Source organism: Erythrolamprus reginae, chromosome 5, assembly GCF_031021105.1.
Source record: "Erythrolamprus reginae isolate rEryReg1 chromosome 5, rEryReg1.hap1, whole genome shotgun sequence".
NCBI lineage: Eukaryota > Metazoa > Chordata > Lepidosauria > Squamata > Dipsadidae > Erythrolamprus > Erythrolamprus reginae.
In genome coordinates this window covers 87,639,866-87,711,753 of record NC_091954.1, presented here as the reverse complement: position 1 = coordinate 87,711,753, position 71,888 = coordinate 87,639,866, and the positions used below count along the sequence as shown (strand labels likewise).

Here is a 71,888-nt window from a genome sequence, read left to right as displayed (position 1 = left end):
CGCTCGGGAGAGCAGGGCCTGATTGGCTGAGGCCCTGATTGGTCCGGGCGGGGCCTGCTTGCCCTATATAAGGGCGAGCAGGCCCGAGGCTCTTCCTTTTCGCCCGGACCGATCTACTGCAGCAGACGTTCGTTCGTCTGCTCCGGCGGCCATTTTAGGTGGCGACCTCGTGCGAGGCGCCATTTTGTGGCCTGCGGTTCAGCGAAGAGCCTTGTTTTAGCGTGTGGCGGAGCCAGCATCGGCTGGACTCCGCTCCGGTTTGGAGCCTCATTGCCTGTTTGGGGGTGGTGGGGGTGCTGCCCTTGGGGGGCCCCGAGTGGCTTGTGGTGTCCTGGGGGGTGGCTTCTGGCCTGGGATAAAGGCCTGGTGTCGGGCCTTGTTGCCCACTGGGAGGTGGGATTAGCCTCTTGGGGGGCTTGGTTCTGTGGAGGCCTGCTGCTTCGGGCAGGCCTTTGCCCACGGGGTGCAGGGCCAGTTGGTGGAGGGCTTGGTCCCCCCTATTCCTTTTTGTGTCAAAGATAGATTTTGTTGGTATGGCCCCTAAAAAGCGGCCAGCTAAGGCCCTCCCGGCCCAACCTGTGGTGAGGCCTAGGAGGGCTGCCAGGCCGTCTGCCCGGGCTCGGGCGGCGGCAGAGGGGCCCACGGGGGGGATCCCGGTGGGGGGGGGTGGTAGGGTTTATGCCCACAGTCCCTCAACCCGAGGTGTCCCCTTCTCTCTCCTGGGCCAGGGTCCTGGAGCGGCTCGACGAGTTGGAGAGGTGGCGGTCGGGGGCAGGCCCGGAGGGGCTTTCCTCGGCTGCCACCGCAGCTTGGGGCGCAGACCCCGAAGAGGAGTCGGCCCCAGCTGGGCAAGTGGCCCACGAAGTACCGATGGCGGGAACCGGACAGGCGGGCAGCACCGGGCAGACGGGCCATGCTGGACAGATGGCCCAGCCTGGGCAATGGTCATCTTTCCAGGGCCCAACCAGGATGGGCCCACCATGGATGGCGTCTACCCCTTACGGGGCAGGTGAGGTTACACCACATTCAGGCACATCTCCGCTACTGCCCATCCAGGGTCCCGGGTTCATCCCGCCAGCTATGGGGGGGTGGCAACAGTTTCACGGGGGCTGCTGCAGGCACCTGTGGTCAGGTTTGGTCCCCGCCAGCTCCGCCAGTAGGGGCGCTGGGGGTGCCTGTCCCACCGGGGGCGGGGGTGGGGGGTTGGATCCCTCCTCCACCGGCCATTATGCCACCGGTCCCATTCATGTATCCACCGGGGCTTGGCGTGCTGGGCTCGGGGGCCACCACGGTGTGGGACCCGTTCGCCAGCATCAAGCCGGGGGCCATCCCTTGTGGGTTGCCCGCCACACCTTTAGGGTACCATCTGCACCCGTCAGTTAAGGAGGCAATCTGGCGGGGGGAGTACGTTGATTTGTTCTCCATCTTGAATAGGGAGGTCCCTAAACAAGATAAGGAGGTTGTCCCTGGGGAGAAAGTGAAAAAGACAAAGGTCACGAAATGCTTCAGCTCGTGGCTGTATGCATTTCTGACCTTTGCGTCGGTGGTCATTCAGAGGCAGCCGGGGAGGGCCGCTGCCTTGCTGAAGTACATCGACTTGATAGCGAGGGCCCATTTTGAGTATGGGGGGACCATATGGAGGCACTATGACAAGGGCTTCCGTATGCGTATTGCCCATGACCCCTACTTGCCTTGGGATATGGTGGTTCCGGACCTGTGGTTCCAGGCCACTCATATGTCAGGGAAGGAGGGCTGTGATAGGACCGATAGCGGTCACTTTATGGAGGAGGAGCCTGCGACGCCCGCGCCGGCCAAGGCCGTGGCGGGTGCCGTTAGTAAGGGTGCCTCTTTAATATGTCACGAGTTCGCTGCAAAGGGGGCGTGTTTTCGCCCCATTTGCAGGTTTCGTCACGCCTGCGGAAGTTGTGGGGGAAACCATTCCGCAGCCGTGTGCCCCCGCCCCAAGAAGGGGATTGAAAAGAAAGGCTCGGGTCCCCCAAAGCCTCCCCCACCTGCTGGGGGAAAAGGGGCCCAGCCCAATTAATTTAGGGGTGCTTGAGGGTTGGTTGGGCGACTACCACCCTCGCTCGAGAGCGGCCGCTCTCTTGCTAGGTTTTGCAGAGGGATTTAGGATCCCTTATCAGGGTGTGAGGAAGGCCTTCATGTCTGACAACCTTAGGTCGGTTGTTGGTCATGAAGACATTGTTAGGGAGAAGATTGGGAAGGAGGTTGCCGAAGGCAGGGTCCTGGGGCCCTTTGCGGAGCCGCCCTTCCCGAATCTTCGTGTGTCTCCCTTAGGTGTGGTCCCCAAAAAGGCGAGTGGTGAATTTAGGTTGATTCACCATTTGTCTTTTCCAAAAGGGGAGTCAGTGAATGATTTCATTCCTGACGAGTTGTGTTCAGTCCGGTATGCATCCTTTGATGCAGCCGTGACTATGGTTAGGAAGTGTGGGGCGGGAGCCCTTATGGGTAAATGCGACATTAAGTCGGCATTCCGGCTCCTCCCCATACACCCGGATGACTTTGAGCTGTTGGGCTTCCATTTCGAGGGGGGCTATTACGTGGACAGAGCTTTGCCCATGGGGTGCTCTGTCTCGTGCTCTCTTTTCGAGAGTTTTAGCACCTTCTTGGAGTGGGCGCTCAGGAGGCAAAGTGGCCTGGGTACGGTCGTTCACTACCTTGACGATTTCCTTCTGGCGGGGCCTGCGCATTCGGAGCAATGTTTTGCTTTGATGCGGGACTTCGAAGCCCTTTGTGCTCAATTAGGGGTGCCTTTAGCCTCTGAGAAGACCGAAGGCCCCGCCACCAGGATTACCTTCCTGGGTATTGAATTGGACTCAGAGGAGCAATCTTCCAGATTGCCCCTAGAGAAGTTGGTAAAGATTAAGCGGAAGCTCGATGAGGTCCTGGGCTGCCGGAAGGTGACCCTACGGCAGCTTCAGGAACTGGCAGGCATTCTTAATTTTGCCTGTCGGGTTGTTGTTCCTGGAAGGGCTTTTTCCAGGAGGTTGTATGATGCGATGAAGGGGCTCCGTTTGCCCCATCATCGTACCCGCCTTTGCGCCGGGGTCAGGGCTGACCTCGGCGTGTGGCGGGATTTTTTGGATAGATTTAACGGGTTGTCTTTCTGGAGGCACGAGCTTCTGTTGGAAGCTGAGTTGCAGCTCTGCTCTGACGCCGCGGGGACTTGTGGTTTCGGGGTAGTGTTAGGTGACCAGTGGTGCTGGTCGGCATGGCCTCCGGAATGGAGTGCCACTTCGTTGGTTAAGGACCTTACGTTCCTGGAGCTCTTCCCCTTAATAGTGGCCTTAGAGCTTTGGGGGGAGCAGTTTAGGGACAAGACTGTGCACTTTTGGTGTGACAACCTAGCGGTTGTCCATGTAGTGAATGCCCTGTCCTCAAAGAGCGACAGGGTCATGCGGCTTGTCCGCCATTTTGTGCACAGGTCCTTGTCTCTAAACGCATTGTTTTTGGCTAAGCATGTCCCCGGGTTAGATAACGGGGTTGCTGATGCCTTGTCCCGTGGTCAGTTGTCCAGGTTTCGGACCCTGGCCCCGTGGGCCCGAGAACTGCCAGAAGCGTTCCCCAGCCACCTCTGGAGTCTGGGAGGGATTCAGAGTGGTGGAGAGGCGAGGCATCCCGGGCAATCTCCTTGTCTGTAGCGCCCGGCACCCTCAGGGCATACCAGCGTGCAGGTAAGGAGTTTGGGGAGTTCAGGCAGGGCAGGGGTTACCAGCTTAGTTGGCCTGTCCCTGTAGAGCATTTGGCCGAGTTTTGCGTCCAACTTAGGCAGCGCGGCCTGTCAGTTAGGACGATCCGGTCCCGGTTAGCCGGCCTCACCTTTCTGTCCAAGGCGGGGGGGTTTGCAGATCTTTCGGGTGACTTTCGCATCCGGAAGATGCTGGAGGGCTGGCTTAGGGAGCAAGCGGGGGCCCCAGGTGACACTCGTCAGCCCCTGACGGTGGAGCAGCTGTCATCAATCAACGTGGTTTTTGGCAGTCTGTGTTCCTCATTGTACGAGGCCCGTCTTTTCAAGGCAGCGGCTTGTGTCATGTTCTTTGGGGCCCTTCGGGTCAGCGAGGCCATGGCTTCGTCTCAGGCTGACACTTCGCTCCGGGCCTTCCAGTTCGCTGATCTGACCTTTAGGCAAGGGGGGGTATCCCTTGTAGTGAGAAGGTCTAAAACGGATCAGCTGCACAGAGGGGTTGCCTTACAACTTAGTGCGGCCACCGACCAGTCGGTGTGTCCGGTGGCCGCCCTACGGCTTTATTGTGGTATGAGGGGGTCAGGTCAGGGGTACCTGTTTAGGCATTGTGACGGTACCCCGCTGACCCGTTTCCAATTCTGGGCTTTAGTATCTAGGGCGATGGCCCAGGTGGGCATGGATCCCGCCGGTTATGGAACGCATTCGTTCCGTATCGGCGCCGCCACTAGTGCGGCACTTTCTGGTTTCCCGGCCCATCGGATTCGGGAGATCGGCCGCTGGCGGTCAGCGGCATATTTGGGTTATGTTAGGCCCGCTGAGGATCCCAGGCAGGGCTTAGGCTAGGTAACCTCTCTGTGTCTGTGTCCTCTTGCAGGTCCCCAGGCTAACACGAAACCGACGGCGCTGCTGTGTGGCCACAGCATGATTTTCTGGGCCGGCCGCGCGGCAGCCAGGAGCGCCATCGGGACCCACCTGTCCCTGGGGCGGTGGGTCAACGTTGCCTGGATGGGCCGGAGAGGTATGCGGTGGGAGGGTCTCCTACCGGCGTTGCTGGGCGGTCAGCATTCTGTGGCTGCGCCCGGCAATATGGGGGGCGGCTCCTGGAGTCGTGCCCAAAGGGGTCTGGGTGGGCAGCGTCCTGTGGCCGCACCCAGGTGGCTGGTATTGCACTTAGGTGGCAATGACCTGTGCATGCTGGGAGGCCTGGCGCTGCTCATCCAGGCACGCGAAGACCTGCGAAGGCTTCGTGAGGTCTGGCCCGCCACGCAGGTGGTGTGGTCAGACATATTACCTAGGATTGTGTGGAGGGATGCCTCTTCCCTTAGGGCCATTCACAGGGCTAGGAGACGGGTGAATAGGGCTATGGGGAAAACGGTTAGAGAATTGGGTGGAGTGGTAATACCTCATCCCCTTATATCAATAGATAAGCCATGGCTCTACCGTAATGATGGCGTTCACCTGTCTGACCAGGGGAACGCCATCTTCTTACAGGACCTGCAGCGGTCTCTGCGTGAGCTGGCGCAGCTAGAGGGGGGAGTCGGGGGGCCAAGATAGAGATCTGACCCCCGCTCCTGTGGCAGGTTAGGGGCGGAAAATTGGGTGGTTTAGCAACCGCGCGTTCTCCCTTGGGCATCTTTGGGGATGATTGACAGGTTCTCCGCAAGCTCATGGAGGGAGTTTCTGCCTGAGCAGCTGGGGGGAACCTGTCTTTGGGTCCTACACCTTTAATTCCCCGATTCGGGTTAGCCGGTGGGACCCCCCTCATGCACAGCATGGCAGAAAAGGTCACAGGTGACGGCCTGGCCCTCACCTGGACCTTGCATCGAGATACGCCCATGAGTTGCCCAGGAATGTTTGCTGGCATACGTCATTTCCGCCCCGGAAGTATTTGTTTGACCCTGCAGGTCCAGTTCCGGGTCATAGTTGTTTATGCAAATTTATGCAATATTATTTGAATAAATTATGCAAATTTATGTTAATAAAAATGACCCAATTTTAAATCCAGCTCTGGTGTCCGTGTCGTTACTCCGTCTCTCCAGCAAGGGCAGCGCCGGACTTACCCGGCAGGCAGGCTTTGCTGGAGGGACCGGGAGACACGGTCCCTCATGGCGGCCGCCATCTTGGATCCCGGGCGAAGTCTCGCGATGCGAGACTTCGCTCGGGAGAGCAGGGCCTGATTGGCTGAGGCCCTGATTGGTCCGGGCGGGGCCTGCTTGCCCTATATAAGGGCGAGCAGGCCCGAGGCTCTTCCTTTTCGCCCGGACCGATCTACTGCAGCAGACACCCGCCCGCCCTCCACTATTTTGCAGTGTGCTTCGGGGTCGCCCTTAGGGGGCCGAATGGGAATTTTTTGCAGTTCTGCCTCTTAGCGGGGCTGTTTTTTCGCCCATTCCACACTGGGGTGATGGCTGTGCGGTTAGGGGGTGCTTGCATTAATTAGGTTAATTGGCTTACCTTTGGTCATTTGGGTAGGCAGGTTAGGGGCGGAAAATTGGGTGGTTTAGCAACCGCGCGTTCTCCCTTGGGCATCTTTGGGGATGATTGACAGGTTCTCCGCAAGCTCATGGAGGGAGTTTCTGCCTGAGCAGGTGGGGGGAACCTGTCTTTGGGTCCTACACCTTTAATTCCCCGATTCGGGTTAGCCGGTGGGACCCCCCTCATGCACAGCATGGCAGAAAAGGTCACAGGTGACGGCCTGGCCCTCACCTGGACCTTGCATCGAGATACGCCCATGAGTTGCCCAGGAATGTTTGCTGGCATACGTCATTTCCGCCCCGGAAGTATTTGTTTGACCCTGCAGGTCCAGTTCCGGGTCATAGTTGTTTATGCAAATTTATGCAATATTATTTGAATAAATTATGCAAATTTATGTTAATAAAAATGACCCAATTTTAAATCCAGCTCTGGTGTCCGTGTCGTTACTCCGTCTCTCCAGCAAAAAGAAAATAATATAAATATAAAAATGACTCCACCCCCTCCTCCTTCCAGGCATTGTATAAGCAATTTTGATGACCTAACATCTTCCCTCATTCTTTAAATTTTTAAAAAATCTTTTCTTCTTCTATTTCAGTGATGGCGAACCTATGCCATGTGTGCCACAGGTGACATGCAGAGCCATATCTGCTGGCACATGAGACGCTGCTCTAGTTAAGTGCATATGCACACTGACCAGCAAATTTTTGGCTCACACAAAGCTTCTGGGAGGTTGTTTTTCACTTCCGGGGGGGGATGGAGGGAAGTACCTCCGGAACAGCCTGCTACCACATGAATCCCAGCGACCGATAAGGTCCCACAGAGTTGGCCTTCTCCGGGTCCCGTCGACTAAACAATGTCATTTGGCGGGCCCCAGGGGAAGAGCCTTCTCTGTGGCGGCCCCGGCCCTCTGGAACCAACTCCCCCCGGAGATTAGAACTGCCCCCACCCTCCCTGTCTTTCGTAAACTACTCAAGACTCACTTATACCGCCAGGCATGGGGGAGTTGAGACACCTTTCCCCCAGGCTTTTTTTTAATACTTTGTTTTATGTTTGGTATGAATGTGGTGTTTGGTTTTTTAAATAATGATAGGGTTTTATATGTTTTTTAATATTAGATTTGTTCCACTGCTATATTGTTTTTATTACTGTTGTGAGCCGCCCCGAGTCTTCGGAGAGAGGTGGCATACAAATCAAATCAATCAATAAATAAATAAATAAATAAATAAACAAACAAATAAATAAAGCTGGGAAGGGTAAAAAATGGGCCCACTGGGCTCACCAGGCATTGGGAAATGAGCCGTTTCCAGCCTCCAAAGGCCTTGGGGGGGGGGGGGCAATGCATCTGCAGGCATTGAATTATGGGTATGGACACTGGTGCATGCACAATAGTACACACACATGCACTTTCAGTACCCGACAGAAAAAAGGTTCACCATCACTGCTTTATTTCATTGCTTATCAGTCATAATCAACAAACGAGACCAGTCATAATCAACAAAAATCTATTTTAAAAAATCATGTCAAGGCTTCTTCCCAAGTTTAAAAAAAAAAGTTGAGAAAGGCTGTTTTGGACCTTGAGTATAGGACCACAGGCATTTGGTAGCCATCAATTGCAGCATGTCAACTTCTATGGATTTATTTGCCTTTAGATTTAAGTCAGGGATGGTCAGTTTTTTGGGAAATGCAATATAGGTACTCCTCAACTTATGACTCAGCTGAGCCCATAGTTTCTGTTACTAAGCGAGACATTTGTTAAGTGAATTTTGCCCCGTTTTATGGCCTTGCTTGCCACAGTTGTTATGTAAGTCACTGCAGTTGTTAAATAAATAACACAGTTGTTAAGTGATTCTCACTTTCCTATTTACCTTGCTTGTCACAAAAGGAGATCACATTACCCCGGGACATTACAACCATCCATAAAATATGAATCAGTGGCCAAGCATCTTGCTTCTGGTTTTGATCATGTGACCATGGAGATTATTATTATTATTATTATTATTATTATTATTATTATTATTATTATTATTAATAACAATAACAACAATAATAAAAAATTAAAAAAATTGTATGCTGCCCCTCTCCAAAGACTCAGGGCAGCTTACAACATATAAAAACAGTATACATCAAGATATGATTAATTAAACTTAAAATTAAGAATTACATTTAAAAAACTTAAACTCCTATTAGCATACACACATGTCCATTCAAACAAGCCCACTATACATTTATTGGCTAGGAGTTAGAATCTAATGACCCCAAGCTTGGTGGCATAAATGAGTCTTTAGACTCTTACAGAAGGTGGGGAGGGGAGCAACACGAATCTCTGGGGGGAGTTGATTCCAGAGGACCGGCACTCCCACAGAGAAAGCTCTTCCCCTGGGTCCCGCCAATTGACATTGTCTAGTTGACGAGACCTGGAGAAGGCCGACTCTGTGGGACCTAACTGGTTGCTGGGATTCATGTGGCAGGATATGATCCCATAGGTATTCTGGTCCCATGCCATGTAGGGCTGTTATAAGGGTCGTATATATGAAAAGTTGTCATAGATCACTTTCTTCCAGTGCTGTTATAACTTCTAATGGTCATTAAGTGAACTGTTATAAACCAAAGACTACATCTAAATACATTTGAAAGAAGTTCCTGAAAGCCATAGGCTTTGGGATCCTGATGCAAAGCATGTAGGATTTCATCTCACCTTGGACAGGGTAAGACTTTCCAAAAGAGTTGGGATGATCTGAGCAGGTTCTTGTTGCCAAAATGCTATGTATTGTGGTGATACATTTCCTCAACATGGTCAAACAAGATTCAAGAACTGCAAAAAGAAAAGGCGGTTTGCACAACTCTGATTTAAATTATGTGGGATCAGGGTTTGAGGTGACAGGGGTTAATGGTCACATTAATTTTATGGATTATTCCATAAAGCAGTGACATCTTTATTCAGACTTATATGGAACCAGAAAAGCCAGGTTTCTGTAATTAATAGCCGTAAAGTATATGTTGATGCAAAGTGCAAACAGAGTCGTTTTTGAAATATGCACAACCTTAGGATTTGCAGATACTACAAAATATACAAGCAAATGCTGCTGCTTCAAAATAAATCCTTTTAATTTCAGTGGAGGGTTTTTTTACATATAAATGTACAACATACCAGTGTAGACTCTGTTTAGTTCACTGGGGATGAGCTGCAGATAATATTGTTATCAGATAATTTTATATCTCATAACAAAAGGGATCTGATTCCAACTGTTCAAATTATGAAAATTCGCAGAATGTAAAGGGAGCAATCCAATTTATATGAATCCAATGAGACCTACTCGTAACTAAATGTACAGAAGACTTCAGCCTGTTTTAAAATGTGTTCCATCAAAAATAATAGGACTTTCTTTCAAACAAATATTGATGTGTCGGGCATCAACCTGTTTCTTATAAACATAATAAAAATAGCTTGTAGGTCTGTCTTGGACTGCTTTCCAGGATGGGTTTTCTCTGCCTTTGTGAAGAATTGATTGAGCTTGCAAAGTAACAAGCCAATCCAGATATGTAAGCAATGCTATTGTTTCCTGCCATCCTGCCATGTCAAGGTAGCAACTACTTAATTATATTTTACTGGAGCAATAAATAAAAGTTAAATGCTCTTTCCTCCAAATATCAAGAGGCATGTATACATCTGTATAAATAATATGTCATTTCCAATTTATTTCCATGTAATAGGGTTGCAAGTGTCCAATTTGTAGCCTCAGTGCACAACTGCGATAAGGTCAGGCCCTGAAAAATTGTCATCGTATTAGCCCCGTTTCCATACAACCTTGTAAAAATGACTCTTAACTCAACACGTGCTCTATCATGCAAGAAGTATGGCCCGCCAAATGATTTAATTCAGTTGAGGTTTATATAAAAATATCTCACTTGTGGCACTGAAATGTCTCCATCTTCTTTTGTGGGCATTTTTAAAACCTAGTGCTGCGTTTGTTTTTAATGAAGATAAAAATATACATTGAGAACTTTCATGTTCTCTCTGGAATTCAAAAGAGGCAATATAGACAATGTGCTGTTGTAACTAAATAACAGTGGAGAAGATGAGTAATTTCTTAGGATGGTGTTTCAGCCAATAATCCTGAAGTGTATTAGCTTCTGTCCTTCCTTATAGGAATGTTTGGTGTTTGAGTTTGCCAGTAATTAATTGACCTGAATGTTTTGGTAGCAACTTTTAATAATACTCCAACACTCGGCAGTCTGCATTAGTTGCCGATCAGTTTCCGGTCACAATTCAAAGTGTTGGCTATGACCTATAAAGCCCTTCATGGCATCGGGCCAGAATATCTCCCGGATCACCTTCTGCTGCACGAATCCCAGCGACCGGTTAGGTCCCACAGAGTTGGCCTTCTCCAGGTCCGATCGACTAAACAATGTCGTCTGGCAGGACCCAGGGGAAGAGCCTTCTCTGTGGCGGCCCCCGGCCCTCTGGAACCAGCTCCCCCCAGAGTTTAGGATTGCCCCCACCCTCCTTGCCTTTCGGAACCTCCTTAAAACCCACCTCTGCTGTCAGGCATGGGGAAATTGAAACATCTCCCCCTTGCCCATGTAGTTTTTCTGTATGATTCGATTGTGTGCTTGTTTTTTTATATATTGGGGCTCTTTTGGATTTTTTAATTTAAAACTGTAATTTAGATTTGAAATATTAGATTTGTTACTATGTTTTGTTTACCATTGTTGTGAGCCGCCCCGAGTCTACGGAGAGGGACGGCATATAAATCCAATAAATCTAAATCTAATCTAATCTAATAAACCTGTTGGGTTATAAAGAGAAGTGTTTGAACACTTACTGAGTAGTGACTATTAATTCTGAAAAATAATGGGCTTAAAACATTATGTTTTTACAAGTTTTGTTTTAATATGTATAACAAGTCACCACTCATTATCCAAAACCTTTACAGATACTATAATAATGGCCTCATAGAAAGAAGAGATTGTAATAAATACTGTGTAGCGGGGGGAAAATGGTTAACAAGTGGTAGCCCATAGAACTGGGGTATCATACATAGCCCACAGGTTGGATGCATCATACACAGGCCACCCCAGCTCCGTGAATGGAAAAACATCACAAAACATCACATAACAACAACGTAATGCCATGAGTTTGATATCAATGCAATAGAAACTTTAAAAAAATAATAATAACATACTTCATTTTCACATAGGATTGAGCCTGGGGGTTGGAATCAAGTACTACTATATGTGAAATGGGTCCTAAAAGAAATTTAAGTGACAGATAGTATGAATTACACTTAATTAATAAAGGGCAGTACAGTGTCTCTCAGTCTTAGCAGCTTTAAGCTCAGCAATGCTACCTGAGGAATTATGGGAGTTGAAGTCCACATAGTTTAAAGGGGCTGAGGTTGAGAAATACTCACGTCTCAATGATCCATGATTTGCTGTGACTTCCTGTTGAGCCTGATTTGGTGTGCTGTTTTTGCTACATAATTTTACATTGCTTAGGAGTTTTTTAATACTACAGCATATACCCTAGTATAACTATTTCAATCATTCAAGTGATTTTTCCCCTCAGTGGCTCTATTGCTGTATACTTGAATAGCAAGAGAATGAGAACTAAAATTCTGGTCTACCATTTTTAAATTTTCTCAGTTGAACCCTGGATTTTGATTGTGTTGGCTGGACATGCTAAGAGTTATATTCCCAACCAGTGTTCCCTCTAATTTTTGGGGGGGATGGGCGGAAAAGTATAGTGTCTGAGCGGCAGTCCCTTCGGGACTGGGCGGCACAGAAATAATAAACAAACAAACAAACAAATAAAAAACCCACCCTGGTTTGCCTCAGAGAATTTCAAAATAAAATACTGTACTGTGTGTCTATAACAGTGAGCTCATAATAGGGCAACTCTATCAATATCAAAATGCCACTTAAATAGTTGAGCTAGTTTCAAACTAGATTTTGATTTTCTTTCTCTCTTCCTTACTCCCATTCTTTTTCTTTCTCTTTTCCTTCCTCTCTTTTTTCTATCTGTTTCTCTCTCTTCCTCTCTTCCTCTCTCTCTCCTTCCTTCTCACTCTTTCCCTCTCGGCTTCTGGGCAGGTTTGGAAAACTCTGAGTTGATGATGATTTTTAAGTGAGCGATTGCTCACTGCTCAGCTTAGAGGGAACTATGTTCCCAACCCATATGGAGAATGCTAGGTCGGGAACTACTGTTTTTAAGAGCCTTCGAAACCTGGATAAAGCTTCTTTCTTCATCAGAAATCCCCCATTATTATTTTAATAGCAGGAACTTAAGGAGCTATTGTAATACACTAGTAACATGTTGTGTGGATTCATATATTAATTATTTCATATAATTATATTAATTAGTTTTAATAATTTGGTGCCTATTAAATCTGTATCTCTCAGACAAATATAATATATAATACAAAAATGTAATTGGTTGTTTTTCAGAACTGGGGAAATTTGTGTTTTTAGTTATTTTTAAATAAAGCATTTCTTCAGGCACTTTCAGAAGCCCTGAGAACTAAGGACCAATTGAGGGAAAAAATAAGAGATGACTATTTAACCTTGTTGACATTTTAGCAGCTTATGTTGATTTAGAGGTATGACCAGAATTAAGGAAAAGTACATGATGATTTTTTTAAAAAAAATGTCCTTTTTTCTTTATCTGTTTTATTTATTTACTAGAATTATTCTGATTGCATTATATAGAATTAAGATTCTAATTTAACCATTATATGAAAAAAAATTAATGTATATTTTTATAATGACCATATTTACACATTCGGTTGAGTTGGACCTGTTTGTCACTTGCTACCTAATTTTTACTCTAGGGTCCAATTTTAACTATTATGGGATATAGCAAGATAGGTGAATTGCTTTCAGGACATAGGAGAGCTTCCATATCATTGTGGTTAGCTCTGGCTCTGCTCCTGCCCCAAGGACTGTGGATGTGGGGGAGACATCCGCATGCTGCAGGCCTGTTTTGCCCCCCCCCCCCCCGTGGAATCTGCTGATGAAGGCTCCTCTGACCAAGAAGACATGAGTGACAGGGAGGAGGAGAGTGTGGCAGACAGCTCAGAAGGAGATCAATTATCTAGCTCCTCCTTGGATTCAGAACAAGAGTTAATGATACAGCCACGCATGCGGAGAGCGATGCATAGGCAACAACTGAGAGATTATTATCAAAGAAAATGAGGCCACCTGTGGTTGGGTGGGGCTGTGGTATTTAGTGAGGCTGCTATAAATAGCAGCCTGTGGGTTTGGCCATTGTGGAGGATTATCTGATCCTTAGGTTTCGTGACTGCTTTACTGACTTTGACTTTTTGTGTGCTGATTTTTCCCCGCTTTGAAACTAAACCAGAGCAAAGTGTGTTTCACTTTGTGAAAGAAGAAGGACTGTGAATTACCTCCCAGCTGCAAGCTAAGTATCACAGAACTGATAAGGGACTTGTACAAATTACCAGTTTGTTTGGAGACAGTACTCTTTGTTATACCAAAAGAGGGCTTGGTTTAAGTGAATTTTCATTATAAAGAACATTGTTTTGAATTTACAAACGTGTGTGTGTCTGAAATTTGTACCTGTGAATTTTTGGGAGGATTCTACCAGAGAGCCCAACAGAATACATATAAAGTAGTCAAATATCTTAGTTGCAATCTGTCCCATATATAGCGACACTCCTGGAAAAAATGGACCAATGCAACAAGATATGTAATGCCTAGAAGAAGAAAAAGATCTTATATTAATCTAAAATGAATGAAGCATGTTCAGTAAGAATTAACCTGCATCTTAAGTATCAACACCAATTTCAGTAAATTTTTCAAAATGTTTTCTCTGATGATGAGAAGAGGAGAGGGGGACAAGAAGAAGGAGTTTGTTTTATCATTTCCACTCTTCCTGGATTCAGATGTAGTTCTTTCTCCTGCTCACAACCTCCAACCTCCATTCAGATGCTTTAGAAGTTTTTCTTCACTCATTCACACAATTGCATAAGTTCACAAAAAAGGACATATGACCTGCTCAAAACAAATACAACTTTAATACACAAACCGGGTACAGAACCAGAAAAAATCAAAAATTACAGGCCTATATCATTATTAAATGTAGACTACAAGATATTTATTGCTATTTATGCAGACAGACTTAAAAGAGTTATAAATGGAATAATACATCAAGACCAAAACGGGTTTTTACCAGGTAGACAAATTAAAAATAACCTCAGAACAGTCATAAACACATTAGAATACTATGAACAACATCCAGGTAAGACAGCATCCCTAATGTTCTTAGATGCCCAAAAGGCCTTTGACAACGTCAACTGGATATTTATAAAAATGCAACTAAACAAAATGAGATTTGGCCCGAAATTTGTTAATTTAATAGATACTATTTACTCAAAACAAACAACAAATATAATATTGAATAATAATCAATTACCAATACTTGAGATAAATAGGGGAGTTCGTCAAGGTTGCCCTATATCACCATTGTTATTTATTATGGTTCTGGAGACTCTATTAATTAAAATAAGAACAGACTCTAAAATAAAAGGTCTAACTGTAGGAGATGAAACTTATAAAGTTCAAGCCTTTGCAGATGACTTAACGTTTATAATTGAAGATCCGATAACAACAGTCCCTACACTAATGCAAGCTATAGAACAATACGGAAAGGTAGCAGGTTTAAAGATAAATAAAAGTAAAACAAATACTTTCTATCTTCTCATTTATCTCTCACTCTAACAAGCTTACTCAAAGACATTTTTTAGAGACAATGATTAATTAGATGTAAGAAATGTGGTCTATTGCTACAGTAGATATAAAAAGCATGTTAAAAGGTCTGGGTTTTGAGTTGTAAAAAAAACCAGACCAAGATAAATCATTTCAATTTTTTTTCACTATTAATATAATACATAGCCAATATAATTCAGTTGAAAAACAAACTGAAATCTTTCTGAGGGAAAAATAAAAAACATACAATAAGATGGTTGTGAAAGTGGGCAAACCCTCTTGTAAGTAAGGTTATGCCCATTTTCAGAATTCATCATTCACATTCAAATTGATGCTAAATAGTAGCCAGTATATACCTGCCATCAATTAAAGTGACTTTGATCAAGCCCACATAAAGTTCAGCTTTTCTAGTAGGATTTTTTAAAAACTCAGTTTCTTCTTACAACAAAAGCTATGGTCTGAAAAGAACTTATACAATAACAAAGGGATGTCATTGTTGGAAGACATCCATCAGGAGAAGGGTATTTATTTTATTTTTTATTTTTTTATTTTTTTATTTTTTTATTTTTTTATTTTTTTATTTAATTTATTTATTTATTTATTTATTTATTTATTTATTTATTTATTTATTTAGTCCAATACACAATGAGGGTTTTAGTGTGTGTGTGTGTGTGTGTGTGTGTGTGTGTGTGTGTGTAGATTGTCCTGAGTTCGGGTTTTGCCCTGTGTAATATTTTGAGTGTCTATGCGACGTTTCGGTGAAATCACATTCACCATCATCAGGCTGAAGTTATAAGCTTCGTGCTGCTGTAAATATAGAATGTTTGCAACTGCCATTTGTTCCTTATATATAGTGTTGGGGGTGGTGATGATGATGGTGAATGTGATTTCACCGAAACGTCGCATAGACACTCAAAATATTACACGGGGCAAAACCCGAACTCAGAACAATCTACATACATATACCCGTGAAAATCTACGAAAACAAATATATATATATATATATACACACACACACATAGTAAAATCCATGATGAAGGTTATAGAGGAGATAATCATAGTAAAATATATCTAAGAAAGAATAAAAAAGAAGATATAGGAATTGAACATATCAATGAAAGAATAGAAGAAGAGATATAGGAATAGAAGAAAGGAATAAGAGATATAGGAGAGCAATAGGACAGGGGACGGAAGGCACTCTAGTGCACTTGTACTCGCCTCTTACTGACCTCTTAGGAATCTGGATAGGTCAACCGTAGATAATCTAAGGGTAAAGTGTTGGGGGTTTGGGGATGACACTATGGAGTCCGGTAATGAGTTCCACGCTTCGACAACTCGGTTACTGAAGTCATATTTTTTTACAGTCAAGTTTGGAGCGGTTAATATTAAGTTTAAATCTGTTGTGTGCTCTTGTGTTGCTGTGGTTGAAGCTGAAGTAGTCGCCGACAGGATGCAAGAAAAGAATGCAAACATTTCCAAGGAACTGGACACACATTGGAACAAGTGGGAAAATATGGCACAACAGTGACATTACCAAGAATTAGGGATTCCTCTAAAGTTGATGGGGGAAAAAATAAGACAAAAACTGGTCTGAGAGGCTGCCAAGAGACATACAGCAACATTAAAGGAGCTGCAGGAATTTCTGGCAAATGCTGGGTTGGGTACTACATTTGACAACAATCTCTATATACTTTGTACGTCTGGGCTGTGGAGTAGAGTGGCCAGGTGGAAGTCTTTTCTTACAAAGAAAGCATCCAAGCCTGGCTACATTTTTGCAAAGACCTACATCAGGTCTGACAAAAGCACTGGGAAAATGTATTATGGTTTGATGAGACCAAAGTTGAACTTTATGGCCAATCATTCAAACATTATTTTTGGTGCAAAAACAACAGTGTGTGTCACCAAAAGGAACCATATCCACAGTGAAGATTAGATTAGATTAGATTTATTGGATTTATATGCTGCCCCTCTCCGCAGACTCGGGGCGGCTCACAACAATGGTGAAGAACAGTACATAGTAGCAAATCTAATATTTAAAAATCTAGATTACAGTTTTAGATTAAAAAGTCCAAAAAAGAAACCCCAATATATAAAAAAACAGCACACAATCGAATCATACACAAAAACTACATGGGTAAGGGGGAGATGTTTCAATTCCCCCATGCCTGATGGCAGAGGTAGGTTTTAAGGAGTTTATGAAAGGCAAGGAGGGTGGGGGCAATCCTAATCTCTGTGGGGAACTGGTTCCAGAGGGTCGGAGCCACCACAGAGAAGGCTATTCCCCTGGGTCCCGCCAGACGACATTGTTTAGTTGACAGAACCCGGAGATGGGACCCAGGGAAGGCAAACTCTGTGGGACCTAACCGGTCGCTGGGATTCGTGCAGCAGAAGGCAGTCCCGGAGATATCCTGATCCAATGCCATTAAGGGCTTTATAGGTCATAACCAACACTTTGAATTGTGACCGGAAACTGATCGGCAGCCAATGCAGACTGCGGAGTGTTGGAGTAACATGGGCACACTTAGAGAAGCCCATGATTGCTCTCGCAGCTGTATTCTGCACGATCCAAAGCATATGTGACGGCAGCATTATGCTTTGAGATTGCTTTTCTTCAGCTGGAACTGTGCTTTCAAAGTGAAGGGAACTATGAACAGTTCCAAATATCAGTCAACGTTGGCAAAATCAGATACAGTATTTGCTAAAATGCTGAAAGGTGGAAAAGAATTTCATCTTTCAACATAAAAACGGTCAAAAGCATACCTTCAAATCCACAAAAGAACGGCTTAATGAAAAGAAAAATAAAGTTTTGGAATGGCCCAGCCCGAGCCCAAACCTGAATCCAATTGAAAATCTTTGAGGTGACCTGACGAAGGCTGTATATAGGAGATATCCTTACAATCTGACAGACTCCGAGCACTTTTCCAAGGAAGAGTGGACAGCGATGTGCCATGCTGACTCCTACTCCAAAAGACAAAGGGTTAGTCTACGGGTGTGCTCACTTCTGCAACCACATTTTATTTATTTATTTATTGTTACATTCATATTGCCGCCTATTCGCCCATGGCAACTCAAAGCATCTTACAGAATATAAAAACCACATTTGAAAACCATAAAACCAATTAAAAATCAAATACATTAATAAAATCATAATAAAATCACTTCCCACCTCTCACCCCACCCCCTGTCCTGGTGACAGCAGATCACACGAGCCATTTAATGGGTTCCATTCCACTCTGGGCTCCCCAGGCCCACTGACAGAACCAGGCCCACATCCCCTTCCAGAACAGTATTAGAAAGGGGGCATTCTAATTATGGAATGATGTTCCAGAGACAGGGAGCTACCACAGAGAAGGCCCTTCTTCCAGGTCCCACCAGGTGTATCTCCTTTGGGGATAGGACAGTCGCAATCGATGCCCCACTCTGATGGTTTGGGTTGACATGACCGGCAAGAGAAGGTCCCTTAGATAACTTGATCCCAAGCCATGAAGGGCTTTAAAGGTGACAACCAGCACCTTGAATTGTACCTGAAAGCAAATCAGCAACCATCCTGCAGGAGAGGTGATACATGTGCCCACCAGGTCTGCACAAAAGTTTGCCGGCTGCTATATTTTACATCAACTGGAGCTTCCGGATATTCTTCAAGGACAGCCCATGTAGAGCGTGTTGCATTAGTCAAGACAGGAAGTGACATGGGCATGAGTGACTGTGAGTAGGGATTGTTGGTCCAGGAAAGGACATAACTGGCACACAACCTGCAGTTGTGCAAAGGCTCTCCTGGCCACAATTGCCATCTGCTCTTCGAGCTGGAGTCATGAGTCCAGGAGAAACCCCGGATTATGCACAGGGTCTGTTTCGGGTAGTGCCACCCCATCCAGACCAAAGGGGACAATTCTCCCTGAGCCAATAAACCCCAAACCCAGAGCCATTCGGTCTTGCCAGGGTTTAGTTTCAACCTGTTGCTCCCCACCCAGCCTCTAACAGCCTCCAGGCACTGTAAGAGGGAGGATATGGCATCGCTTAACTCACCAGGGGCCAAAACATACAGCTGAGTATCCTCAGCATATTGGTGATAGTCCATGGTGATGGATGATCTCACCCAGTGGCTTCATATAAATGTTGAATAGGAGCAGAGAGAGCACCGAGCCCTGTAGAACCCCGCAAAGCAATGGGCGAGGTCTGGGTCTCTCCCCTCCTATCAACATTGACTGAGAGCAGCCACAGAGGAAGGAAGTGAACCAGGATAGCACAAAGTCTCCCACTCCTATCCCCCAAAGAGAATACCCATGGACGATGGTATCGAAAGATGGATGGACTACCCCCATACCATTCCCGCCAAAGATCATCCAAAAGTATAACCAATGCCATTTCTGTCCAAATCCAGGCCTGAATCCTGATTGGTAGGAGTCAAGATAATCCATTTTATCCAGAAATATTAATGTACCTTTTTTATTGTCCCCATCCTAAGAGATTCCAATTTGTTTTTCAATCTACTTATTAGTTATATTAAAGGCAGAATTTTTTTGAAGTGATTTATCTTGGCCTTGTTTTATATACGGTATATATATCTCAAAAACCTAGCATCTTAACAAGTGTGTGAAGACTTTTTATATCCACTGTATTCCAAATAAACCATTCCTTTAAATATGTAGGCCAGAACTTTCAGGGTTTTATTTTAAAAAAATATCATTTTTTATTAAAACAAAACAAGACACCAACATACATATAAGAAAACGACAAACACACAACAAAATATAGGAGCTATTACTGCTCTGTTCTTATCAGAAGTTTCCGGAGAAAAACCTTTGCAAATCATATCATACAAAGAAACATATACTTATATTTCTTACTATTTACAAATTTATAGCTATTTACTTTTTTATAATATGTTCAGTTGTTTGGTTATTCCTTAATCTTCTGTTCAACCAATCATAGACCTTATCCCAAACTTTATAGTATTCAGTTTCCTCTTGTCCCTTCAGTTTTTTTTTTAAATTAAATGTTTGTTTCTGATGTTTTTAAAATTTTTGTAAGAACCTTAGTGGCACAGTGATTAGAATGCAGTATTGCAGGCTAACTCTGCCCAGTGCCCACAGTCTGATACTGATGGGCTCAAGGTTGATTCAGCCTTCCATCTTACGAGGTTAATAAAACCAGGAGTCAGACTAGGCAATATGTTGAGTGTGTAAACTGCTAAAAGAGTACAAAAGTACAACAGGGCAGGATATAAGTGCTATTGCTGTTAAAATTATAATGACAGAAATGCAGCTGTGTGTGTGTGTGTGTGTGTGTGTTTGTGTGTGTGTGTGTGTGTGTGTTTATGTATGTATAATAATATGATCCCTCACTTAATAATACAAAAACTATATATGGGGCACAATCCTAAACTAACAGACTATCTAAGCTTTGCAGCTATACAAGATTTTCCCATCATTATAATTTCTTGTATGTGGCTGTCAAAAAAATCTGGCTATCTGATAGATAAATGTTTTTAAAAAATCAAACCTTTTGCATTATGAAGAAGTTTCAAGTGCTTCAACATACCATGATCACTGTTTAATCATTCTGGTTGTTTAGTCTCTTTTTATATGCTGGGGTTAATATCTTAGTAGAGAATGTATGTTGTCATAGATTAGGAAATACTTTTGCCAATCTTCCAGTTCTTTGTCATTTATACACAAAATGTTTCCATGTAGGAAATCATATATCACAATGGCTTGTTCATTAATTTAATGGAGCTATTGTTGTATAAATTGGAATTAGGCTGCATTTATCTTGAGAAATAAGCATCTGCCCCTATGGAGTTACATAACAACCAATAGCTTAAGTAAGGTTCAGCAATTAATCCTATTGAATGGAATCTAGCCAGAGGTATATAGTATACAAATATTTGTTAAAGAAGCTAGCGAAATCAATTGAAATTTAATCATGTTATGCATAGATTCATTATGACAGTATTTAATTTCCTGTATTCTTAAAGATTAGCAAGGTTCCAATTATTCTTCCACAATTTATTTTCAACACATAATAAATAGCTAGATATGGGAAGTTTCCGTATCTCATACCATAGGCAAGAATGAAACAATATTGTATGCTTATGTAAAAATTCCACTAAGATTCCAAAGATGGTCAGAAGTGATATTTTGAGGGAATATGAAAATTTGCTTTCTGAATCTTAGTGAATCTTTTGAAATCTGGCAAAATAGGAAGAACTGAAGCACTAAAGGAATAAAAAAAAAACACCCTCCAATAAATTAAGAGTTAGTTTTATTTCAGTTCAATGAACTGCAGTGAAATAAAATAAGTTATGTCTTGAGCTTTCAGTGAAGAATTTAACTGATTTATGTAGAATTTGGAAATAAGGATTTGAAATTCCGTGCTGGAAAACCAATCTGTTTTGTTTACTTATTGTTTACTTATTACACTGCAATATTCCCCCCTGGGCCTTTGCCCAGGTTCGCCTGGTGCAACAGTTGCAGCCCTATCTGGATCGGGAGTCACTGCTCACAATCACTCATGCCCTCATCACCTCAAAGCTTGACTTCTGTAATGCTCTCTACATGGGGCTATCTTTGAAGAATGTTCGGAAACTTCAGATCGTGCAGAATGCAGCTGCGAGAGCAATCATGGGCTTCTCTAAATATGCCCATGTTACTCCAACACTCCGCAGTCTGCATTGGTTGCCGATCAGTTTCCGGTCACAATTCAAAGTGTTGGTTATGACCTATAAAGCCCTTCATGGCATCGGGCCAGAATATCTCCGGGACCGCCTTCTACCGCACGAATCCCAGCGACCAGTTAGATCCCACAGAGTTGGCCTTCTCCGGGTCCCGTCAACTAAACAATGTCGTCTGGCGGGACCCAGGGGAAGAGCCTTCTCTGTGGTGGCTCCGACCCTCTGGAACCAGTTCCCCACAGAGATTAGGATTGCACCCACCCTCCTTGCCTTCCGTAAACTCCTTAAAACCCACCTCTGTCGTCAGGCATGGGGGAATTGAAACATCTCCCCCTTGCCCATGTAGTTTCTGTGTATAATTCGACTGTGTGCTTGTTTTTTATATATTGGGGTTCTTTTGGTTTTTTTAACTTAAAACTGTAATTTAGATTGCTAAATATTAGATTTGTTACTATGTATTGTTTGCCATTGTTGTGAGCCGCCCCGGGTCTACGGAAAGGGGCGGCATATAAATCTAATCTAAATCTAATCTATACTGCTGCCTTTTCACCTCTGTCTGACTCCATGCTGGCTCATAGCTGTATAGGACATTTCTCCTGTATTTAAAGCATATGCTTCATCTGCCTATGTTGAGTGATTGAATGACTGAGTTGTCACTCAATGCTTATGTGATTAGTTTGGTTTCTATCATCTCTGCTTGTTGTTAGGATTGTGAGAATCACACAAATATCCGCGTTACTTATGCACCACAGTGGCACCTATTAATAAATGGAAGCTTTATTTTTATTAAAAAATTTCAGCAGTGCTTTTTGTCAGACAAATAAATTAGGACTAAGGAATCGGAGCAACTGCATAAAAATGGGATGAGATATAACCTCAAACATTGGGAGTTTTGTCTGCAGAAGGGTTTTGCAGTACTTTTACTTAAAGCAAAGCACTTTGCTTTGTTTCTGTATAGGAAGGTATAAGACTGAACATGATATCGCTCTTTGGTGCATTGATGCACGATGTGCCTGAGCTTGGTTTCTCTTGTTTATTTATATTATCAGCTTTTTGTCCTTTAGAAGCAGTGTTTCCTCTAATTTTTTTGGGGGGTGGGCGGAAAAGTATAGTGTCTGAGCAGCAGTCCCTTCGGGACTGGGCGGCACTCTTTCCCTCTCACTCTTTCCCTCTCGGCTTCTGGGCAGGTTTGAAAAACTCTGAGTTGATGATGATTTTTAAGTGAGCCATTGCTCACTGCTCAGCTTAGAGGGAACTATGTTTAGAAGATCACTTTATTAGATGAAGAGGAAGAAAAAGAGCCACAAGCAATAAAGAAGTAAAGTGTCGAATGTAGCGGCAGACAGAAACTTCTGGTCACAACATGGCAATCTAAATTCTCCTCTAAACCTGTACAGTTTCCAAGATAATAGTTTTACATGAACACTAAGTATGTGAGACTTTCATGGCACAATATATTGCTAATCACAGACATATTGCATATACTCCAAATAACCACTTATTGCCCAAGACAAACTTTAACAATTATCTGTTGAATCTTGGGGGATGGGGGAAAGGAAAAATCTTTCCAGAAAGAAACATGTATGTTCCATCATGTAATCCAAGAAAATTTCTTTTAAATTATTAGGAGGAAACATGGGAAAAATGCTGCACAAAGGTGTTACAGAAAGCATTTCAGTCTTCTCCCAGATTTCCCTTTGAAGTGCCATAAATATTATTTTCAAAGCAAGAGAAGAGTGGGATGAAGAAATAATAAGGGTGTTGAAAAAGGGACATTCCAAAACTTGGTGTGCAATCTGTGATTGTCAATGAGGTTCTGAGAAACTACTTTATTAAATTGGACGATTAAATGGTGCTGTGTACAGCTGCACACCATGTTGTCACAACCCTTTTTGTAAATCTTCATACATTTACTATGCCATATGCTGAAACGATAGAATCTAATGTAGTTATATTATTTCCTTATTTTTATTTTCCTTGAAACAAAATTCCTGGACCCTCTAAAATAGAGCATGGTGTGTTAGAAATAATAGAAGATGTTTTTAGGATTTATAGCAAGCAATCAAATACCTTACAAAGTCTTTATTCGAAAGATGGTGTCATTTGGGTACATCTATTTAGAGAAATTGCACTGCATGGTTTAAAAGTCATCATTGCAAGAAGAAAATAGATTTTAAAAAAGAAAAACATATTGAAACACATGCAAATATGCTCTATACACCGGATTGTTTATATTCTTTCAATTCATTCCCATAAATTCTGCATACAATCAGCTTTCTAATATCAAATTTGCCTTCCTTAAGCTCTTTTACTTTTCTTTTTTTAATTACCCTTTTAATTCTTTTCTCTACATATATATTATACTGCCCCTTAATAAAAATATTTACTCTTTTCAAAAGAAGAGAAGAGAAGAAAGAGAAAAAAATGACTTTTAACAGACTTCCAGCCTGTTAAAGGCCTATGTGGGTATATACCTATTCAAGTAAATATATTGGGGAGGGGAGGGCTATATATATTGTGTATATCTTCATTCCATAAATTTTTAGCAGTCATTATGGCACCTATGGTCAAAACCATTGATTATAAAACCTCTTATATAGGTATTTGGGGTGTAAAAGTACAATCCAGTCTAAATAACAATCTTTAAAGATTATTAGTTTTATTTTTCCTGATATGCCATTAATGTATCAATAATATCTATTAATCATTACTGATTATAAGTAATAAATGTTCTCCAAAGGGGCTTGATCCTGATTATGTCTACTTATAATGAAGTATATATGTATATAAAAATGATTTATACCGATACTAGTGCAGCTTACTTCCAACCAAAATAAATGTTGGTTTTTCCCTTCCTTCCCGACATTGTGTCTCATTTTTTCTATATAATATTCTATAATAATCTACATAGATTATTTAATTAATTTTGGTCATGTCACAATACCAACTGGCCATATTTAAACTTGTTCCTGACAGTGGAGTTAAAGCACAGCAGATTCTGTATTGGACAAAGACCCATGAATAACGTCATAGAGATATCAATACATGGAAATGGGATCCAAGATACGTCTGTTGTTTGTGTATCTGGACTGATAGATTTGCAGACAGACAGAAAGATAGATATCTATAAATGTGTGTATATAGAGAGAGAAAGGCTTAGGCACATATTTTAAATTCACTATTGCTATTACCACAAGAAATAAAATTGTGCCTGTCTTGATGCCATAATCAAAATATATGGATTAAAAAAATAAAATATTACTAGAAAACATACACCATATTCCTTCCCAATATTTTATTCCTTCCTAACATTTTATTCCTTTGCCTATGTCCTCTGTCAAAAGCAATTATGAGATGATTTTTTATTTAAAAACCATGATTGCCCTTAATACTGTTTCAGTTTCATTCTAAGAAAATATTGTTGAAATCAGTTACACAAGGGATACTTTAAGATTGTAAGAAATGAAAACACCATAAATATTATAAAAGTGCTTTGAAATTAATTACAGAATTTGACTTTATGACATTAAAAAGAAAATCATGAGTATTTTTGAATGGGAATTATTTCATCATAAATACATCAAATGCCTGTTGTTCATTATTTGATTTTCACAACCCTTCATTCTTTCTGTTAAATTCTTTTTAAAAGAAGATAGGTTTTCATTTGTTGATAATGGTAGTAAAATGTTACTACAAAGCCTGTATGTTTATCCATGCCTTAATTCTTTTATAACTGTATTAGTAGGGTTTTTTAAATCAAGTATGTATTGAAGATTATGCAAGTATTGGTTGTAGAATTGTTTTCACAATAATTATTTAAGGATTACTTTGGCCTGTAAAATTTAGGATTAGAATCATAAAGATTCTGATGAAAGAATATGAGTAGGACTTACTGTACTCGTCAGTGAACAGCAATTAAATAGTTCTTCCGAGTTAGAATTAAGTACATTTGCTATTGGAGATATATTAATATTCATTAGAGTTACTTCCCATTTTCCATGTAGAGGAGACAATTATATTTCTTAATTGAAATGTTTGGAACTGAAAATCATCACCAACATCTTCATATATTTATCCCAGGACAACTCTCTCCCTCCCTATCTATCTATCTATCTATCTATCTATCTATCTATCTATCTATCTATCTATCTAATATTGAGTTTGTTAGTACATTACCAATGACTGCCGAAGTGCAGTCTAAATGCTGAATACAAGGGAAATATAAGAATCATCAAAAGCATTTCTGTATTCCTGAATTCATTTTACCAGCATCTGTGATTTATTATCTGACCTGGAGCCCATAAAGCAACAGGAATGTCCCAAGTGAGGATAAGAAAGATGAATGGAAGTATCCTATGCATGGAACCCCAGTACAAATAATATGCTTATATTTTGTGTGAGAGAGGAGGAGAGAGAATTTGTCTGTTGCTCTTCTTAGCTATCCCAATCCACGAACCTATTAATTCAAAGGATATACAAGGGATTTCCTAACTCTATGGAAACACACCTTCAAATGTATGCACCATTCCGCCTTTTTATGCTTTGCAGTCAGGAACAATTCAGCGGTAAGGGCGAGCAAAGAAAAGCCAGGAGAACTGATTAAATAGGAAGAATGCTGGTTCAGACAGGCTAAGCTGACTGTGCTAACATTTCGTGGGGACAGTGACATCAATGTTGCATCAGATCCATAACTTCACACAATACTTTCTTCCAGTTTTCAGATATAAACAATAGAATTAACTAATAGGATTAGTTCTGAATTATAGGATGACCAGTGTTCATTATAATGGTTGTCTCCAATAAAAGGGGGAAGAGAAAGAGAAGCAGGAAGAAGGCAAGTTGGTCTTCCAATAAATACACAAACCTCTTCCCCGTTTTTGTTTTTGCTCGATCCTAATTTTAATAGGCAAAAGAAATTCTGTTGTGATCGATATGGATTTCTTTCAGATGCTAATACAATCGGCATTAAATTTGTCAATGAATATGTGGTTAGCAGATATTGCTTCTACACTGCTCAAAAAAATTAAATAAAGGGAACACTTAAACAACACAATATAACGCCAAGTAAATCAAACTTCTGTGGAATCAAACTGTCCACTTAGGAAGCAACACTGATTGACAATCAATTGCAGGACCTCGCACTCATTTTTCGCCCAGTTCCCAACCATTTGATGATCCTTTTGCTCTAAGTCTGGACATAGCATACCAATAGGGCAGTAGTTCGGCCCTGGGATACGAATTTCTGCCTTATACCAAGCATGCTAAAACGGCGATAAGGAGTGGGAGCGGGGAGAAAGAGAGGGAAATAAACAGTCTATTTAAAGAGCATTTTATGCTGAGCGATTTTGTTTTCCATAAACTGTGTGTTCCAGACAAGAAAAGAAAAATGGAGGCATGATTAATTAACTAAATGTTCCTGAGATAACAAAGCAGCCTTAAAAAATGACAGACTGCAGAACGCAGATAGGACAGGAAGGATTTATAATCAGCTTTTATGTGAAATTTTGCAATTAAAACTTGGTTGGAAACAGTTTAACTTATTTAAACAGTTTCATTTATTTACAGCCTCTAATGCCTCTTTTGCCGGATATGATCCGTTGGATCCCACTTTTTGCAACCGAAGTTGCCCTTGTTCACACTTTTTAAACTTGCCACGATTTCTTCCGTTCTGAAAGGCGGGTGTGTTTACCTTTCTCTTGTAAAAGCAACACACTGGTTTGTTAAAGGTGGGGGGGGGGTGTTTTGTCTGCTAAATTTAGCCTTGATCAAACTGTGTGGTTTTTTTTGACTGAAAGCCTTTGCGTTGGGCACATTTCAAACCAGAAAAGGGGTGTGAGATGGACTGATAGCCCCGACAGCTTAGCCAGATATTTGGGGTTTGTTCTCAATACAGTGCAAATGTTTGTGGAAGATCTGTATCTCCATCCAAAATCCACACCCGCGGGATTTTCTAGAGTCGACAGGGGATTCCCGCTTCTAACTGGCCTCGAGAAAGAATTCAGTCTCATGGATGGCAATGGGATTCGAACTCTTACAGGGGACAGGTTCGATTCAGACTGACACCCTATCGATTCCAAGCCTGTTTAAAACTACCTACGAGGTCCCATTAGAAACAAGATTGGGGGCATTAAGAAAATAGCTTCAGCACTATTTCATAATATGACTAGCCAGCTTTTTCCAACACCTCCAGGCTAAACGAGTCTTCTTTTCTTGGAAGCAAGTTGATCTGACTCGTGTTGGGTATGGAATGCCAAGGTGAGCCGTCGGAAGGCAGCCACCGGGGCCAAATCTCCATGGAGCAAAGGAAAGCCAAAATCTGCTAGCAAACCCGCTGCTGCTACGATTGCATTTAAGATTGCACTCGCTTGTCTCTTGAAATGTACTTCCTTGGAGCTGCCCCGTTTTCATTCGCGTTTTCCTTTGGGATGCCCTTCTTCCAAAGAGACAGCGCCAATCCCGCTTGCATAAAACAATGTAAAAATGAAGGAAGGGAAGGGATCGATAAAACAATGTAATAGTGAAGGGAGGGAAGGGATCAATAAAAACAGACTCTCCAAAACTTTCTCTCATTTCAGAGCACAGAAAACTCCAAAACTGCTTTAGAGGAGGAGATTTCTCTCAGGAAAGGGCGCTAGGTGGGTACGGTCATCCTTCATCCTTCAGTTAATCCTCCTGGGCCACGAGACCATCCATACCAAAGTTCTTGGGCTATAAAGAGCTCAGGAAGGGCTTGGGTGAAACGGGATCGACACCATCCCTGTATTTCTCTGGGAAAGATGTATTAGACGGGCAGCGTTTCCTTCCCAATAGGAAGGTGCACTCATCTAAGATGTCCGAAATTGGCCGAGAAGGTAGACTTTGAGCATCCCACAAATCGCGCGGTCCTCGCAGGTAGTCCGTCGGCCTTACACAGCATCCCTTCCTCCGCCTTTCTTACCTATAGAAGAGCCTCTATTCCCAACTGCAAGAGAATGGGGAACATTATGCACATCTCATCACCGGCTCAAGGTTGACTTAGCCTTCCATCCTTCCGAGGTGGGTAAAATGAGGACCCGGGGGCAATATGCTGGCTCTGTTTTTTTTTTTTAAAGGGCTATTGCTAACATGTTGTAAGCCGCCTTGAGTCTAAGAAGGGCGGTATAAAAATCGGATTAATAAAAGAAATAAAGAAATAAATTGGCTTTAAGACGTGAGCCTGGGAGGAAAAAAACACCGTCCATTAAATGTGAGGAAAGCATCGACTTGGCGGAAACTCTGGCTCCAGAGAGAAACTTGACCATGAATTTGAATACCTCTTAGTTAAAATGCTGATGGGGGGGAGAAAGAGGGGACTCCTATTGAAAGCAACCCGTGCAGGGACTGACCTATTGTTAGAACTTGTCAGTGCTGTCTCGATTTCATTCAGTAACTTCCTAGGGTTGAACAGGGTTAGAGGGCAGGTGTGGGCGAAGACGCGCGCGTGCGCGTGTGTGTGGGGGGGGGGGGGGCGCCCTCTGCAGCCCCACTTCCATATTCTAGCCTTACGGCCAGCCTTCACCCGTCAGACCACGGGAAGTCCGGCGCCACCGCCTCACTTTCAACAGCTTCACATTTTACACACTGTCCCTTTCCTGCGTAACAGACATGCGTACCAGGACTTTGGTAAACTTATAAGGACCGTCTCGCAAACGCCGGTGAAGTTTGAGAACACCCCCCCCCCCAAAAAAAAACACCCACCCCAACCATAGAAGGAGAAAGGAGCCGGTTTTTAGCATTTGTTTTGAATCTCAGCGTTCCCTTCTAAGCCAAATCTGCAAGATTCAAACCCGTGCTCGGGAAAAGAAAAAAAAGTTTTCGAGGAATTGCTAGGTTTGTCGCTTTTTCACTCCCCGAGGAAAGTCGCACCGTTTGTCAACACCCGCTTTCACGCGCAGGTTTTTGGCACTTCGAAAACCAACGCGCCAAAAGCTACTGTCAATCGCAACTTCTCTCCCCCCCCTCCCCCCCCCCCCCAAATGTGAGGATAAAGCTCAAGCTTTCCAAGAACGGGAAGCGCCGCTGAACTTGAAGGAATAATCTTTCTGCCCCCCCCCCCCCTCTCCAGATCCCGAGAAGCTGTTCCGATTCCCTTTAACTTTGCTGGACTTCCAGACCTGGAGAGCTCAACCTCGGGCGAGGCGTCAGGGGACTCCCTGGAACGCCACCCCAAAATCCAGCTACTTCTAATTCCTCCCCCCCATCATTTACAAAGTGTCGTCTACCCAGGGGCGTCAGCCAAAGGTCAACTCTACGCAGCGGTTGGGTTCCTTTTCTCCCATACATCCTAGAAGGGGCGGCGGGTGGCGGCAAGCGAGGTGAAATTCAAATCAGGCTCCCCCCTTAAACGCCTATAAATTTCAATCAGCCTTATAGGTTTAATATCAGCTGTGCGCACGGAAACCATTTGTGACAATAATGTTAAAACGGCGCCTCGGGCTGCGCAAACGCGAGGTGAAGATTGTGTTGTTGTTTTTTAAAAAGTTTGCGCCATAATAAAATTATGAAACTTATGGGTTGTCTTCGAGGGAACTTTTGACACCAGGTTTCCAACCAAGTGCTAACTCCAAGGATACTATCTCAGAGCCACTCACCGCTGGCAGCTGCCCTGTTTTGTACAACGACCAGCCGTGGCAAAGAGGGGAAGGGAAGGCAAAGCAAGCGCTCGGCTCTCCTCGACAGCCACCACGATCTCAAACAGCGGCGGCCGAGTTGTCAACAACCGGCTTCGAGAAACTTGCACGCCCGTCCCTCCGTCCCAGCCAGCAAATAAGAGCCCGGGCTGGTTTCCTATTGACCTTTCAAACGCCACCACCATAGGTTTAACTCGGGGCTGCTTGACGCGGAACGACACGGGTGTTGGGCAGGCTCCGTTCGATAGCAAAACACACACACACACTCACGCGCGCGCGCGCGCACACGCAGGCAAACCACCCGCCAACTTCAGCGAGGAAGTGCAAAGCGCGCAGCCAGCTCGGCGGCACCATCTTTGCAGTCCCACTTACCCAAACTGGAGTGGAGTAGGTTTTTCGGCAAAAGCCTGCCAGTGGGTTGAGGAGTGGAATAACTGAAGGAAAAGTTGGACGAGAAATCCCCCCCTTCCCTTTCTTTCTTTCTTTCTTTCTTTCTTTCTTTCTTTCTTTCTTTTTAAAGAAGCTAGGAGGAAATGAGAGCACAGCGCTGCCTCGCCACCTGAACAATGATCTGAGAGTTAAGAGAGCAAGTCCGTGCCAGATCTATAGACACAGAGAGAGCGAGAGTGAGCGAGAGAGAGAGAGAGAGACGGGGGAGATTAAACTCAGGGCCAAATCTGAGTTTCACATTCCCTCCAGCTAACCAAAACGGTGAATGCGCGCGCGGGTGTGTGTGTATGTGAATTGGTTGATTTAAAGGGCAAGCGAGCGAAGGAAAGGGGAAAATAACCCCCTGACAATAAAATAGCATTTTGCAAGGCGAAATCTTTCCAAGTTCTGTGTATTTGTGGCGAGCTGGGTGCTTTTGGTTTGGTTTGGTTTGGACTTTTTAATTTATTCCCCAAGAAGCCGAGAAGAGACGCTTTAGTCGGAAAGGCTGACCAACCAACAGGGACGGGGGAGTGTGTAAACCCTCCAAGGGGCACGCGAAATGGTTTTCCCGCCTTTGTACGTGCGTGGGTCAACCTGTTGCCCAGGCCTCCTTTTTTGTTTGTTTGTTTAATATTTCTTCCTCGAGGAAAAGATCTCGGGGGAAGGGGGGAGAATTCACCTGGGAAAGCAGAGCGGAAGGTAAACAGCAGATCAGTCAGTGGAAATTAAAGGACGCGGGCCGGCGGTGGTATTTAGAGCGCGCAGGGATGGTAAACAAAGTCGGGAAGGGAAGAGGGTCGACAATGGTGGAAGCCGGATGTTTTGCTCAGTTCACCTTTTTAATGAAATGACTCCGTCGGAGGCTGACCGGTCACGTGATCGAGGCGGGTGTGTGTGTGTGCGCGCGCGCGAAACCGCCTTTGCATTTCTCATTCCGCTCTTTTCGAAAGTCACCGATCCCCCCCTTCCCCTTCTCCGCCAAATAATATATTATATGCTCGCCTGGTTGTTAAGGCTCTGTAATCAATCTGTTAGGAGGTGCGCTTTAAAAAAAGGAAAAAAGGGGTGGGGGAACCCAAGCTAGGTTCTTTCCCCCCTCATGTCTTCAACACGCTATTTAGAGAAGAGAAAGTGGCCTTTCAAGTTAAGACCCAATAATCATAGACATCTTTTACGTCCAAACCTCACTTTAGCACCTCTTTAGGTTGAAGGAGGCAGGGAGAGAAGTTATTAGGAGGCCGAACGGGAAGCGAGTGATCAGAAAGGAGTGTGCTTGGTTTATTTGATGATGATGATGATGATGATGATGATGATGATGATGATAAAATAATAATGAGGAGGAGGAGGAGGAGGAGGAGGAGAAGAAGAAGAAGAAGAAGAAGAAGAAGAAGAAGAAGAAGAAGAAGAAGAAGAAGAAGAAGAAGATAGAAAAGGAGGGAGGGAGGAAGAAAGCCGGGCTTAAACCTTGTAAAAGAGCATTGGATCTCGCCTCAGGGCCCCATTCTCAATGCTGAAGGCAAAGGACCAGGAGGAGCAGTGCCTGGGGCCATTTGGGGAACGTTTGGAGGAAGGCCCCCGAAGTCGAGTATTGACCGGGGTATTCGGAAGGCTAACCGCCCTACAGCTGGCGGAACATCGCCCGCACCCCTCATTACCACCACCACCCAATAGAAAACTTCGAAGAAACTGAAACAACCAGGAACGGGCATAAACAACTCCGCCAGTCGGTGCCCTCTTATGACTTCCGTGGGTCAGTGTAGGGCTGAAACCCAAGATCCTTTGCCCGTGTTGCGAGATTGCTAAACATAGCCGTCCGAGGAGGGGGTTAATCTGCGGGGCGATTTCCTGCTCCCAACAAAGGCTAAGAAAAGTTGGATTTGCATTACAGGCGCGCGTTTACACCTTAACCCGTCGGAAAGCACGCAAGGCTTTCTTTTTTTCTGTCGCCACCATGGCGTTTGGTTCTTTGTCAGTATCCCCCCCCCCGAGGCTTTCCCTAAATCTCTTCGATCAAACAGATCTCCGGCTTCCCTTCCAGAGTTCCAACATTCGGGATGCCCGTTCCTGGTTTGCCAAGCCCTGCTTGCCATTCAGACGACCTGGGTAAAGGAGACAGCCTTTTGGGGGGGGGGGGGCTGGTGGCCTGCATGAGAGCCAGTCGAGGCGAAGGAATTAAGGTTCATTGCTCCCGCTTGTTTGCCATTCTAACAGCAGACCTATAGGGGGAAGGGCCCCTTTGCAATACTGAAAGATTGCTTTAACTATTAGGAGGGTGGGAGATGCGCGGGATCAAAGTGGAGGCAGAGCCCGGCAGAGTGGAGCCCCCTCCCCCCAAAAAAGAGATCCCTTCCGGGCCTGAATGGCTGGATCTTCCTTCAATCAATAGAAATCATTGGCTAACCCGAAAGAGTGAGGGGGGCAGTGAACACACAAGAAGTCCGAACCGGCGTCGTCCTAACGAGCTGCTTGAGAACCGCGCTGCTGCTGTTGCTGATGATGATGGTGATGATGCTGTCATCGTTGGGAGCCTCTCTTTCCTCTCGCCCGCCCCCCACCCCCACCCCACTCCGCCTCCCCCGCCACTTGGCGTTGTTTGCTAGGAGCCTTGCTTGAACCTTCCGCTGAGCTTCGATCTCGCTTAAACCCATCGCCGAGACTGGGGAAGACGAGCACGTGCATCTATTTTCCCCACCCCCCAACCCAACTCAACCCAACTCAACCCAACTCTTTCGAGAGCCACGCCGGCCCAGCGCTTTCGCGGTGATTTAGCCTCCGTGCGGTTACCTTCTCCAGACAGTTTAGGAAGTGCTGAGTTTATAAATATTCAACAGCACGTGGAAAGCTCGGAGCCAGGGGGGGTTGGAGGCGCGCATGCGCGGCGCACCCGAACTCTACCCCCCCCCCCCAGTAGCGTGTGTGTATCTGTGTTTGCGCGTCCGCGCGCGCGCGTACTTAAAAGCGAGGAAAACCTGGGCGGCTCTGTGCCATTTGGAGAACTCTAAAGCAGATCCTCGGCGCGGCCAAAAAAAAAAAAAGCAAGCAGAGCGAGACTTCTGAGCATGCGGTCTTCTTATCTTGGTTTCCCCAAGAATGCCTCTTTAGAAGGGGGAGAAAAAAGGGAAGCCTCCCTTTGGCCTTTCCATATTTTCTTTTGTTTTCCTTTCGGTTCCTTCATTGGCCAAAAGAAGCCAATCTGGAAAAATCAGCAGAAGGCTTTGCGGGGAAAAAAAAGAGAGAGAGAGAGTTGTGTGGGTTTTTTTTCCTTGCCGTTTCGTGTGATTTTTTTTTCATTTTCATTTTTTCTCCTTCTTTTTCCCTGTAGCCATCCCTTTCGGCTCTTAAACCCACCCGAAAAAGCGAGCCCTCTCTCTTCCCGCAAACGCGCGCGCGTCCATAGGAAACAACGGAATCGGGAGGGACTTGCGGTAAAAGAATATTTTTTTTAAAGGGCTTCTAAGAAATTCAATGGAAGAAAAGAGGTGGTTTTAAATTCGAGGTGGGTGTGCGGTGCTGTGTCCTGCCTATAGAGTACTGATGTCATTGTTTACTACGGGCCCTAACATGCACGTAAGCCCTCGAAGACACCCATCGTCAACAGATGCTTAAGATTCTCACCGATGCAAGTGCGGCTTCCAAAGGCCTGGATTTTGCCCGTCCGGTGCCTAGCAAACTTGCCACGTTTGTGTATTTCAGACAGGCTGCAGTTTCTCAAGTGCGAATTTCCCTATACATAAAGATCTTTGGCTTGGGCTGAGAGATCTGCATAAAACGTGTGTGTTTTATACACGTATATCGCAATTAACTTGATTTACTATTGTGCCAAAGCCCCTTTCCAATAGGGCCGTCATCTGGACACTTCATGCTATTTTATTTTAGCGTTCTACAACAGAAATAAACGTTACCAATTGATGACAGCTTCCAGCTGCATGGTAAAAATAGTCCTCTGGTTTCACATGATCGTGTTTCTTATTAAAAGCAAAGATGTAGCAGATCTGAATTACAGAACCTAGGAAAAAGGGACAGACTTAACACCGATTTTATTAATGTCAAAGGATTGCATATGTGTGTGTGTGTGTGTGTGTGTGTGTGTGTGTGTGTGTGTGTGTACATGCATACATATATACATACTAGTCTCCCTTTCCATTATCAGCGAAAAATATGTACACGCACGCACCTACATGTAAATGTCCACGTACATTCAATTCTGATATTTTATTTTATGTTGATGTCTTCAAGCATACCTAGAATTAAGGTTCAAATGGGTGCAAACTCAAAAGCACCCATTGTGGCAAATGTCTGGGACAGACAGATTTGGAATGAGAAACAAAAAAACGGGAAGGGAAATGTATTTCATAGTGAGAAATATCATGCAGATACAAAAAACGGAAAAACTGCTTAGGGAAAAAAAAAGAGGTAATTGCAGAATTGAACATTCGTGTTTGAGATCAAGAATGTGCTGCTGACTCATTAAATGTTTGTATTATCTGCATGTTATTTTTTTAAAACAATGTACCCTCTGTATTGCTAAAAATGTGTTTGTGTGTGTATGTGTATTTTGAGATATGTATGTATGTGTGTGTGTGTGTGTGTATATATATATATATGTATATATGTATATATATGTATATATATACATATACATATACATATGTACATATACATATACATATACATATATATACACACACACACACACACACACATATTAAATAAAATAAAGGGAAGTCTCAAATAACACATCCTAGATCTGAATGAATGAAATATTATCATTGAATACTTTGTTCTGTACAAAGTTGAATGTACTGACAACAAAATGAAATTGATTGTCAATCAGTGTTGCTGCCTAAGTGGACAGTTTGATTTCACAGAAGTTTAATTTACTTGGAGTTATTTTCTGTTGTTTAAGTGTTCCCTTTATTTATTTATTTTTTGATCAGTACATATTTATATATATGCACGCATGCACACACACACACACACACACAAAAATAAGATCATGAGCAAATACAGGAAATCTGACTGAATAAATCATGACTTCTTATGACGGTTGCCTTCTTTAAATCAGTGAGCACAAAAATCCTTTCTCTATAACTGACCAGGGTTGTTTTTGCTAGCCAGGCCTAATCCCACATTGTTTGGTGGCTTCCTTGCCTTGTCTTCTGTTGTGCCCATCTTCAAGATGCTGGAGCTTTCTCTTTACTTTGCCTTCTTCCTTTCTGCCAAAAAGGAATGTCTCCAGACCTTCGCTTGCTACCTCCTCAATGCAGGCTATATCTATTCGAGTATGTGTAAAAATTGTGGTGGTGGGGAGGGAGTAGTAATGCAAATACACGCGTACACACACACTCTCGCATGGCTAAGTGCGAACAAATTCGAAAAATAAGTAGAGTAATACTCCTATATGCTGTGGATATATCAATAGGTATAGGTGAACAAGATGTGACGAAAACGTTCCGTTCACCTGCATTAAAAATGCTTTACTTTCTTCTAAAAGGCACCAACTGTTGTACCAGTACTAGAAATCACTCGTTAATTTGCACCCTTTAGTAACTTGTTTGAAAATGATGGTTCGTGTTTCGTTTCCATCCCCCTCGACCCTTTTCTTTTTCCTTTTCAATGAGGAATCAGAAAAGCCTCTGACATGGATTCTTTCATATCCAAATATTAAGCAGTTATTCAGGAATACATTTGCTGAGATGCAGTGGGGGAAAGAGCAATCATTCAGTGAAAGGTCCATGAAAATTCAAAATGCAATTTCACCGAGGAGTGAAAGTTACGTTTTCACATTATTTAAGATCCAGATGTAAATGCTCGCGAAGGCAAAAGAAAATCTTGTAAACCTGTTGTTAAATCTGCAAAAAAAAAAGTTAGCTACTCCCAATACGACAACATCTACAATTTTCAATATTCCAGCATGTTTAGCCACCAAATAAGTTTTTTGGGGGTGTTCTTTTTAAAGTACAGCTAAGCCTTTTAAAGGATAGTTTGAGATCCACTCTTAAATCACATTATCTATGAATACTTTCTATGCGTTTCGTCCGTTTTTAAATCGATTTGGATAGATTTGACGTTATGTAATTGGTTTCCTATAGACAAAGGATCCCGGTTTTTTTTAAAAAGGAGTGGGAAGGCTTGATAGGATTGGGAAAATGTACACTGCTCAAAAAAATAAATAAATAGAACACTTTAAAAACAGAATATAATTTCAAGTAAATCAAACTTCTGTGAAATCAAACTGTCCACTTAGGAAGCAACACTGATTGACAGTCAATTTCACATGCTGTTGTGCAAATGGAATAGTTGGGCAAATGAAATATTCAATGAGAATATTTCATTCATTCAGATCTAGGATGTGTTATTTGAGTATTCCCTTGTTTATTTATTTATTTTTGAGCAGTATAATTCGGTACGCAGCTCCTCTCTGAAATTTTAGGACCCACGGCTGTTGTGGTGAGATGTTTGCGGAAAGTAAGCGACGGCTTTCTTGTTGCCAAGTAAGGTTTCTTAAACTCCGAGTGGTGATCCCACGCCACTCCCCCTCTCCTTTTTTTAAAGCAACTTTGCGCCCTTGTTTGGGATCGCCCAGAAAAAAACCCAACGCAGTTACGGCTGGACCCAGACCCTTTGCAAATGATCTGCGTGGTGGTCGAAGACTTCTCCCTTGCTTGAAACCCCGTCCGGTCCTTTCGCAGAGGGTGGAAAGGCTCCAGCCCCGCAGCAGCTAAGGCGTCCGAGCTTCAGGCCACGGCTTTCCTAATCCAAAGGCGCGACTCCCGCGCGCTCCAGCAAGCTCTCTCGTGCGCATTGTCTTGAGTCTCCCGCTAAAGAGGCTGCTAACAATTCATATTTCTCAACCAGCGTTTCCCCCGTCTTTCTAGACCTAATAGCCCATGAAGGAAAGTGTGAAAAATACGTCTCGCAAAGCCATTAAAAGTACCCGCGCCATGAGGAGACGGCGCAGAAGTTTAAATGGCCGTTTAATGCAAACTCTCCATAGCATCCTTTCTATCAAGCCTTTTAAAAATAAGGATGAGAAAGAAGAAGAAAGGAAGGGGGGGAGAAAGAAAGAAAAAAGATTATGTTGAAGCCGCTGATTTTAACCAGGTACTGATTTCTTACATCAAGGCAAAGTTATAGAAGGAACAACAATATCTTATTTCATACAATAAAGTGTGTGTGTGTTTGTAAACACAGGTGCATGCTCATATACACACGTGCCTGTAGGCATAAATATAAAAACCTGTTCGGATCTTTTAAAAAAACATAAAGCTGCCATATAATTTTACACACCCTGTACTTTCCCCCCAAGGTCTCTGGATTGCTTGTTATAGCAGGAGAAGAATGGCTAACTACTGATTTTGAGAAACCTGTTAATCCAGTTGATAGGGAAAAAAAATATTTTAAAACACACAGGACCACACAAACCTTAAATCGAGTGTAGTGGGAACCATGTTCTAATCAGCTGGCTAAACTAGTGTTCTAAGTACTCATAAAATTCAGATAAAACCACTTTTTCTGAACCCACACAACATGGAAGGAAATAGGCTGAGAAGTACACAGCCCCCAAAAAGTTGCATTCCTCTTTTAAATGTAATATAACCACAAATCCATATTTTAAAAAAATATGTAGGTGAATATTCAGAGTGTGGGTAGGGAGGAGGTTGCTATACCCACTGGCTCCTCTCTTTTTTTAACCATAATTATTTCCCTTTAAAAAGAAAACATAATCCCCAGAACAAACTGACTGCATTTAAAACAAAGTTAAAAGGCCAAAATGCCAAATTTTGTCAGTAGGTTGCTTTTCTTTAGAGTTGGTTGATTCCCAATGTGTCTTTCGGGTGCTGTTGTCTGTTTTTTTGCTTCTACGGGTAGGTTCTCTGCTCTCTGGAAGGAACTTTCAGTTCAGTTACTATAGACCTTACAAGGTGGCGCTCTTCTCGGTGAAAGACTAAATGAGTTTATGGTCAGAATAGCATTTTCTAGAAAGCATACTTGAAAACAGAGACAGACAAGAGAACCAACTTTGCCAGCTTGCTATCTGATGTTTGCTATTGAGAGGGGGGGCGAAAATGGCAAGGGGTTTTTTTGTCTGCATGGATATAACACAACTACACATTTTCTCTTCCCTCCACTTAATTTCTTCTCTGCATCCTATCTTGGCTGAACAAAGAATGCAAACCCATTTCTGTTCAAAAGGAAACCTTATTGCATTTAGAAGAACTATTTTCAGCATGCTGTACACAGGATTGCAGCTTTAAACATTCAAGCAAGAGTAAACACAGCATCTCCTTCCCCTAATGACATTTATTTTCCAACAAGCACAATGAATACCCTCCATTACATTACTGCATTGCAAATAGTTAACCGATAAAGGCATTAAGCATTGGAAACAATGAATGAATCCATACCAAGATGTTTGCCCATCCCAAATCTTTTTTCACTCTGGAAGTTAGAACTGATTGATTGAACTTAAAAAACACCTATCACGTGCGTTGTGCGTGTACATACACGCACGCACGCAAACAAACACACACACACACACCTCCTTGAACTATGAAGAGGTCACCAGACGTAATTCACTCTGTGACATGATAGCCGACACACAGAGAGTTTTATCCAAGCTTGTGATCTGTGTTGTCTTGTTGAAATGTTGTCTGCTTAATGGGGCGATCATGCAAGCTACATCCAGGAACAAAGCCTAGCAGTTTCTACAAGCATCACTAAGTTAAGAGAAGCACCCACAGCTTGCAAATCTATCAAACTAAATTGCAAAGAGAAGCAATCTGATTATTTTTTTTAAAGAAAAGGAATTGTGCCACAGTCATTATGCAGGACTAATATTGATACAAAACCACATAATTTTTTTTCCTGCATTACTGCCAGCCAGTAGAACAGATTTTTTTTAAAAAAAAAGCTAAATGGTGGGGGCGACACACACAAAAGAAATAAAGTACATAACTCCAAGCCAGTCTTCCTTAGATCAGTTTGTTTTTGGTATCATTTCTGTAAGAAGCTTTTAAGGTTGGCATAAAGATAGAAGGAAGGGGTTAAAAAAAAGCTTTATATTTGAATGATTCCAAAAGGTTGGTGTGGTTTGAGAGTTTAGAAATGGGGGAAAGGGTGGAGAAAAATCATTACAAAGGAAGGACAAAATGTCACTTGTGGCCATCTTTAAAATTATTTTAAATAAACTGTAGTCAGAGCCTCTCCAGCCTTTTGTTTTGTTTTAATTTTAATCCTCCTATAAATTATTTCAACCTTTACTGACTGCCATAGTTTGGTACTATAATTCTCTGGTCAAGCATACATTATTGTTATGTTTTTTTCCCTCCTTCCCTCTTTTCTCCAGATAAAATTTCCTTTCTGTTAATATCGGTAGGACAAATTCAATTAATAATAATCTACCCTATGCTTATGATGGCCAGTTAAATTGTCTTGCAAATAAAAAAATAAACTTTTGCTCCATAGGTTTTAATCTAATACTAATTACACACGACTGTCATGCCAACGGGGAGACTCTGCATGCATTTATCACATTTATATCAAAGTTGCTGCTTTCCTGATGACACCGTGGAAGAAAAAAGGGCAACCAGGAAGAAAGGAGAGGGGTGACATTCAATTGAACTGCCTAAAAAAAAAATTCTAAATTGCAGCACCCCAACCAAAGCAATAAGGATGCCTACCACAAATTACAGGATTTCAGAATCTTTAATAATGTACGAAATGTTACCAAACAGTTCTGTAAACTAAATTGTACATACCAATTCTTCTAGCCATAAATATTGAATATCTGTAACATGTATAACCAGACCTTTACATGCGGATAAATATGGAATTCGGGAAATATATACAATATGTGGTTGTATTTGCCAAAAGCAATGGACAGGTTATAGCTTATAGCTTTTTTTTTTCCTTTCTTTCTTTTTTTCTTTTTAATATCACTTTACATACACAAATGTAACAGTTTGACACGCAGATCCAGGCTTGCACTATACGAATTATTCTGACAGGACATTGAACGACATTTTTACTGCACTACTTAGACTGGACTTTGGAACGAAATGCTTGCACTTTATACAAAAGGAAAAAAAACACACCAATAATATTCTGTTAGGTTGACGTTTAGACTGTAATAATACAAAGTAATTCACATTTTGGTACACATTTACTAGAACATCCTTGCCATTCAGTACAAATAGTTGATCTTCTACCACCCCCCTTCCCCTCCCCCTTTCAGCCCCCTCCCTCTCCCCTCCCTCCCATCCCCCCACCCCCAGTATATGCAAAGACCACCGTTTCACATATGCCCCCCCTCCCTTATTTCAACTTGTGGCAGAACTATTTACAAAATCAAACAGTACATTGTAAGCTAGTATTTCTGTATTTACAGAAAACAGGAGGCAGCTGCCCAGAGAAACATGGCAGTTGAGACAACCCCAACAGTGGTTCCCATCTAAAAAAGCCCTAAACGTGGACAAGATGGCACCACAAACCGGGCCATTCTCTCAGTACACAACAGAACCCTTTGGGCTTTGCTCTCCTCAACCTTTGGCCCCCCCGGAACCAAAGCAAAACAGCGGAAGGGGGACCAGAGAAGGAAAGAAACCAGACAGGGTGGAGGAGGGAGGAGAGAGAGAGGGAGAGAGAGAGGGAGGGAAAGAATTCTTGATTTGGTTCACTCCTGGGTCTATGGCAGCATTTAGATAGATCGATAGATTTATTTATTTATTTATATAAAAAACAAAAACAAAACACGCACTCCCCCACCCCCAAAAAAGGATTCATCAATTGCAAAGTGTTCGTTATTATTATTCTTACGATTCTTATTTTTCCGAGTCTTTTAAAATAGATCGCTTTTTGTTCTTTTTGCGCCCGTTCGTTTGTTTGTTTAAACGTACCATTCGTTAAAATTTGACGTGAGCGTGCTGTGGCTGGACGTGTGATGGACCGCTGAAGACGAGGGGGATAAGGAACTCGTGGTCTGGTTTTCTGTGGATGGAGAGACGATGGTTGGGGGAGTGGACGATTCGTAACCGGAGCTGGCAGCCGGAGAAGGCTGGGACCCTTGGTTGGAGGATTCGTGGACCTGGGAAAACAGAGGAAGAGCTAACAAAGAGAAAAGCTTGGCCCGCGGGTGGGTGTGAATAGGTATGTGAGTATATAGTCTCTCTCTACCCGTGTGTGTGTGTGAATATAAAAATCGCTTAAATATATCCATATATATAAATATACACCCGCTTAACTATACATATGCATACACAAAGATACATATGCATGTACATACGTGCATACATACTGCTTAAATATACACGTGTATACACAGACACGCACACATATGTACACATACATATATACATACATACATATTATACACACACTGCTCAAAAAAATAAAGGGAACACTTAAACAACACAGTATAACTCCAAGCAAATCAAACTTCTGTGAAATCAAACTTTCCACTTAGGAAGCATACAAATCTAATAAATACAAATACAAATACAAGCAACCCTGATTGACAATCAATTTCACATGCTGTTGTGCACATTCAACTTTGTACAGAGCAAACTATTCAATGAGAATATTTCATTTATTCAGATCTAGAATGCGTTATTTTGAGTGTTCCCTTAAATTTTTCTGAGCAGTATATATATATACACACACACAAACAAACACATCGCTTAAATATATCCATATACATATATATACACGCGCTTAATTATACACATACATACTCAAAGATACCTATACATGTACATACATGCATATATACTGCTTAAATATACACGTGTGTGTACACACACACACACACACACATATGTGTGTGTGTGAATGTATGTGCATGTGTGTATCTATATACATATAGATCTTAAATATCTTAAATATGTCTATATACATATATACAAATAATGTATGTATATAGATACAAATATCTATACAAATGTATTAAATATATATCTATATACATATACACAACCTGCTTAACTATACACACACATACACAAAGATACATATGAATCTACATGTACATAAATGCACACACACAATGCACACTGCAGAGGTAAATAGTTGTGGGGGCCTAACTGACACACCAATGTGCATGTGCACTATCTCGGCTAGTTGTCCCGAATGCCAATCCCCTAAACTCAGTTCACCGATTGAAGCAGGGGGGGGGGGGGGGGGGGGGAGGAGAGAAATCCCGAGAAGTTTCAAATCTTGTTTTGATCCTCAGGATGCGGACAACGCGGGGCTCTGAACTCTCGGCTAATTTCGCGGGATGGCCCGCCGCGTAAGAAAAAAAAGTGGGCCTGGATCCCACACACAAACACACACACACACACACACACACACACACACACAGTGAGCTGTTAAGGCAACCTTAACCAAGCAAACGGGAGGTTTCCAGGCCCATCTAGGTACCTTTCATGCACTACCATCTAGATTTTGGCTTTAAATCCTTTCTTTCCCCCGAAGCAGCGCCTAAATCCAGATAAATCCGGAGCGGGACACATGGTCGAGGCCGTTTCTCGGTGCAAAAAACCTGGAATTGTTAGGGGTTTTATTTGAGCCTTGGAGCTGCTGGGAGTAATCCCTGTATCTACCCTGTCTAGGGTGGATATATCGTTGGGGACAAACTCATTGCAGACCGAAACACCCTTGGCAAAGAAATAACCTGGGGGATCCCCAATCTTTTCTCTCTTCCACCCCCTGCGAAAAAAAGTAGCGGCGGATTATAATCCAAGCGGGCGATGGGATAGGGGAAGAAGGCAAACAACAGCGAGCAGAGAGGCGAGAAGGTCCCAGCAAGGAGTAAGTTCAGAAGCATTTTGGGGAAAAGCCAAAACGACCGTTTTTACCTTCATGTGTTTTCGGAGGGAGCTGGGATGCGTGTAGGATTTATCGCACATTTTGCAGAGGTAAGGCTTGTCTGACGTGTGGACGTGCATGTGCTTTTTGCGGTCGCTGCTGTTGGCGAAGCGCCTGTCACAGCCCTCGAATTCACACTTAAAGGGTTTTTCACCTATTGGGGGAGAAAAATAAAAATAAACAAGAGCCTTCTCGTTACAAATCCGGGACTTTAGGCGCGCTGATTGTTATATAATACGTATATATACACAAACACCACCAGATCGTTCGCATTCCCAGAAATATCGGGAGACGAGAACGAAATAAAACGGCTACTGAATTTCTCTTCCACTTCAAAAACAGATTTCCCTCCAGGATTTCACCAGACGCGAGCCTGCTGCAGCAAAATTGGCAGTTCAGTCGGGCAAGGGAAAATACGCTGCCACTATCAAAGCTACTCCTCGTCTTAGTTTACTTTCCCTTTTCCTGGTCTACACATAATCTGGCAGAACTTCATAGCTATCTCACTTCCTGTGCATTATACGCTTTGATTAAACTTCCAAATGGTAACACTGCCTGCTTCCAATTCGCGTATAAACTTATATGGAAGGAAGGAAGGAAGGAAGGAAGGAAGGAAGGAAGGAAGGAAGGAAGGAAGGAAGGAAGGAAGGAAAGAAGGGAAAGAAGGCCAATTTTTTTAGGTGCTATTTGATTTACGATATATTAAAATAAACCTTGTTCCAAGGCTAGCATGCAATAACAACAAACCCCTACAGCTCATATTACTGAAATTGGCCCACGTAATTAAATATTTACAGAGAAATAAAAACCATAGCAAGAAAAACTGGAATGAACGAGCTATATATTTAGCCAGATTTCTCAAAGCAAGGCTGTCACGCCAATTAATTAAAACCAATAAATTCAGATCGCTGCCATTTCCCCCTCAACTCCTACTGCCCCCTCCCTTCCATTCCCAGCTGTTAGAACCTATATTTCAGAATTTCCTTATTTAAATATACAGTATATCCATATATCTATTTATCTCTCTCTTTATATATGTGTGTGTATCTATGTATCTATATATGTATCTATATATCTATACATCTATACATCCATCTCTCTCTATATGTATGTGTGAATCTATGTATCTAAAATCAAAATTTAAAAACTCTAGCGAAAATACTCTGTTTCTCTCTTGTTTGCTTAGCTCAGAACTTCAACCCGAAATTCAATCGCTCTCTTCGGCTAGGGCTGCTCCGGACAACGGCCCCACTTACAGGACTCCGGAGGCCTCTTCCCTTCCCGAAAAGTCCCCATTGCGAAGGGCCCGCTTTGAGCCCGTCCAGACAACTGAAGTTCGGCCCCTTTTCATTGGTTTCGTTTCGTTTCTCGGGAGACCCTTACCTGTGTGCGTCCTTTTGTGGATTTTGAGATTTTCCGACCGGGCGAAGACTTTGCCGCATCCCGGGAACGGACAAGGGAAAGGCTTCTCCCCCGTGTGGACGCGGATGTGGTTGACCAGTTTGTATTTGGCCTTGAAAGGCTTCCCTTCCCTGGGACACTCTTCCCAGAAGCAGATGTGGTTGGACTGCTCGGGCCCGCCAACGTGCTCCACGGTGACGTGAGTCACCAGCTCGTGCATGGTGCTGAAAGTTTTGTTGCAGGACTTTTTGGGGTTGGCCAACTGCTCGGGTTCGATCCACTTGCAGATGAGCTCCTGCTTGATGGGCTGCCTCATGTAGCGGAAGAAGGCCCCCGCGCCGTGGTGGGCTGCCATGTTCATATTCATGTGGCCGTAGCCGTGGAGTTGTGGGGAGGCGTAATGCTCGGAGCGCGGGCTGGTCACCTGCCCGTACTGCTCCGGCCGGCCGTACATGTCCCCGGAGAAACCCAGCCTCATCTGTCCGTTGACCACGTTGGGCGACGCGTGGCCCGCGGCTTGCTCGTGGAGGCCCGGGAAGAGGAGGTGGCCCGCCGCCTCGCCATGCCCGTGGGGGCCTCCGAAGCCGCCGGCCGCCGAGGCGAAGAGGCTGTGCTGCGCGCTGGCCGCCGCCGCTTCCCCGAAGCCCCGGTTGCGAAAGAGGAAATCCCGCGTGGAGTTGAAAGCGGCCGCGCTGGAGTAGGAGCCGACGTGTCCCGGGTGGTGGTGGTGGTGGTGTCCCAGCGCCGCCGCCGCCGCGTAGCCCGGGGCCTGCGAGGTGAAGGCGGTCTGGCCGGCTGAGGCCAGCTCGTGGCTGCTGGGGTTCAGCTTGAAGGCGCCCATGCCGGCGTCGGCGAAAGGGTTGATGCCCAGTCCCACCTCGCGCTCCGTCACATCGCCCGCCGAGTGGTGCCGAGAGGAGCCGAAGGTCGTCACGCCGATGGCCGGGTACTGAGGTCCCGCATCCAGGAGCATTTTTTCTCCGCCGCGCTTTGCGGGCGGCAGCTGCGGCCGCGGCGCCCCCCCTCCCCGAAACAAAAGTGACCGATCCGGTCGGCGGGGAAAGGGGGGGAGGCAGGGAGAAGGTTGGGGGACGAGGAGAGAAGGGAAGCGGGGAGGGGGGGGGAGACAAAACCCGGGAAGGGAGAGCCTGAACCTCCGCCGCAAATCCAACCAGCTCCGCCGCGCCTTTCCTCTTGCCAAAGTCCGCACCGCGATCGAGCCACTAAAGCGACCGCATCAGGAACTCCACCTTCGGCATCTGCGTTCCAAAAAACCACACGCGCGCACACACACACCCAAAGGAGCAAAAGGGGTCGGGAGTGCGGGGGTGGGGTAAGGGAAGAAGGCTCGGGGAAGGGGGGAGCCGCCGAGGAAAGCAGGCGAGGAGCTGCGAAAATAAAAGAAGACTAAAAAAAAAGGAAAGAGAAAGAGAGAGAAAGAAAAAGAGAGAGAGAGAGCTCGGCGCGCGCAAAGCAAAACCGATCGCGCCTCCTCCTCCTCCTCCCCCCCCAAAAACCCCTTCTCCTCCCTCTCAAGCTGCACTTTTTCGGGGTCTTCCAACGAGGAGGAGGGGGGAGAATTCAGGAGAGCGCGCTCTCCAAATAACAATAGCCCCAAAAAAGAAAGTCAGGAAGCAGCAGAATCTGGTTGGAAGAAGAAGAAGAAGAAAAATCGAAGCAAAAAAAAAAAAAAACAAACAGAAAAAAACCCCGAAACTTCCTTCAGTTCTTTTCCTTTCTGGATTTTTTTTCCTAAAAAAAAAATAAAATTAGAAGCCGGAGAGAGGAATGAAGTAGCGGACGCTTTGCGAGTCTCTTCCAGTCCTTTCACTCTCCGCCCCCCCTCCTCCCCAACCGTCTCTTTTTTCCTCCCCCCTCCCCTCCTTTGGCTTTTCCCCCCTTCGCTTTCCCTTTCTTTTTTTTTCCTCCTTCCCCCCGCTTTGTTTAAAAAAAAAAAAAGCCCGGCGCAAATCATGCACAATATTGTCTTTTGCGGTTTATCTTCCTGGGGAGAAACTTTCACCTCCTCAGCCGGGCGGTGAACGCGAGACTGATAGCGGCAATCATTCCTGCAGATAAATGAATTGAAAAGACGACACCGTCCCCCCCCTCCCGCGTGAATGGGAGAAGGGGGGAGGAGCTACGTGGGGGCCGACGTCGCCGTTCATTGGTGCCTCGCCGTCCCTACTTTCGCTTGCAACTCCCTCCTTCCTCTCCAATTAAGGGTGCGCGAAACCTCTGCTCGGTCCCGATTGGTCCTCGCCTCTCATCAATCCCCAGTATTGTGAAGCCGAGTGACACCGCGTTTAACAAACAGCTCGGAGAGGAGTAGCAACTTTTTTTTTAATACCACAAACGTATAAAATGTATTTATTTTGAGGCTGGGAAAGATTTCCAAAGCTTTTTCCCGGGTTTGTTCTGGGAATGTAAGATGTCCCTCACGAGCTAAGGTTTTATTTTATTTTTCCCACCAAGGTGCTCATGGGTTGGGCTCAAGACCTTTGAAAAACACCCAACAACTTTTTAAGGAGCTTGACCATCCTTTTGAAACCTGCTCCTTACCCACTGGCGCTTACTCTTTTTTTTTTTAACCTCTAAGTCTCTCTCCAAAGTTTGTGCTGACTTGTTTAGCTCTTGTTTTAAAACAAGTCTAATATCAGTGGGAAAACCGCAATAATCGGTTCGATTCTCCCCCCCCCCCCATCCCCCCAAGAAAACAATAGGTAGCGTAGCACCCATCAAAAGACAGGTGGGTGAGAATACTTCAATTTGACTTAATTTCTTAAATTTGGCTATTTTGTGTAGTGCTTGTGTTGTCTCTTTTCTTCATACTGACTTCATACTCCTCTTTCTACTTTTTTTTTTAAAAGAAAGAACCTCAACTCTTTAATTCAAGATTTTTTTTAAAAAAAACTGTAAATTTTCCCAAAGTTGCTTTTGTCTTTTCTATGCTGCATGGAGTTCTTGTATCCTGGGGTTTTATAATGCGTTTGAAATCCTCTCTAGATAGGAGCAGTATAAATTTTCTGACGCTCAACCGCTTCTAGTTCACAAATCAGTCACCCTTGTCACATTTATTGAAATTCCTCAACTCGCCACGCCAGGACGGTGGAAAAAGCAGGCGGCGCCTTTGTTGCTGACCAAGCTTGTGATCGCCACAGAAAATTTACTTACCTTCAGATGAGTGAGCAGAAAAAGAAATAACACTCCCTTTGATTTAGTTAGGAAAATGCAGACATTTGGATTCAGTGCAAACATACAACACTTGCTTGTTTTCTAGATGCAACCCCTCGATTAACCTGCCTTTCCCCCAACTAAAGTCTATTGAAGAACTGCGGATAGTTCGCCTTTGTTCCTGTTACAAAGAGCCATTGACTATATATTAAAATGATTGTCGAGATGGAGGAGGATGGTCCTTAAAAACAATCTTTGGGGCTCAATCATTTAAGAATGCAACTTCTAGATTCTATCCCTTGCAGTTTTCCAAAATGTACTTTAAAAAAACAAACAAAGCTGCATAAGTTGAGAACCTGCTTCGGACCTATTTTTCCCCAATATCCAGAAATTTAGAATTTTTTTTTTAAAAAAATTTTCAGCTAAAACTCAGAATATTTCAGGTTTGTTGAACCAATAGGCGCTTTCCCACAAAAACGCACCCCTCCAATTGCCTCTTAGGCGCGAGAAAGCAATTCCCTTTGCAGGTCTAGGTGGTTGGTGTAATATTCAACGTTTTAAGAAGGGCAAAGGGGATCCCATGGCAAACATCTTTTTTTAAAAAAAAATATTTTGCTGTGATACGTAGTGCAAATGATTGCTGCACGTCAGATATTCTTGCGGATTCAATACAAGAGAAGGGAAGATATTTTCAGAGCACTCTGTCTTATAGGTTTTCCTGGGTTTTCTCTCCCTCTCTTAAGCGCTGATGTTTGAGTGGAAAGTAGCCAAACGCACAGAGAGCAAGAGACTTAAAGCAACAGGTTTGAAGCATCTCATCTGGGTAAGAAATGTGTCTCGCCCTGCAAGGATTAGATCTGGCCTGAAAGGTGAAAGGTTACTGTACTTAGCACGGTTAATTCCAGGGCGACCGACGAGAGGAGAATCTGGGGAGGATATTTTGTCCTCGGGAGAAACCTTGGCTCACCTTTGCAGCCAGCAGAAAGAGAGAGCAAGAGGGTCTTCCAAACGCAGGGCATCCACTTAAAACCCATCCCAAGGCTTTACCTTCAAGGAAGAGTGCCTCCTAAAAAATGACAGCCTCGTTGCTGGGGGGTTTTTCCCCCCTTTACTTGTTTATTTCTCCGGGGAGGAAAGAAGGCGACCGAGCTCCATTTGTGCCTGTGTGCGCTGTATGTGTGCTAGCATTGTGGGTTGTAGAAGTGATCAAAAGTGGGATTTGTGGCATGTTCTCTGCAGGAAACCAGAGCTGCTCCAGTTCAAAGCCACATGCACCGACGTGACACATAAGCCATTAAAAAAATACCGTCCCGAGCGTTTTATTTCTATTTCATCATGCGTTTCCCCCCCCCCCAACTATTTTCAGAAAGCAAGAAAAGAAGAAACGGAGGGTGAACTTTCCGACGACGCACCCAAGAGGACTTCTCCTGCTTTGACCCACCGACCTAATTTCTCTCCCCGCCCCAGCCTCAACTCCCACCTTCTCCCTTGTTTTTCCCCCCCGCTCTGTTATTATTAGATTCTATGATTTGTTGTCATACCCTGGCTGGGTAGAACAGAAATGAAGGGATCTCGCTTTCAACAGGTGGAGTGGGGTAAGTGCTTCAGATGGAGGGGCAAAGAATGGGAGATGGGAGAAATTGGGCGGGAAGGACAAGGATTCCAATCAATTTCTGACAGACCAAACCGGGGGTATGAGTGCGTGGGAGCGATTTTTCACTTTTTAAAAGGTCTGCGTGGGTAACACCTGAGTTTAGGAAGCTTCTCTTTCTCTCCCCCCCCCCCCTCACATACAAACACACACGCCCGCAAGAGAAAAAAAGGAGGAGGATCAGCAAGATGCACCCACAAAGCTTGACCTTTCCTCGGACACGGGGGTTATGGGTTTAGCACCGGTTCCTTTCCTGGAGACTGTTTGGCAGGTAAGCTGTCCAGATCCCTGCATCTAAAGTCGGGGTGGGTGGGGCATTGGGATGATCCTTCCTTCCTTCCTTCCTTCCTATCTTTCTTTCTTTCCTTTCTTTCTCCCTTCTTTCTTTCTCCTTTCTTTCTTCCTTCCTTCCTTCATCCCTTCCCCGGGCTAGATGGTCATGACTTTTTTTTTTTTTGGAGCAAGGCTTTTCTCACACTGCCCTGCCGCGGGAGTTAGCGCGTCTGCTGCTGATCTCCAAAGACGCCTCTTATAAACAGGACAGCAGACAGACAATAAACCAGCCGCTTGCGACAGAGCGGCGGTGGTGCTGAAAGAAAAAAAAGGGGGGGAGAGCAGAAAAGCCGGTTCCTAATGCCCCCCCCCCCTTTTGTGCTCCCTTACAGAAACGGGGGTTCTCCTATATACAGGGCCAGCGGCTCTCCTCGTTTTTGTCTTGGGTGGGAAATGCTGCCTCGGAAGCAGTCAGAGATTTTGGCCCGCGCGAGTCTCGCCCTCGGGAGACTCCGCGCCTTCTTCTCCCCGTCCTCCCGGGCGAGGAAGTGAGGCTTAATTTGATCTGCAGGGGAAGATCCAGCGGCCTTTCATAAACCGACTCTTCCACTTAAGGCCTTTTCCTTAAGGGAGCGCTGAGCCTTTAAGAGAACTAAGTAGGATTCCTCTAAAACAATGACACCCCCCCCCCCAAAAAAAACCCCTCTCCCAATGCACACACTCTTTCAACCCAGGCCTCCTTTGGGGTCTGGCCCTTCCTTCCCAGTGAAAGGGTGAAGCCCGCTTCATTTCCTTGGCTACTGTTGATCATGTAGTTAATCAGTTTGGATAAGTGTTGAAGGCTCGAGCTCTTGAAGTGGCCGGCTTTGGAAACACCCTGGAGGTTGACCTCTGACCTGTGACCGGGAACATGTGCCAGGCCCACAGCATCCGGAACAATGCTTTGAGTGTGCAACCTTGGGAAGGTGTGTGTGTGTGTGTGAACATTGGCTTGCCGATCCTTCCCAAAGGGCTAGTCCTACCTGATTTCCCAATCAGCCTTGGTGGATGCAGCTGCTGAAGGCACTCTACTAGTTTGCAAAGCTCTTGAAATATGGATCTGGCCTGCCTTCACTATACATGACTAATAAAAAAATGCGAATTAATTTGATTCTTGTATATAAACTGCTTTTGCTTTTTTTGGGGGGGGAGGGGAGAGAAAATTATCATTTCAAAAGAACGTGGGACATCTATGGAACCTGGCGCTGCCTTTATAACTGCAGCTTTCCCGAGTTGTAGTGCTGCTGTTTCAGAGTGAATTCGCCAAGAAGGAAAAGAGGTTTATTGGAATGGCTGGCCACATCAAGAATAAATTACCAGCAAGCATTTGCTTACCGCTGAACTATTTTTGGTATGAAAATAAGACTATCTAGCCCGTAGTAGAAAGTACACTTATCCAATGTGTAAACACAAGTGTCATCTCTGCCAAGAAGTCCAACACATATGAACCTTAAGTCTTACTTAATTGCATTTTCAGAATTTTGGACAATTTTTTTTAAAAAAGGAAACAAAAACTCAATAACAGTAAGCCTTCTTCTTTAATAATGAAAGCAATGCATTAGAAACATTGAATTGACTAATGAATTAGTCAAGGGAATTCTGAAAATGTTCACTTTTCTTCTAAGTACTGTAAAACACCCTCTTTACCAACTCCTTGTAATCCTTATTTTAGCTTTATTCACGATTTTTGAATAGTTTTAACTAATTGCTACAGCTTTACCTGTTGTTAAGATTTCTTTTACATTATTGCTCTGCTTGTATAACAGATTATATAAGTGGGTTCGAACTTAAAAGTTTTAGAAAAGCCTTCTATATCACCAGTAATGTTGATATATGCTGTATACTGCTCCAAAAAATAAAGGGAAGACTTAAACAGCAGAATATACCTCCAAGTAAATCAAACTTCTGTGAAATCAAACCGTCCACTTAGGAAACAGCACTGGTTGATGCTGTTGTGCAAATGGAACAGTTGTGCAAATGAAACATTCAGTGAGGATATTGCATTCATTCAAATCTAGGATGTGTTATTTGAGTGTTCCCTTAATTTTTTTTTTTTTGAGCAGTGTATATATTTCCTGTAGAACATTGATCTTTAAAATTATAGACAGATAGAAATCTGATATGGCTTCTTCATATATGTGATTCTGATGAAGTAGCATTCCTTAACTTTCTTCATTTTGCACCTTATTCTATATCTACAAAGAGGATTTTCTGTTAACAATGCAATCATGAAGTCATATCTTCTTGCCGTTTTTTTTGTGTGTGTCACTGTTGCCTGCAATTACTTCTTCATATTTGCCGCTGGTGATAAAAGTTAGGAGGTGTATTTGAATTTTCTAAAGGCATCTCTTAAATCTGGGTCCTTGCAGTTGAAGCCTTGTGTCTCGGCGCAGACAGCCCTCGGTTCCCCCTTTTGAAATGTAGAGACAAGGCATGTAAAAGCGGCAGCTTTAAAGTACCCCAGCCATCTTGAGGGGTATTTGATTTAAACCTGGGAGAGTATCTTTGATTCGGAGGGTCTTGCAAATGAGACCAAGTTTAATATTGCTCCTGAAAAGTCCATAAACAATGAAGCCAAGTTGGTGGTAGGGCTTCTTAATTTTCTGCCAGGAGGAGTGGGTCAGATCAAAGGAAAAGTAGGGGCGTGGGGGTGGGAATCTCCTTTCCTATTTCTCTCTAAATCATTCTTAGACCTGCTCTGTAAAATATGCTCAAACTTTTGAAATGTTTAATTGTAAGCTGGTTCTCTCTCTTCCCGCCCTCCCTCTCTCCCTTCCTTTATTTCTGCCGTATTTTGTAGACACAAAGACTGAGTTCCAAAACAATGTGAGTCTTTTATTCTGGGTGGGGGTAAAAAAAAAGGAGATTTCACGCCATTCTCAAATTATTTATCACTTGCACATAAGACAGCCACTTTAAAAGGGAAAAAAAATGCTACTCCTCTTTCCTAAACAGGAACCAAATCAGAAAATAAAGCACAAGGTTCACCTTGAAATGAGAAAAAGAAAAGGATTTTGCAGAAACCTCCTGGGATATTCAAGTAAGTTAAAATATGATTTCTTATACTTGCATAAGCATAACTCAACGCCTCCTACCAATTCCCTTTCTGTTCATTCAGATGTCTAGAATGCACCTTTGGTCCCAGTTAAACTACGTTCCCCGGGCCTCTGATTGTACTGTCACATTATGCTATGACATATTCATCTTGCATTCATTAATGGATGATTTGATTGAAATGAGGTTTGACATGTATTTGATTTGATTTTAAAAAAGAAGACTTTGATCTTGGACTTTGGCTTTACATGATAGGTATCATTGTTAGCTGCCCGCTTCAGCCTTCCATAATGTGGTATCTTTCCAGTGTCCACCACGATTGGACTTTTGACTGAGTATTGACTGACATTTTATCTGACATGAATACCTTAATCTGGAGGGAGTGGATTAAGTATTCTATTTGAAATTAGCATTTTATTGGGCTGGTCTTGGTTATTTCAGCTTTTAGACTGGAGGAAGGATGGAGGGAGGAATGAAGGAAGGAAGGAAGGAGGGAGGGAGGGAGGAAGGAAGGAAAGAAGGAAAGAAGGAAGGAAGGAAGGAAGGAAGGAGAGGCTCTATGACCTTCCTAAGGGAATAATCATCTCTACCTGACTTCTCATCCTTTATTGTTAGCCAACTTAAAATATGTAAAAATACCCACCATTAATATATTGGAAAGGAAAATTGAGAATAGGAAGTTTTTGCTCTTTCTCTCTCTTCTCTGCAAAAAATCATCTTCCTTCAATAAAAGAGTGGCCAGCATTTCAGGCAATATTATTTCTCGGCCTTTCTAAGGCCTTTCCAGAAAAAATATCACAAAAATCCTTCCCCATCCTTTCTTCTGGTGAGAGCAATTGGGTACGTTCCTGGTCTTCCTTACAGTCTTGCCCAGGAAGCTTGGGTTTCCGTCTGTATTATGTTCTTTGAGCCCATAACAAGTCAGTTAATCCCCACAGAACACGAGGTTTAAATAGGTTTGCTACTCTTGAAATCCTTGGCATGACGCAGAGTGTCGAGAAAGTAGGAATTTCCCTCGCACCAAGTTTGGGATTCAGTTCGCCTTTATTATAAATTCTCACATAACTGCTGGATAATAAAAACTAAAAATTCAGGAGAGGGGTGGTGGTGGTTTGCTTTGATTTTAAAGGAGAAGCAAGCAGGGGGTAAGGATGGCAATGCTGCATGGAAATTCTTTCTTCAGGAAACTTTCCTTCTTCATAAGTGATGAAGACCTCCTCTGAAAAGGTCACCCCTTCCCTACACAGATTCATTGACCCGTCAGAGAGACAGACATAGAACTGCGGGGAAAGTTTCTGAGGGTCTCAATTGCCCAGAGAATCCGGCTGTTTTAACCAAAAGTTAAAAGGTCAAATTCTGCTAAGCAGCTACAGCCGAACCAACTCCTCCTGTTGAAGAGATGGGGCTAAAAAGAAAGCACGTGTGGCCAGGCGGGCAAAGCCCCCAAAGGCTCCAGATACGATATTTCCAAAGGTTTTTTTTTCTTTCTTTCTTCCAATGGGGGAAGGCATCAAAAGTCACAGAATAAAACGTCTCCGGTTTGTTTCGGAGCCTCTGGTGTTGCTTGAGAAGGAAAGCAAGCGGGACTCTTTTGAGCCACTCCAGAGAACCCCATTACAGGGGGGGAAATTGCTAGTGGGACCAACCCTTTCTCTCTGGGGGTCCCAATGCAACCTTCTGCCTCTTCCAGCTCCCCCAAAGGAGACTTCGGAGGCTTCAACACAGCAGAGAAATGGGATAGAAGGAAGGGGCTTCCCTCCCTTTCCCTCTCCCTCACAACAGCGGCGATCTTTGCAAACTTAAACTGAACCTTGAATTCAAAGGAAGAATACATCTTAATCAGTTGATGACAGAAGAGAAAAAAGAGAAAGAGAGAGACACAGAGAGAGAAAGAATTCAATCCTCTCCTACAGGCCTGCATTGGTGGAAAGGAAAGCCCTTAAATGGGCGGACTTTCTTTGGTTCCACCATTAAGCGAATCCCGAAGAAAACCGCCGAGCTCCATCAACTGACTTTATCAATGACATGCAGGCCTTTTCTTTTGCTTACAACCCATTTGAAAAACTTTAACCCAATCTCGATTTAAAAGAAAGAAAGATAGATAGATAGATAGATAGAGAGAGAGAGAGAGAGAGAGAGAGAGAGAGAGAGAGAGAGAGGAGAGAGAGAGAGAGAGAGAGAGAGAGAGAGAGAGAGAGAGATAGATCACTCAGTCCCGCCAAGCGGGCTTTTAGAGTTATTCGCACAGATCTCTTAGGGCCGGAGGGCCGACCTAACAGGACCCGAAGTGGCCTGCAAACGAGACCCACAAGCTCTCCGCCTCTCGTTGCTTTCTTTTCTCGGAGGCCCTTGCCAAATTGTTAAGCAACAGAGAGCCAGCGATGAAAAGAAAGAGGGAGCCCTGCGGAAAGCCTTGGAAAGGCGAAGATTTCTTCCCGGGGCCTCTTCGCAGGCCTTGCAGCTGAGGGGGGGGGGGGGGGGGTTGGCTTTCAGTGGGAAGGCAATGAATCCGAACTCACAGGAGCTGGCAAGCCTAAAAACAGCCAGCCTGCCTTGGGGGAGACTGAAAACTCTGCTTCTGGCTAAGAGCCCCGACAACGCAACCTAGGCGTTATTCTTGGAAAGGGCCGCTCTCCTTGTCATCGCTTTCCTCCGTTCCAGTATTTATATTAGGAGCGGAATCTCTCCTCTCGGGGCTATTACAGTCTTAAAATACAGTCGGGCGGACGGAGTGGGAGGAATACCGCCCACCGGATTTCTGGAAGTGCGGGGAAGCTCGAGCTCTTCCGCAGCTCTTGAGGTCCCCCTCCTTTCTCCGGTTGTGTGTGTGTGTGTGTGTGTGTGTGAGAGAGAGAGAGAGAGAGAGAGAGATTGGGCATCACAATGGCAGAAGCTCGAACGCACCAACGTCCGTGGAATGGGCGCACTTTGTCTTCGGCATTTCTGCGGGATGGCGAGGCAACTTCGTTCAGGACCTCCTCCTCTTTTTAAAAAAATTTCCTCCGCCTTCTGATCTTGTGTACCACAACCCTCCCTCTTTTGCTCTGCTCTCCCCCCCTCTCTCTCTCACACACACTCACACACACACTCACAGATATGTCTCCCAAGGTACACAACAAACGCTAGGAGTGAGAGCACTAACTTCACCTAATCTAATGAGAGATACACCATGGGCCATTTCTTTTCCATTGGATTCACGGAAGGCGAGGGGGGAGCGGAGGGGAAACCCCTGTGTGAAACCTCGGGGTTTTAAGTAAGAGCGGATAAAGCCATTAGCGTTTGACAAGAAGCCATGCCAATATTTTAGAATGGCCTAAGCCAACCCGATGGTAACATAGGGGCTTTAAAAAAAAAAATTGATAAAGCGTTCCAGATGTTTTCTCTCTTGACTGAAGACTGTCAGGATTGAAGGATGTCAAGTATGTAGAAATGAAGTGATTGTAAGGAGGGGTGAGGAAAACAGCTTTATTTGGAAATCCCACTCAGTATCTTTGTAAGTAACCAGCCTACCAGAATGTTGCTTCCTGTAACGTTTGCTTTTTTTTTTTTTCCTTTTGGGTTGCCGTAACCTCATTCAGAGGGCCGTCAAGGATGGGGAAGGAAAAACGCGAAATGTTTTTGGCTTTAGGCAAAAGCGACTATCAAAGGACAGTTGTCTTGAATGGCTGGGAGGGTTAGATTGTCTACGTAAACATGTTATGTAAGGACAGTTAACCGAATCCAAGGCGGGTAACTTCTCAGCTCCTTGGGGCATAAAAGCGGGTGTGTGGTTTGCATGTGTGTAAAATATTGATTCTGCTGTTTTTTCAAAAGACTTGAGAGTTGCAATCCAAACAGAACCGGTCAGAACAGAATTATATCTCTGCTATAGATAAAATAAAATAAAATAATCCTTGGATTATTATCTGTGAGGACTTCTAACATTTAAACTCACAATTCCAAAGATTCTCAGGAGACTATTGGGGGGGGGGAATTCCCAGGAAAATATATAGATGTATTTCCTAAATTGTTTGATTGACCGCTTAACCAGAAGTAGATTGGTAGTGGCTTTATCAAGGAATGGTTAAAAGCTCTTGGAAACAAAGTACAAAAATAAACTATCAGTTATAAACTAGCTTTTGGTGTATTGGAAATGTGCGTGTGTTTTCAGTTGAATTGCTGGAATTATTTCACAGTAAAGCGGAGCGTTGTATGATTTCTTAGAAATGTTTTAAACACTGTGCGACAACATGTTCATGGTACCATGGTAACTAAAATTTTATGATGGTGAGAGACAGAAATATAATATGCTTGAATCCAAAAGTTGGCTTCTTGAAGGGTTTTCATCTTTGCCACTATTTTTTGCCCTAATACCTAAATTTAATATGCTTTTCATTATTTCATGAATGGATACTACCTTGCGTGGTGAAAGCTTTGGTAACTTCATTGAGAATGTAGCTGACCAGAAATATTTTCACTGCAGGTCACTCGAAGTCCTTGTTTTATGGGGGTGGGGGGTGGGTGGGATCCCACTAAATTGAGTGGAAGTACCTAACTCGAGTAAATATCGGGATGGCGTTTTAACAGTCGTGTCTACTAACCCCCTCAGGGCATTTGCACAAAGGAGCTGAGCGAACAGTGGGATTATCAGAGAATTGTTTTAAAATGTCATTTAAATATAATTTATCCAGAGCAGAGCAGAAAGCGAGGAAGATCACATATGAAAAGTACATATATTTTACCGTTTGTTTTGAAATACGAGATGGGTAAATGGGGGTCATTATAAGATTTTAATTGGGAATCCACGCACCTGACTGTAGGGGAAATTAAACGTGTTGAGAAATGCAGGTAGCTGAACTGAATTTAAAAATGAAGAGGGGAGGTACTCCTTCCACCCGAGTAAGCTTACTCTAACGTAACGGTTAGAGGAGAGTAAGTTAGTTAAAGGCAGAATTCTGGAAGCCTCTTGCTAAAGACAGCGGGGGTGGGGGGAGAGAGATCCTGAATTCACACAAATCAGGATAAACATTTTTCGGAAATGTTCCAAGCCTTTAAAAAGACAAAGGCACTCCGGCATTTATTATTTTCACCACAGACCCAATAACCTTAGTCATTTTCCGCCTCTCTTCCGCCAGGAGGGTAGAGTAAGAGTAACTTCTGCCTTCAATCTACAGGTTGCTTAATTCTCACAGCTCCCTGCTCCATTGACGCGGATTATTGTTATTCCCCTAACTAAATGGGAGCGATTGCCTATGGGAGAAAGTGAATAAGATCAATACAGATTTCTCCCCCTCCCCATTTCCAATCCACACCAGTGCTTCAGGGGATGGGTATTGGAACTTCTCAAGTTTCAGTGAACTTGCTGAAATGATCCGCCAGATTGGACTCGATTATTTGCTGCTGCAGTCACTTGCAAAGTAGCGGTTCAGTTTAAAAATAAACCAAGTAATGCCAAGATGGAAAACAGGGTGCCTGGTAAATAGGATACGAGAATTGTTTTTATGGTTGTTGTTGTTTTTTTAAGGCTCGGCCCTCTGGACTGCCAACAAGTGTTAGAAAACTAACTAATCGTTTGCCCAGCTCTGCTTCTCAGAATAATTTCTGAATGCAAAAAGCCTGCCTTTTTCTTCCTGGCATCCATTTATGTTGAGAATTGCAGCCTCTCCATATCTGCGTGTGCCATTAAAAAAAAAAAATCGGTAGTCAATCTGGAGGGGTGGGAACTACCTGAGTTTGGAGAGCATCTTCTCATTTATAAAGCATATTCCGGGAATTGCGTAAAATAACCCAGTACAATTTCCCGATCTAGCTCCTCCTTTTGAGGTCCTATCACTGAACGCGGGACTATCTTCCGTCTGTCGGGGAACGCCGAATCCGAGCCCGTTGCCCGAAGCCATTTCCGTGTGTGTGTGTGTGTGTGTGTGTGTGTGTGTGTGTGTGTTCTAGAGCAAGAAGGGAGCGGAGGCGAATCTTGTAACGCCCGAAGCCTTCTCGGGGAAGCCTTTCTCCCTCCCCCCCCCCCTCCGTATCTCTTTCCCTGCGGATTCCCGGTGCGGTTTGGCCTGGGCCGAATTTCTTTCCCACTCCCAGCCCGCAAACAGACTCAGACCACAGCGCGGAAGGGTTGGGGTGGTGGGGTTTTTTTTTGAGAAAAGCTGCGCCGCGCCCGGCTTCCTTCTCGGTCCCCTCCAGCTTTGTGGCGGGAAGGAACCGCGAAGTAGCCTTGAAGTTAGCCTGGGGGCGATCAAAAGGCCCTTCGGCCCGGGGCAGGGGACTCCGCTCTCGACTCTCCATTAAACCGCCTGCTGCTGAAGAAAGAGGCTGGCTGGGACTGGGACAGAGGCCCGGCTAAGGATGGAGGGAGGGGAACAGTGAAGACCTCGGGCGAGCGAATAGGAAAACTGTTAAGTGCTCCAAGCAACTCGGAGGAGGGGGGGGGCAACTCCAAGCAATGGATCGGGCACTACCAGCGGGACGCAGGGAAAGACCAGAGCCCTCCGCCGGCCACCAGCCAGCCTCGCCTTTACGCACTGGCACTACTCAACTATTCCTCAGCCCAAGAGCGCTGGACGGCACCTAGACCCTTTTCGACTTGGGCCGGACCTATTGTTCCAGCTACTTTTAATTCTGTTGATTAAAACGCAGGTGGAAAACTATCCGCGGGGAGGCACGTACCTCCTCCCCCACCCCCCCAAAAAAACCACACACCAGACCGGCTCGGTGGAGCCGTGCAGAGCGGAGGAGCAAAGAAAGAGGGAGGGAGGCAAAAACGCAAAGGGTCCTTTGGAAATTACCCACCAAGCACCGCGCAAGCGCAGATCTCCCTGTATCCTCTTCACCGCCGCCTCCCCCCTCCCTCCCCGCCTTTTTCCTCCCCGCTCCTTCCTAAATCTTTTCAGACTTCAGAGGGGACCTGTCATCGCTGACGTCGGTCAGGCAGCTTCGGCCAATCAGCGGCCTGCCTGATTGTTGAAGCGCTCCGGGTTGGAGCCGAGTCTGTGAAGCTCTCTATTCAGTAGCCTCCCAACGTCCTGCTGCTGCCTCTCAAAGCATATGGGATTCCACGTAGGCATTAAAAAAAGAAAAAGAAAAAACAAGGGGGGCAGGAAATTCTAACACCCCCCCCCAAAAAAAAAGGGATGGGGAAGGGAGAAGGGGGAAATAAAGAGAGAGGAGAGGAAAAGAAAGGGGGGAGCAAGAAGAAGAAGCAAAATCAAAACAAAGCCAAATAGTGGAGACCGAGAGATTGGGAGGGAGGAAGCAAATCTTTCGGATGAAGAGAGGGGGAGGAAAAGTTTCGGAAAAGTTTGTTTTTCCTCCGCTTTCTCCCCCTCTCTCCCCCCCCCTCTGCCTTTCAGGCGCTTTCTCTCGCTCTCCCCCCCCCCCTCTACGTCCCCGCTGTCAGGTGACTTTTTTTTTTTTAGAACTGTAGAACCAAGTGAGCTTTGGGGGAAGCCGGGAATGGGGTCGGCGGCACTTTCCAAGCGGAACACCGCGCTGAAATTAGTAGGCTTGGCAGGGGACCCTCGCCCTCCTCATCCTCTTCCTCACCGCCATCACCACTCCTCTCAGAGCATGACAGGCTTCGCGGGGGACCCCCATTCCATCCTTCCCACGCGCCCTGGGGGGCACCCTGGAGAATCCCTCCTCGGTTTGAGTCCGTTCCGGTCAGAACACTTGGATCACCATCGTCACCACCACCACCATTCCCACCATCACTCTCCTCCATCACCACCACCTCCTCCATATCACCCAGCGGCCCTTAAGCTCTGTGCTGACCCTCAGCCTCGCCGTCCCGTGACAGGCCCAGCTGAAGTGGTCCCGCGTCCAACTGGAGCGTTGGGCCCGGCGCAGTCAACAAGAGTCCCCTATGCGATCCCTCACCCAAGCCAGGCTCTATCGGCAGGTAGAGATTTATTCCTGCGCGGGGATCTGACTGCCCCCGGCATGCCAGGGTTCTCTTATCCACACTCTGCTGCTCCAAGTTCTCACCACGGAATATTTGTCTCAACAACAGGTAGCTACCCCGGACACCATGCTTCCCACCACCACAACCTCCACCACCACCACCACCACCACCACTCAGAAGTCGGGACTCATTCGCTCCTTCCTGGACTCCATCACCAGGAGCAACCTCCCCATGGACCTCCCGGTGGCCATCTAAACGGACAGATCAGGCTGGGACTACCTGGAGAAATGTACGCCAGGTCTGAGCCTTTCACTCCAGGACCAATCTCCCGGACAGATCCTTTCGCGGCTTCCTCCTTCCACGGCTACGGTAGCATGAACCTGAACGTGAATCTGGCGTCACACCATGGCCCCGGGGCTTTCTTTCGCTACATGAGGCAGCCCATCAAGCAAGAGCTCATCTGCAAGTGGATTGAACTGGATCAGACGCCCAAGAAACTGTGCTCGAAAACTTTCAGCACCATGCACGAGCTGGTGACTCACGTCACCGTGGAGCACGTTGGCGGGCCCGAGCAGTCCAACCACATCTGCTTCTGGGAAGAGTGTCCCAGGGAAGGGAAGCCTTTCAAGGCCAAATACAAACTGGTCAACCACATCCGCGTCCACACGGGGGAGAAGCCTTTCCCTTGTCCGTTCCCGGGATGCGGCAAAGTCTTCGCTCGGTCGGAAAATCTCAAAATCCACAAAAGGACGCACACAGGTCAGTATAGGTTGGTCTTGCTCCATTACTGTTAAGTCCAGAGATCTGCTGATGCACGTGCACTTCTTCCTCCTCCTCCGTCTCTCCCCCGCCCTCTCCTCTGTAGCTTCCCTCTAATTATACTTAGAATTAATTAAAGCTACAGTAGTTCAGTAAACTCTGCAGAAGAGTTGGTTTAGATTTTTGCTTTGCTTTTGCGCATCTGCATGTGTCTGTGAAAAGAGATAGAGAGAGAAAGAGAGAGGGAGAGAGGGAGGAAGGGAGGAAGGAAGGAAAGAAAGAAAGAAAGAAAGAAAGAAAGAAGGGAAGGTCCAGACTTTAAAATGGCATATATATTTTTTGTGGTTGGCGAGGGAAAGAGATTCCAAAGCCCGTCCAAGAAAATACATACATCCAATCTTGGGGCAGGAACTTGCAAATTAAGAGCAGACAAAGGAAATTGCAGATTGTCTAGGAAATTGTGTGTGATGCCGCTGTGCCTTCCTTGTGAGAAAAACACAGCTGCACAGTCCACTCTTTTTGTCTGTGACAAGAAGCCCAGAGGATAGTTCTCCAATGCTCTTTATTTCTTTAATGTTTGTATGCTTGAAAATATGAGGTGCTTCGTTTCTGGAACCTGGGAAGTTGGAAATGATGGCAGGGATGTGCCCTGGATTGAAGGTGGTGGTGATTCAGGGCTTCCGGGCTGCCAATTTGAAAAGGTCACTGGCCAGCATTCTATGAGAAGTCTACATTAGAAGCCAAAGTTTTCCTTCCTCTAGTTAACATGAAAAAGCAAGCTGTTCAAATGAGACAATCTTGCAATATTTATGCTTGACCCCGTCTGCCACAAAAGCATTTAGAGAGAATAAACTGAAACTTAGAAAGTTTTCACACTTCTGGACCCTCTCCCTCCCTCCCTCCCCCTGAAGCCTTACACTGTAAATGAGATTGGCAGCCAGTGTCTGTGATTTTGCTGACTTCACCCAACTCTTTTTTCTCTCTGGTTCAGCACAAGATATTAAATAAGCCCTTTTGCAAAATGTCATCCTTTTTGGGATATAGTTTTTACACACACTGTCTCCCATGTGTATTCCCTTTCTAATAGGCAATCCTACAGAAATACAGAATTCTAGATTCTTTCTTTCTTATACTCTGCCACTATAAAGCTCTTTGTTTTAGCAATTAAATGGCTTTGCTCTACTTTTCCCATCTTACCTTTAACAATATAACAATATTTTTGTTAGATGATTTATATTATTTGGAATATTGAATCATCAAGAAAAAATAATAATCAAAGTATCTTCTTGTAGGTAAGTAGGAAGTCATTAAAGAAGGTACTTTATTCTTCAGTCATGGTGTCTTTTAAAATAAGCAAACTTTTAGTGCCTTTTCACTGCCTTCTCTTTTGAAGTCTCTGAAGCAGAAAATGCTCAATTTCTTGTAAATGTGACCTACAGCAGTGCAGTTGAGCACATGAGAAAGGTGCCAGCTCATAGGTTTATTATATGATATATCCTATCACATATGATCTTTTGCCTGAGCTTCCCACATAATTTTCTTTCAAAGAGAATGGTGGTGTGACCAAGGCCAGGGCATATGAGTCAAATTTTGTAGGCATGATTGAAGAATCGTAATTTATGTTGACTACACTAACTTGAAATTCTCAAATTCAAATATGTCTAAAAAATAATAAACTTTCCAGGAAATTATTCAAAGAGAAAATTCTAAATTTGCAAGAAAACAAAGGCTTTTGTCCAGTATTAACAATATTATATTTCCTAGCACAGTAGAAAGAAGCAGATTTCTGGAGCAAAAGGGAAGAGAGAAAGAGAAAGAAAAGGAGAGATGGAGAGAATTCCCAATAGAGTGACACAGTGGGAAAAAAAGAGAAAGCAAAAATCACTTCCTTACCATTAGAGCTGGCCAGGGACATTTGTAACCAAGGAGGATTTTAGGCCGCAGTAATAGAAGGTCTGTTTTAACTTGTAATTTATAGCAGTAAGCCTGGCAAAATAGATTTTCCTCCGCCTTCCCTTCCCCCTCGAGAATTTTGCAAAGACTTTAATCCAGTCCCAGTGTTGGAAGGATTATGCTAAAATCTCCATGCTGTACGTCTTGCACTCAGCAGCCAGGCCTGTGAGAGCTACAAGTGGGGGTTAGAAGATGGCGGTGCAAATTCCATGGGGCTTGCACACATGTCCCTGTGTCCCCAACTTCAGTGCTCTCCTTCTCCCCACCCACCACCAAGTGAGGAAAAGGAAGCTTTCAAAGAAAAACCAGAAATGTTTACTTCTGTACAGAAAAAAAACCTTTAGTTTAGTTCAGGGCACAAAAGCTGGAAGGTGTATTTGTAGGACCAGTTTCAGCAATGAGGATACACTTTTTTTTCAAATCACCCCTTTTGCTCAAAGGCAGCTTTCAGTTTTGGTTTTGGTCTCAATTTACAAGCTACAGGAGGGAAGGAAAGTTGAGGAAGGCAAGCCTTACCTGAAGGCAACTCATTCTCTCTCCCTTTGGCAGGAGGGTTTACGGCAGAGTTGTTCCCCTGGGCCTCTTAACTTCCAGCCTGCTCGCACTGCATTACATGGATCTCCTTGATTTGTTATTTTAGCTGAGCAGGGGAAGGTCAAACTGTTTCTGTACAAGAAACTATAATTAAAATGCTTAAAGAGCCATCAAAATATAAGATCTTTCTTTTAATTTCTCTCCCCTCTTCTCCCCTCCCCATCTCCATTCATGGGCACAGCAATACAGAATTCATGAAAAGGGAGAAAGCATCTTGTTAGGTTCTTCTTTGCAGAAGCCATTGTTTTTTGGTTTTTTCTTCTGGACTGAGAATAATATTTACATTTATTCTTGAAAATCAGCAGCCCCAACAATTTGATGCTGGGGATTCTGTAGTCTTGTTTTCTAACCCTTGCAATCATTAGAGCCATTTTGTTTCAAGAGGCAAATGGGTTTTCAGTGATTTTTTTTTTCAATAAACAGTGGTTTTAAAACAAAGTTAGTTCTGTAAATTGGACATTTAAACAGGATTTTGTATTTTAAAGGATGTTTTGCACTGAAGTCAAAACATATGATCTGGACCCTTTCAGAAATTATCTTTAAGAAACACTTAACGCACAACAAATACAGTCACAGACATGAACACACCAGTCAGTCATTTATACTTTTAGAAAAAAGGATCTGGCTTTTCATATCATATTCTAATAACTTTATTATTATTTCTGCCCATTTCTGCCTGCCCGCTCTCAAATAATATGTCTACAATCAATGGAAACTTCAGAGCACGTGACTGCAACATCTTGGACTGGACTTTCTATGGCTCACTCAGGTTTTTTTGTGCCTAAACAGTGCTTTTACAGGCATTCGTATTTCTTACCATCTCTCCTTCCAACAGCACTTTTCCTTCTTTCATCCAGCATCCAGTATTTAATATTACTATATTACTATCCCAATATGATCTGTTGGATTGAATAAAAGCTTTGCATTGTCCTCAATGCTCTCTTCCATCTATTTCCTTATCTACACTTATACCGGTATTCCCCATGCTATTGTTTACTGTAGATCTTCATGAAAACTTGGCCTGGATACCCACATGGTGAAATTCATCTTGGCTCATAAAAATAAAACAATGCTGCAGTGAGCCCTCTAGATTTTTGGGCATTGTTAAGTATTAAACTGACAAGCAACCGGAAAAAACTGACTTATTATTTGTCAGATTCTAGAAAATATAGCACAACCTTCAGAGAAATTAAGAGGAACCCATCCTGAGGAAATTACACAGCCTGATTTTGAAGATGGATAACCCTGATTATCCAGCAGTAGCATGCAAACAAGTATGCATGCACACATGCAGCGTGTGTGCGAGCGCGAACGCGCACACACACACTTGTAGGAGGCTGATATACATTTATGCATGCACACGTAAGCTGTACAAAAAAGGTTGAATTTCCTTCTGGCCTTTTGTCAGTACAGTATTGCATCCCAAGCCCTATGTAAATAAGGCTTCCAGGGAAAGCCAAATATTATGTTTCCTGTCTGATTGTGGATATATAAGTGCATGGCTGGAGGCATATGGGCTTACTTGGTGGAAATGTAAAAGGTGAGAGAGGGTTACCTCCTGAAGTCTGTCATCTTTGGTTATGAATTTTGGGGTTGACCAGCTATGTACAGCACCGTAGCTGTTTCTAAAACAACAGGTAGCAGAGGTCATTTGTAAATAATGGTGCATTTGGGAAGGGATGGGGAATTCTGGTTTAGATTCTGCTCTGCAAAACTCGCTAAAAAGAGTCAGCCTGGTTGCCTTCAGTGCTGGCGCCATCTTGACTTTTTTGACTATACCCTGCCAGCATGCAACTGAGGGGGGCAATTCTCATGCTTTCAGAGCAGCCCCCCCCCTTTCTCTGAGAAAGGAGAACACGCTTATTTCTTGTGGGAGGGAGACGTTGATAACCCCCAAATTCCTGAGATAATCCAGGGTATTTTTAGAGATTGTTCTTCAATCCCGGCAGGCCTAAATTTGCACCGGAACATCCGGCGCCGTTTCCAGAAGGGGGAAAAAATGTGCCCCAGGAGAAACTCAATGGTGGGAAAGGAAATTGCGTTAGAGTCGTGGAAATAGCCCTTTCCCCCCACGCCCCCCCCCCCCAAATTAATATGCCTCCCCTCCCATCCTTTCCGGACGAACCTCCCTCCTTCCCCGCCCTGCTTTCCCTCCCCGGGGCCTTGTCTGCCAAGTTTCCCAGGACTGCCTCTCTCTTTGCAGGCGAGAAGCCCTTCAAATGCGAGTTCGAAGGCTGCGAGCGACGCTTCGCCAACAGCAGCGACCGGAAGAAGCATTCCCACGTGCACACCAGCGACAAGCCCTACAACTGCAAAGTGCGGGGCTGCGACAAGTCGTACACCCACCCGAGCTCTCTGAGGAAGCACATGAAGGTCCACTGCAAGTCCCCGCCTCCCAGCTCCGGCTACGAGTCGTCCACCCCTTCCCTGGTCTCTCCTTCGTCCGACTGCGGCCGGGACCCCCCTCAACCGCCGCCGCCACCGCCGCCCCAGCAGCCCCCTGCGGCCTCCTCCACGCAGGCGGCCGCGAATCTGAGCGAATGGTACGTGTGTCAGAGCTCCGGGGCCGGCGGCATCCCGACGCCACCCAGTAACTCTCCTTCGCCCCACGCGGGAGAGGCCGCGTTCACAAACTGCGACCCCGGCCCCAATTATTAAAAACGCCGCTGGCTGGAGGATTGCCCCGCCGCCAACCAGGCCGCCGCCGCCTTCTTTCCGAGTTCTTTCGGGACTTTGACCAGGGGTCTTGTGGAGAAGGGGCGGAAACCCACCCGAGGCTGGGAAAGCACTCCCACCCGGTCCCCCCTTGCCCCTTCTCCCAGGCACCTTTGATCAGAATTGCTGCACTGGCCACCGGAGAGAAGACGCACTGTGTATTGGGGGAGGGGGTTGTTAATGGGGGGGGGGAGAGACCTCCTCCCTGCTTTTTGTATTTATTATGGTGCCAAGCGCACAAGGGACATTCCCCTCCTCCCCCTTATGTCTTTTCCCACGACTTCATGGGGGGGGGGGTATTTGTTTTTAATTATAAGTATTATTTTATTTTTTTCCCCATCCTGAACCTGTTGGATCGCTTTTCTTCCCAACGTTTACAGAAGTGTCATAGTAGTTGACACAGCTTTCTTTTTTTTGTACCAATGAACCAAAGTGTGTTTTTTTTCCTACGGATTTCTAGTTGTACAGTCGCGATCTTCGGTGCTGGTACCTCGTGACAGTGTTTTTCTTGGACTCTTTTTGTTCCCAGGTGTTTATTTTTATTATTTTTGTTTTTCATCTTGACCGTTTGTGTGTGTGTGTGTGTGTGTGTGTGCGCGCGCACTGACCTGGGTTCACTTTCTGAGAAAAGGGTTATCTTATAAATATGTTGCTGGTTAACCAACTGTACAGCGATCAATTAAATGCTTGGATTAATTTAGCAGCTCAGTTGACATTTTGAGGGAGAAAATCCCTCTTTACTGCCCGGACTTAACCAGTCAACTCTTCCCACTTGTTACTAATAAAACAGACCCAAGGGTCGCTTAATGATTTGTGGTACATTTTAATTTACACAAGTAATGGATTTTAAACGCACAAACACATTCTCCTTTGTTCTCCTGCTTCTGCTCCCAGTGTTATTTCTGTGAATTCTTGCAATTCCTTAGTGAGTGGAAAGTGAGATCCATATTAAAATGAGAAGGAGTTGTTATGAGTGACGTCATTGTGCTGATTCTTGCAATGTTCAGAAATTCAACATGTAGATTCCCCTCCCAAATGATGGAGTAAACACAGTGGCAATTTTGTTTTGAAATGCACAAAGGTTGTGTAAAATTATGTGAGGGGTTTTTTTTTTGTAATGGTAAAAATAAATGTTTTTTTTTCCAAACCTCTAGCACATTAAGAGGCTGCTTCTGAGTCCTTGTTTTTTTTTTACCCCCTTTTCTTATTTTCCAGCTGAGAGGGCAAGAAGGAAAAACAGAATGCATTCCAGTTTGAGCATAGGGACAAAGCATCCTTGTGAAGGTTCAGTTACTTACACCAGGCCCTAAGGCTATCAGGTCATCCTAAGAGTCCTATATCATTTGCTCATGATGTATTGTACTTCCAGTAGGGTTCCTGGGTTGTCCAATTGATTCTGATCAATGCTATGAAAACAGGGCTCATTTTTCTGAAGGTGCACACTAGAATTTTGCTGCAATAGTTTCCATATGGACTATTCCCTCCATTATGTAGTGAATTACAAACTGCAATCCTCCTCTGAATGATTCCTATTAAAAGCATCTGGTTTCTTCTACCTAGTGTTTGCAAACATATTTTTCTGAACTTTACATTTTTGGGGTGCAGCCCAATAAGTCCTCTGGAATTCAGTGGGACATCCTACAAGAGGTGAACATGTAGGACTTATATCCAAAAACCAAAGTGATGTAATTTACATTTTCGCATTCGTACAGCTTCTGTTTTCAATTGTGGCCTGGGAATCGAGGAATATGATTCGTCAATCCTATAAAGTACATCCACAATATTATCCTATGTTGTCTGATCAAAAGCACTGGAAGAAGCAATCCAATGACAATATTGTCATGTTTATTAAGCTCTACCTTGCCTGGAATTCTCAACTGAGCCTTTCTGCTTCCCGTCTCCACTTCCAACTCACATCTTTTCTTCCTGATTTCTTTTTTTGCAGAAGCTGTGGTTTTGGATGTGTAGGCTAATCACCTTTAATTTTTCATTTGCTTGTTACAGATGTCTATCTGGTTGCTCTCAAGGTAATCTAGACTGAGGCAGCTGAAAAGCTCTGCATCTTATGCCTTAGACATCAAAGCAGGCTCTCACAATGAAAGTATTTCTTCGCAACGGTGAATCTTCATGGTGAGTTAAGATTTCTATAGCAGTAGGCAAGTCATACTTTAAAAGATTGAAAAGAGAAGTCTGGAGCCCATCCAGCCTTTTCACAAGGACATAATATTTAGGTCTAGGAGATTCTTCCTGCCATCACCCACACCCACCTTCTGGTTTTCTAGCAGCCCTCCCCAGCTGGCCCAACTTGGTCTTTATTGATTTTGTTTGAGCTTCCAGTCCAGTGCACATGTGTGTGTCTATGTATCAGAGGGTGCGAGTATACATCTATTTTTACCTCTACCTTTTTCTCAATCCTTTGTGTGTTTGTGATGGACATGGAATTTCCTCTCCTGCCCGACCTTCCGGGGCAAGGAAAAAACCCCACGCGAATGGGAGGCCTTGTTCCAACCCCATATTCAGAATGGATAAGAATGTCAGAAAGAAAAATGGGCCCGCTTGAATCACAGCCCGTCACTTCACTTTTGTTTCCCTGCTTCTGGGCCCTGATCAGAGACGGCCTTTGGGATTTGATGGCGACTTTTCAAAAGGCGAGGAAATGGGTTTGAAGGAGAGAGAAGAAAAGGAGAAAGGTCTAATCAAGACCGGCCTTGTTCAAAGGCTCTGATTTGAGGTGGGGGACTGGGGGCGGTGGAGTGATGATGGGGGCTTGCAGGGGTGGAAAGTGTGAGCTTTATGGTGCATCAACATGCCACGTTAGGATCGCTATGGTAATGAGCAGTGCAAAAGCAGGCACCCTTGAAAGGAAGGCACACTCCATTCGAGACAGTCTATTAAGACACATTTGTGCTGACCTCTGGTTTTCATGCTAGCTTAATGCATTCAATCGGCTCTTCCTCCATCTCGTCCCCTTCAGCTTGCCAGACCGGCTTGCCCTCTGGAAGGAAAGCCTTTGTGGCAGAATCCTGGGCCGCTGTGATTAAAAGAAATAGGTAGGAGGGGTGGGGCTATCGAAGAAGAGTTTCCAATATTAGATGGAACCTTTGCAGCCATAGAATGTGGTGGCATTATCACCATAGAAGTTGGTGGCATTGTCTCCAAGGCAAGGCGTTTTAAGATCAGGGATACGGCTCTCTGAAAACAGCTTTAAAGCAACCCCCCCACTCCATGCTCTAAGAAAAAGACTGTTACCAACAAGTCAAGTCTGGGACAGTGGGAGCAGGAATTTTGTTTAGTAAGCTCACATATTTCTGCTCCTTTATCCCCCTTTTGAAACCCTTTTCCAAGTATCTTCCCGCCAGTCCTGGTAATTTTTATCTTCTTTTTTTGTCCATGGAAGTAGGAGACTTGATTTCTCTGTTTGGGTGAATGATATAGGAATATTGATCTTTTTCCATATTTAAATACCCTATTCCTTAAATTGTTTGGGGATTCGATTCTGTTTAGTAGTGAGATTTTCTTTTTTAAAAAGATGACTCATCCCTAAATGCATATACTGATATAGCTGTATAGACTACTGTGTATCAGTATATAGCTCTACTATGTTGAAGCGAAAGTTAAAACAGAAAGAGATGCCTCTTTGTTCAGTTATACCAATCTTTAGAATGCCTGGCATTTTTTTCCCCTTGAAAGAAGCAAGTAAATAAGTCATAAACCACAGAGGTGGTTTTTTAAAAGGGGGTCCTGTTTTGCCAGGCTCCAGAACTTGACATTGCCAAGTCTGAGGCCATGGCAGTGGGTATATGATCCCAAGAAAGTTAGAAGTCCATGTTCCGGTAATTGTCTCAGTGTTTATTTTATCCAAGTACCCCAATGAATAGGGGAAAAATAAACATACTGGGAGGAGGGATACAAACAGTTGAGTCGTCTTTAGTGCTAGCCCTTGTGACTGAATAAAAAAGGATGGTCCAATTGCTATTGAACTGAGAAATCTTTGAAGTGGGAAGTTATTATCTGAGAAATTCCTTTTCGTTGTCCTAACAACGCTTATGAAACGTAAAAAGGTCCTTTGTCAGCGATTTGTTCTCCCCTCTGTCAAAGTCCCTCTGCCCCAAGTTAGCTGGGACCGTTTCTAAAGAGATGAATCCAACCTTCTTTTAAAGATAACATTGAGATGGAGACAGAAGACGTCCCCACACACAATCAAATGCCCATGTCCAGCTATTTCTGTCTGCCACTCTGTAGGTGGAAGGATCATATAGCTCAAGGGTGTAGAATATGGAAGGAGGGGGACAAATATTCCCCATTCTCTCTCTCTCACACACACACACATACACACACACACACATAGAGAGAGAGAGAGAACACATTCTTTTCCATTTCAGAACTAGTTATTTATATGAATGCCTTCTGCTCTCTGCACAGTATTTCAATTTTGGTGAACAACACCCGTTTTTACTATTAGATCTGTGACTTTCTACCATTTCATTAGACTAGTGTTAATAGCTCATACACTTTCTTTTTTTACACAGGCTGCCTCTCGGATAATGCTATAAATTCTGGCCAGAAGAACACTTTTTAACACCTCAGTAAAAATAGCCATGCCTTCCAAGCAATGGCTTTCATAATTTGCAATATTTTATAATCAAGCTGTAGAGAAAAAGATTTTCATCTGGACTCCACTTGGTGTGCACTCCACAGCTGAGAAGAGCAGCAACAGACTGATTACATTATTGACAATTGATGCTCATCTGTAAGCCAAAATTTAACAAACAAATTGACACATTGCATATTTGGGAATTTGCATTTTTACCAAAAGCATTCTTGAGACTTTGGTTTTAAGACTTTGCATTTTAAGACATTGGTTC

General features: G+C 44.1%; 2 protein-coding genes across 2 annotated transcripts; one reads left to right on the top strand and one right to left on the bottom strand.

The window, feature by feature from the left end:
* Window positions 1–41,546: 41,546 nt before the first annotated feature.
* ZIC1 (Zic family member 1) lies at window positions 41,547–45,896 on the bottom strand. The gene is made up of 3 exons (XM_070754104.1): window positions 44,906–45,896; window positions 43,513–43,676; window positions 41,547–41,744 (listed from the first exon to the last, which is right to left on the bottom strand). Exons 1-3 carry the CDS (start codon window positions 45,894–45,896, stop codon window positions 41,547–41,549), a joined length of 1,353 nt encoding a protein of 450 aa, XP_070610205.1.
* A 14,658-nt stretch (window positions 45,897–60,554) lies between these two features.
* On the top strand, window positions 60,555–68,118 carry ZIC4 (Zic family member 4). Its single transcript, XM_070754103.1, has 2 exons — window positions 60,555–61,761; window positions 66,512–68,118. Exons 1-2 carry the CDS (start codon window positions 60,555–60,557, stop codon window positions 66,964–66,966), a joined length of 1,662 nt encoding a protein of 553 aa, XP_070610204.1. The 3' UTR covers window positions 66,967–68,118.
* The last annotated feature ends 3,770 nt before the right edge of the window (window positions 68,119–71,888 follow it).

Coding starts and splice junctions, on each gene's coding strand:
- ZIC1 (XM_070754104.1), bottom strand. CDS start 45,896: ATGCTCCTGGATGCGGGACCTCAGTACCCGGCCATCGGCGTGACGACC. Junction 43,677..44,905: donor CCACAAAAGGACGCACACAG/GTAAGGGTCTCC, acceptor CTCCCCCAATAG/GTGAAAAACCCTTTAAGTGT. Junction 41,745..43,512: donor CCCTCCGAAAACACATGAAG/GTAAAAACGGTC, acceptor CTGTTTTCCCAG/GTCCACGAATCCTCCAACCA.
- ZIC4 (XM_070754103.1), top strand. CDS start 60,555: ATGGGGTCGGCGGCACTTTCCAAGCGGAACACCGCGCTGAAATTAGTA. Junction 61,762..66,511: donor CCACAAAAGGACGCACACAG/GTCAGTATAGGT, acceptor CTCTCTTTGCAG/GCGAGAAGCCCTTCAAATGC.